The following is a 72089-nucleotide window of genomic DNA, read 5'->3' on the forward strand; positions in this document are numbered from 1 at the left end:
TTTATCTCCGGGTTCAGAGGCCTTCCAAATACAGCATGGTGGTCTCCTAAGGTCACTCTTATATCACAGTCTAAAGCAGACAGAACGAGCTCTTTAAGAATAAGGTCTTTGTTCATAGATGTGCTTAGAATAGGGCCTGGAACATTGTCAAAGCCCCAAAAAAACATTACTAGTTAAATGAACAAACAAATACAGGACTGCTGATACCTACCCACCCACTTAATAGAGAGAAGTAATGAAATATTTTGATTTAAACACTTTCTTTCTAAATTCTTATTTTTTACAACATTCTTGGCAACAGTCAACAAAAACCCTGGCTTTGTGGAATGAATTCCTCTCCTGCCTCAGGATCCATCTTTTGAGTTAATATTTGTAAAGGACATTTTCTCCCAACCTTCCCGTCAATATCCATTTGATGCTGCTTTTGCCAGTCGTTTACTGACTTAACAGTATCAGGCATTAACACGTCTGTCTGGTGGGGAAAACTCTGTAAATCTAAAAAAAAAAAATCATAGCTTCTTCTCTGCTATACCATAGGTCCAATTTTATCACAGCCATAAGCTGCTTTTCTGCTTCTTTAATTTCTTTCATAGATTCATATGTTTGGAGGAATTAATCTAGACCATTTTTCCCCTAATTGGTACATGTACTAAACATGGGATTTGAGATGACTTTTAGGTGGTGTACAAGTAAAGAGTATTTTTTTCCTAATTATATTTTTCTTTCAACGAGTATTCTATATATATATATATAGTTTTATAAACTAGCACAAACCTGAAATGTTATGGATATTGTTGTTTAGGACCAGGCTATAGTGAGTAGTACCTATCTACATTTAAAAGGTTCATTAATTTAACAAATAAAAATAAATGTTAATAATATAAATGGTTTGGGGACATGGTGAAAACCATGAAGAGAGTGACTGAAGTTTGGAAAACACTCTTCTGATCCAACTATATGATGACTCTAAGTCACAGCAAGGTGAAATCACTTGCCTAAGGCCCCAGGGTTAATTACTGGAAAAATGAGGACTAGACTCTAAGTCTCCAGGTTCCAGGTCATCTGTTTATCTTGGTAAGGCCCCACGTTTAGGTTTTGAGCATCATTAACCTGCTCTTATATGATTCATATTATGAATAAATTTTTATCCACCTCTGACAAATGCATAAGATTCTAACTTTCATAATTGAAGTTTGAAAGACAGAAAAGCCCTCTGGCTCCTTCAGAGTAAAAAGCGCTCTCAGGTATAATTACAATCTGTGTTTATAATGTGCTTTTCATTAGGGGACCTGAAAGAACTCTAGAAAATTGATCTGATGAGTGGTATTATCCTTGTTTTATACAAGGGAAACCATGACCCAGGCAGGTTAAGTGAGCTGTCCAGAGGCAGCCAGAATGTCAATCACTGAGAAAGAGACAGGAGAACATGGGTGAGATCACACCTAACGGGTACAAAGTACGCTATCTGGGTGATCGACATACTTATAACTTTGACTCAAGTCATACAAAAGCAATCCATGTAACCAAAACATTTGTACTCCCGTAATATTCTGGAAAAAAATAAGACAGAATTAAATCTCTAATCCCAACCTCACCTCTGTGGATTTTGCCTTTCCTGTTCAGCCCCTAATCCCTTGCCAGATTTGGAATTATAGGGATCTCCATTAAATGGGATTCTCATCTAAAAGCTTCACTTTGAACCTTTCCAAAGTGCATATAATAGGTATCCCATCTGCAGACTTCCTATTTTAATAGCCTTGCTTGGTTTTGTTAATGGAGCCTATAACTGGGTTTAAATCTATCACTTATTGTTCTTTGGTTGTTTTAAAATTATTTCTGTACTTCCAGAGTTCTTTTTCCTGCCTGTTCTTACACAGATGGAGAAATAGCTATTACTATGGCCAAGTAAGACAGGCCACACACTGAAATGTTTACACTCTACCTGCCCAGAATCCCTGACTCAACCATCTGACTTAGCTACTAGACAAAAGAAACCAATAACTAATTTCATTGCTTGAATCATTTATTTCCTACTTTTGCAAAGTGGGTCATACAGAATATGTGGCCTTTGGTTGACCACGGGAGGGCAGCTTCTGTTGATCTGATGTCTTTCAAATGCCCTCTAGTGGTTGAAGACCCACATGGGCTCCACTCTCCCTCATGTGAGACACCAGGGGCTCAGTGGAAGAGCTAGGAGAGCCACCCACTGAAAACTTGCAGCTAAAGGATCCACGTGCATACTAAGGAATTCAGCCCTCTCCTTTGCTCCCTTGACCCAGTAAGCTATCTCCCCAGTAGCAGATACAGGGCATAGTATTCACTGTTCTGTAGCCTTCAGAGTAACTACCTTTGAACGCCCCCTGTATGGCACACACTTAGGATTGCATCGTCTACATGATCTTTGTGTTAGTTTCCTAGGATGGCCATAACAAAGTACCATAACCCGAGTAGCTTAACAACAACAGAAATTTATTCTCTTACAGCTGTGGAGACCAAAACTTCAAAATCAAGGTGTTTGAAGGTCCATGCTCTCTCTCTGATGTCTCTAGAGGAGGATCCTTCTTGCCTTTTCCAGCTTCTGGTAGCCCAGGCAGTCCTTGCCTTGTGGCAGCATCACTCCAATGTCTGCCTTCATTTTCATGCAGTTGTCTGCCCTCTGTGTGTCTTCACATGGCACCCTCCTCTGTGTATATGTCTGTGTCCAGATTTCCCTCTTCTCATAAGGATGTCAGCTGTATGGGATGAGGGCCCACCCTAATGACCTCATCTTAAGTTGATTGCATCTGTGAAGACCCTATTTCCAAATAAGGCCACATCCATAGAGACTGGGGGTTGGGACTGCAACGTATCTTTTTGGGAAATACAATTTAACCCATAATCACCTTATAACAGTCCTTTGAAGTATAGGTACTGTTGTCTTCATCTGAGATGAAGACAGGATAACCTTGTGCCCCAGAGTGAAACAGCTGAGAAATGGCAGCGCAGTGCTGTTGGTACCAAAGGCCAACTCACCTCCATTGTCCTTCGTAGCTAGATCTGCGAGCAGGGGCCTGGTGACTAAGGGTGCTACTGTCAATCTCATGAGGAACCTATGAAGGAAATCACAAGGACCAGAAAGAACATTCATGTGCTACAGAATTACAGACAAAATACCGAGGGCTACCGTTCACCAAGTTCTGAGTCCTGTTTTATGTCCTTTAACTTCCACAGCGACACTGACAGATATATTCTTATTTATACCCATTTCACAAATGAGAAAACTGAGGCAGACTGGTTGTGTAAATTTCCCCATATTGCACTGCTGATAAGTGGGTTAGCCAGGATTCAAATCCAGCCAGCCTGAGACTAGAAACTGACCATCTGTCGTAATGCCTGGGTTTGAATTTCCTGACATTCTTCTTGCCTGGTCCTCTAAAGTAATTGTTCTGTATGTATTAGCTGTGTGTCTTGTCTAAAATGTAAGCTTGAAATACAACCTTGTAGAGAGCAGAACTGATGCCTTATTCTACTATGTGCCCTTCACGACTCTGGGTGCTGATCATATCTGTAGCTTTTGGAAGAAACAGCTCTGGGGCACAACTGGGGCCACCTTAGCAGTGCTGCTAAAATGGATTAGCCTAAGTGCTGGGTCCTCACCTAAGTGTCCTGGCAAAAGGCCCTTCCCACTTCATCATCTAACAATGAACATTTCTATCCACCTTAGAAATAAGTACAAACCCGAGAGTGGAAGAAAGTCAGAATAATGCCCCTTTAAGGTGCGGTTAAACTTGACACATCTGAACGAATCTGCCTCTGGGAAGTGCTTTCTCCCCAGTGAAATCCTCTGAAGACATGTTTAGCTGTTCTGCTCCAAGGTCTGTGTCCTGGGGGCAGGGGTCAACTCCCTTATTTAATAGCATCTCTTACACAAAGATGCAAATCCCTAGGTCTGGCATTACCACTAGCTCCTACAAGGGGCCTGAAACTCATTTGAAAAGAGTGAATAAAGGGGTGAGATGCAGCAGATAATGGGTTTTGCATCTTCTCTGTGAAAATTCTAAATAATCTAGGAAGAAATTCTGCCAGTCTCATTTTTGGAGGTCTTAGAAATCACACTGTTCAACTCTTCCACTGGGCTGCCTTGGGCCTTGGAAAACAGCCAGCTTCTCTCGGCTAAAGTGTGTTTGCAACTTCAACCCTGGGTGCCCGTGGAAGAGGAGAATGGCCTGCTCAGTGCTATATGTGGATGTGTAAATTACAGCAGATGATGCACTTAGCAATTATGTTCTTTGCATACATAAGCAGGAACAACAGCTCCCAAACTGCCAATATCCTTCTCGATTCTCACAGAATGACTATGTGTCACACGGTCACGCAGCAGGGGGCCTGGAAATGAGATGAAGGAATGGCACAGTATGAAGTTTCAATTTTGGAGAAGCACCCCTCCTGCGGTCGCGAACAAGCAAACAAGAAAAGCCTTGGAAGGTGTGATGGCCTGGCTGCGTGCCCCGGCCCTCCAGAGCGTTGGACACTGCGTGGAGAGGAAAAGGAGGACGGGACGGGGCAGTGGCTTGGGAACTGCCACCCCTGGCGCAGTGGCAGGGCCGTGTGGACCAGCCAGGGTATGCTGCTAACTAGTGTGAACTTAGTGGAAGGTTTTAATGAAACAGCCAGAGCTACATCACAAATCCAGATACCTGCGTGGGACAGGCAGCTAGTGTAAACAAGGAAAGCGGGCCTGCTAGGGGTGCCGGAAACTCCAGAGAGTGTGTGTGCTCTGTCACCCCTTCTGAAGATCTCAGGCAAGTGTGGCTATCCTACTTCTTCAGGAAAAGCTGAAAATCCTTGTGCCTCGGGAGAGGGGTATGTGCAGAGGTGTGTAGGGGTGAGAGAGAGAAGAGACCTCTCCCAGCCTATAACTGTTGGCAACAAATTATTTCAAAACACCGTCTTTTCAGACAAGATTTATTAGTTATCTGTGTACCAAAGGACCCCAAAAGTAGTGGCTTAAAACAGCCATTTTATTCTGTTCATGACTTGCGGTTCAGAAATTTGGAAAGAGTTCTGCCGAGTGACTCGCTTCTGCCCCACCTGGCATCAGCTGGGTGGATCCACTTCCAAACTGGATTATTCATCCCCACATAGCTGACACCTTTGTACCTACACTCTTTTGCGACCTCCCCCTACCTGCCTTGTCTCTGCGTGATGTCTCATCCTCCACCCTTTCTCCTTGTTCTTGCCCACTTCACAGCATGGTGATCTCAAGAAGCTGCACATTTTACGTGGCAACTGGCTTCCAAGAGACAGAAAGTAGAAGCTTCCAGGCCAGTTAAGGACCATGCTCGGACTGGTCACAGCCTCACTTTCATCCTATGCTATTGGGCAAACCAGGGGTCCTCAAACTTTTTAAACAGGGGTCCAGTTCACTGTCCCTCAGACCGTTGGAGGACCAGACTATGGTTTTAAAAACACTGTGAACAAATTCCTATGCACACTGCACACATCTTATTTTGAAGTAAAAAAACAAACGGGCAAAAACACCCGCATGCCACCCGCAGGCAGTAGTTTAAGGATGCCTGGGTCAAACAGTCACAGTGCCCACCTCGCCTTATGGAGGCAGAGAAATCAACTCGATCCTTTGATTCAGAATGGCAGGGGCACAACACACAAGAGCACGTCGGGTAAGAGATGTGGTTGCATGCACCTCTGGAAAATGCATTCTGCCCCAAGGTCAAATAGAACACATATGCGCTGAACGTGACCTGAGTCCAGCAGTTTATAATCATTGCATTAAAGGGCATTTTCCGGGTTGGCATTGCAGTTAAGACTATGTGTTTGGAGCCAGACTGCCTACTTTCCAATCCTGACTCTGCTGCTTACTATCTGAGGCATCTCGCTCGGGCAATTTACTTAACTTCTCTGCATCTCAGTTTCTTCTTCTTTAGTAATGATATTATTGTACCTATCTCAGAGAGATTTTATTAGATTAAAGGAGTTAATACTTGTAAAGTGATTAGAACAGAGTAAGTGCTCTGTAAGTAAAAGACCCTGTATTCCTTTGCTAAGGCTGCCGTAATAAAGTACCATGAACTGGGTGGCTTAAACAACAGAAACGGATTTTCTCACAGTTCTGAAGGCCAGAAATCCAAAATTAAGGTGTTGGCAGAGTTGGTTCTTCCTAAGGCCCACAGCAAGAGGAGGGTGTGCTCTTTTTTTTTCTCTCCTGGGCTTGTAGGTGGCCCTCTTCTCCACCATCTTCCCTTCTGTGTGTGTCTTTCTCTGTCCAAATTTCCCAGGACACCAGTCGTACTGGACAAGAGCTCACCTAATAACCTCATTTTAACTTGATTACTTCTGTAAAGACCCTGTCTACAAAGGAGATTACATTCTGAAGCACTAGAGCTTAGGACTCAGTATACTTTTTTCTTGAGGGACAAAATCCAACCCATAATAGATAGGATGGCTTGGATTCATTCATGCAATAGATATTTCTGGTATGGCTATCAGATATATACAGAATAATCATATGTACTAGAGAGATGCATATATATATATATGCATTTAGGTTCTCAAGGAGCTTGGAGAGACAGTACACACAAAACATTTACTAGCAGTACAAAAGTGTAAAGGATCAAATACCATGAGAATGACAATGACCGTAAGTATGTACACTAGTGAAATCTGGAGGGGAGAGATCCTGGGTCCAATGCCCCCAAGGTGAGGCCTAAAACTGGGGTACAGCTAGACTTACCAGATTTCCCCTGATGCCCTGCTCTTGTTGACCACACTTGGCTGTTTGACCTTTTGGCTGTAACATGGGTATTGCTTGACTTCGCCAGAATTCAAGCTCAGCTCTGGCAAGGACAACTCTCAGGGCCTTCTCACCAACTGCGGTTACTGAGCCTGCAGTCTGACTCAGACACTGCCCTCTAGACCAAAGATGAGTCTTCATGCCTAATCACACATCCCCAGATGTGAACCTCAACCTGTTCTGCTGAGGGTCCATCTGTCAACAGTCTTAGAAACAGGAGTGCTAGGCAAGACAGTGCAGATGAGATGCACTTCTAAGTAGATCCTAAAGATAGTGGAAGAATTCCTCAGAGGCTGGGAATGAGATCCCCAGTTGAGGGGGCATGTAAATGCTCAGAGGCAAGGCAGTGCGTACTCAGGGGATATGGTAAAGTGTGCTTGGCTGACTGAAAGGAAGGCTTTTTCTGGAAGCAGAGGAAGGCATAAGAATAGAAAGGTCTGCCTGACTCCTCTGACTCTTCTTTAATATCTCTTACACTAAGTCTTTGCCTCACTATTCTTCCTTCTCCACCTGCTCTCTACATACACCCAACAATGGCTACTATAAAGACAAACTTTGCATATAATCAGTCCTTAAGAACCAGAGCTAAAGGCTGAGAAGCTCAAGCAAAGTTCTATGGTCTGAATGTTTGTGTCACCCCCAAATTCATATGTTGAAGCTCTGATCCACGATATTTGGAGGCAAGGCTTTTGGGAGGTAGTTAGATCATGGGGGTGGAGCTGTTTGTAGTGCCCTTACAAACAGCCATGAGAGAGCCTGCTTCCTTTCTCTCTTCTCTCTGCCACATGAGAATATACATTAATAGCAAGATGACAGCCAACTGTAAACCAAGCAGTGGGTTCACCAGAACCTGACCATACTTACCTTGGACTTCCCAGCCCCCAGAACTGTAAGGAATAAATTTCTGTTGTTTAAGCCAGTCTATCTATGGTAATTTGTGATAGCAGCCTGAACCATTTGAGAATAACCACTCTATGCATGACTCACCATGTACCTCTGGCAACAGTGAAGGGGCTTCCAGAATTATAGGAAAAGTGCCTACTGTTTTTCTGTTAGATGTTTTGATGTCTCTGTAGCATAATGCTAAGGGCATTCTACCCTTGTCTTAATGGCAACTGAGCCACTAGTATGATACTGAGCAGATACACAGTGAGAGTGAGCTAAACACTGCATGCTGCCTTCTCTCCAATTCCATGGCTTCTCATTTATTAAGCATCCAGACAATGTCCATCTCTCCTGTTTCCCCCATTACCTCTGAAGGCAAAGTGAGAATAGAATGGCAAAGTGGCTATGAATTCAAACCCCAAACCAGACTGCCTGAGTCCAAATTCTGAGTACATGTCTTATCAGCTCTGAGACTTTCAGTAAGTTATTTAACCTTCTAGGTCTCTGTTCCCACATCTGTAAAGCAGAGACAATGATTGTATATGTACCTTGTGAATTAAATCTGGGAAATCTGGAAATCCCAGAGAACAGTATAAAAGCACATAAGAAGCACCATGTAAATATTATAATAGTTCTTGTTAATATTGGCTGCATGAATGTGTAAACTACACACAGTTTAAAGCAAGCTTGAAAACCTCAAGAGTCTGAGAATTCTTTAGGGAGAGTAGCCTCCAACCATGCAGAAAACCAGGACTAACAACACATAGTAATCAGCTTCTCATGTAATTTCCCCAAAGGAATACACTTTGGGATGTACAAAGATGAAATGATACCTGCCTTGCTCCCTAACAAAGAAAAGAATGAGGATTTAGTAGGGGAATAGGCAAGATAAGGACCCCAACTTTAAGAGCTCTATGATCCCAGGTTAAATCAGTGAGCAGCAGGCTCCTCTAGTCATCAAATTTCATTTTCCCCTCCTTCCACCTCTGAGTCCACCCCCACCCTTTCCAAAAAAAGTAAAATCAGGGATTATACAAATAGGCTCAAGAAATGCAGCTGTGAAGACTTCTAGCACCTGAGCATTACCTTCCTACTGTTGTCTCTCCACCTTGAATTAGATGTAGCATATATCTATAGACATAAAATGTTTATCTCTGTATCATATTTAAATATATAAAAGTATACTGGCACACATACACACATGTACACGGGTATACTATTTTGGGTGTGCTTCTTAACACCTTCCTTATTTGTCCAGACTGCCTGCCTTACCCTGTCAAATGATGCTTTAAAAAAACAAACAAACAAACAAAAAAAAAAAACACCATAATTCAGCAGCAAACTTGACGTAGTCTAGAATTACTGATAATGTAGATCTTAAATTAAGCCATGGAAAGAAGATACTGAGATAATGTACAACACATTCAAGATAAAGCAAATAGAAATCCACCAATAAAACTTTATTTTCTAAATCCCTAGAATGGAGGTGGGAGTATCTTAGAGACTGTTACCTAGCGAACAAAGGAAATCAGAGCTAGACAGGGCAGCACAATGGCTTGGCCCTGTGGGGTTTGTGGAAAAGGGCATAGTTTTAACCTCCTATACCACTTCTTTGGCCCTTGGCATCCCATTTCTTTTCATCACCACTGCAGACCTGAGAAAAAGATCTTGGCTTAAGTTGCATGTGTAAATGAATTTGTAGGTCTCAACCCGGCTCTTGTGGCTGAGTGTAGCACTGCATAATTTGACACGATTCAGCCTGATTGACAGTGGGAAGCAGACTGCAAGATCTCACGGGTCAGGACAGAAAAGGGGCTTGGCAGAAGGGCCCAAGAGCATGCTGGGGAGCAGCCTGCACTCGACTGAGCACCTGCCTCCCCACCCCCAGATGAAAGGGAGCAAGAGTCTACTAAGCTCATTCAAGAGGCCTTGGGCTATCCACAGAGCAACCAAGGGAAAAGCTCGCTGCAGCAGGTCAAACGAGGTCTTCGATGGCTGATCAAACTCGAGCAGGGGGAGCATCCCCCAGAGAGGAAAAGCCCACAGAGAGATGGGCCTTCATTGAAGTCTGCTCACAGACAGGAAACCATGAGAGTTCTGACAGCCCCAAAGATCCTATTTCATGAGCACCTTTCACCGCCAGCCCATTTTTGTTCTGATTGGAGCCATCTGTGCAGCCCCATCCATACTTTCTCCAACCCTGTCATTCGCCTCCAAAAGCCTAATGATTTTTAGGGTAGATTGAATTTATTGGCAGACATCCTTGCCACTGAGCTTTCCAAAGTCATTATCATTTGACAGATACTGCATGCTCAATTAGCAGATGTCACTGGGTACCTGTTCTCTGAATTTGGTCGCACATCACCTTTCTCCACCATGATCATGTACTCTGGAAGGTAACCTTATCTCTGGCTCAATAATAAATATTTACTAGTCTAAGGCACTCCTGGAAAGCTATTTATTTAGGGGAGGACCTGGCACCCAGTCCTGACCAGTGGGATATAAGAGGAAGTATTCTGGATTGATTGGAAAGAGGTTTCCAGACGTATAGGAAGAGTGTCGCTTGCTCTTCTGTTGGAGGTGGCCATGCCTGTGTAACTGGACGTTGAGACAAGACTACCTGAGATGCCAGGGTGCTACAGAGCAGACATGCAGCAAAGGCGAGCTGACCTCCCCTTATGCCATACTTCCAAAGGGTCTTGCAAAAACCAGCTCCACAACTCTTGGGGTAAGATGTGAAGGGAACGGAGTATTTTTGAGATAACATTAATATTTCTTTAGAAAGGGTTGTTACCATGCTGTGCTTCCTCCTCCCTCCAGAGGAAACAGGGAGGGGTAGGAACTGCCACACCTTAAGCTTGGAGAGGCTGGACTCCGTGCATAGTCCCTGCATTTGGGAGAAGCTGCAGAACTGGGGTTGCCTCTCGCCTCTAGGCAGCAGTCTCAAACCTTTTTGGCACCAGGGACCAGTTTCATGGAAGACAATTTTTCCATGGATTAGAGGTGGGAGAGGCATGGAGGGGATGGTCTCAGGATGCTTCAAGCGCGTTACATTTATTGTGCACTTTATTTCTATTACATTATAATATATGATGAAATAATTATAACACTCACCATAATGCAGAATCTAATGCCATTGCTGATCTCACAGGAGGTAGAGCTCAGGAGGTGAGGTGAGAGATGGGAGCGGCTGTAGATACAGATGAAGCTTTGCTCACTTGCCTACCTCTCACCTCCTGCTGTGCAGCCTGGTTCCTAACAGGCCACTGGTACTGGTCTGTAGCCTGGGGGTTACAGACCACAGCTCTAGAGGATATGAGAAGGGCTAACAGGCCCAGTGGAGCCAAGCCAGAGCTGGCACTTTGAGGTTGATCTGTACTCCCAGAGTCTATCAGGGTGAATGAGACGTGGTTCCCAAGTACTAGCCATGGGCCACTCAGAGGAGAGACAACCCGGGGTCATCACAGGCCACCTTGAGGGGCAGAGGGAGCCCAACAGCAATGCCCCAGAGGTGAACTTTAGTCTCCTGGGGCTGAGGAAGGAGTCCTGACTGACCATCCAAACAAGGGATGTATCTACCACATTAGGAAAACTGTAGGTGAGTGACCCCATTGATGGAAATGTCTTATCAGCCCACAAAAGTGCCCCAGATGAGTCGGTTTCAGACAACACTAAGAAATAAATAAAAGCAATAGACACATAAGCAAACATATAAATAGATATAAGACCTTTCCTGTCCCCCTACTACTCCTCTAGGACCTACTCCTCTTCCACTCCTCTAGCAAGTAGGGAGGTTGGCCACCACAGCCTCCCGGTGTGCCAAGAGAGGGCCGAGAGAGCAGCCCACCACAAGGGCAAGCAAGGGAGGGCAACACCACCTGTCTTTGGAGAATTTTAGAAAAATAGCAATGCTGACTAAAAGTCAGTCTGTTTTTACCATGCATCGGCAATTCTAAACAATGCCAGTGATAAAATACCCTCCCCAGGGGGCAGGCTACACTCCATAGCCACCCACCCCTGCCCCACAACTTTCCTCCTCACTGCAGGATCCCAGTCCAAAGCTGGCATGGGCAGGGCAGTGGGGGGAGAAAATCTTATACCACATCAAATTAAGAGGTTGGGATGATATCCTCTACTTGGCCATTCTTATTATCAAATTAAGATTGTGTTTGCAGGCTGGGCATGGTGGCTCACTCCTGTAATCCTAGCATTTTGGGAGGCCAAGGTGGGAGGATCACTTGAGGTCAGGAGTTTCAAGACTAGCCTGAGCGAGAGTGAGACCCCATCTTTTCTAAAAAAAAAAAAAAAAAAAAAAATTAGACAGGCGTGGTGGCATGCGCCTATAGTCCCAGCTCCTTGGAAGGCTGATGCAGGAGGATCGCTTGATCCTAGGAGTTTGAGGCTGCTGGGAGCTAGGTTGACGCCACTGCACTATAGCCTGGGCAACAGAGTGAGACTGTCTCAAAAAAAATTAAAAAAAGATTGTGTTTGTAGCTTAGCATGATTGTAGGCTTATCTATTAACTAAGAGCAAGTAGAAGTTTATGAACCTGCTGGGGGTTTCATCTAGGGATTGGCAAAAATTACTCTGAATAAGGTTTGAAGGGGCAGGGAGAGGTAAAGAGAAAACAGTTGCATTTTGATTGCTCCTGAGTTGTGCTTGTTCAACATAGTACCTGTTCAACAAAGCACACACAAGCTTTCTGCAACTAACAGGGTGATCAGACTTAGGACAAGCCAACGAGCTGAGGATGGCCAAGGAGAGATAAAGAAGGACTTGAGTCCTTGGTAATGTCGTATCAACCCCAAAACTTCTGTATCATAGGAATCTTAAGTGGGACAATAAATTGTTTAAGCCATTTGGGGTTGTTTTTATTTCTGTTACTTGACATAAAAGACACTAAGGTAGACAGGAGGCAACGTAAGTTGTTTGCCATCAAGAAGTTTAAAATTTAATTAAGTCAGGTATGGGCAGACTGAAATTTTCTGAGGTGAATTTCACATTTAATTCAAGTACTGATACCAGCCAATCATTTATTATACAGACAGGAAAAAAAAGAAAACAGAACTGAACAGAAGCTCCTTGGAGAAGGGCAAGAAAGTTTGCTTCCCATGTACAAGCCTAACTGGTTGTCTCAGTATAGGAAATAAAAATCAAAATTTCCAACTCAGTATGCACTTCAAGGCCACCTTAAATAAGTCATAAAACAGGGCAAATGCAGGAGTCACCAGGTCCTTGGACACATAACTGCCTTTCACCTTCTCCTCGTCCCTCTCCCAACACCTCAGACCAAGCCTGTTTATGCTCAAGTGAGTTGTCAATCATCTCACAAACTCCTGTGGAGAATCTTGGACTTTTGACACTGTGCTAACCACTGGGTCAGATATCTGGATACAACAGTTTCTCAGGAGTGCCTGCAGAGGAGGAAATTGAGCTTCAAAATGACTAAGAGAAATTCAAAGCAAGCTCAGTTCAACTTGAAAGTTTATAATCTTTCTACTTTGCTACTCAGCTTCTTAGAAGTATAGAAACATAAGAAACATGGTTCCTCCTTAAATGAGCTCATAGTCAACTTATATTTAATACTATGTATGGAACAAATAAGGGAAGATAGAGAAATTTATAAGTGATGAGCATTGCTACACGTGCTGGGAGATAAAGAAACCAGATGCCCACGCGGGGAAGGTAAGCATCCGTGATACTAGAAAAACTTGTTTAGTTCCCCGGACAAACACTTCTGGGTTTCAGCTTCTATAAACTAATTCATTATCAGAGCAAAATTTTAGCAATATAGTAATATAAATGTCATTGACTCCCCAACAGGTCTGTTTTCAAGGGCCATTTTACAGTAAGCCCTGCAAATAGAGCTCCCTTGATGGTTCTCATTTTTTTCCTTCCAGTGACATTTCTGTTTTGATAGAAGTAAGTTCTCATGGAAGAATTTATAGGCAGTAGATAAGATGAGCCACTTTCAAACAGGGGCCTTTCCTGGTATCTCCCGATATGGATATAGACTTAGCTTATTTATTCCCAAGCTTCTTTATTGGGGAAAGAAAATGTGTTAAAGAATATAGTGAACCATTTTGGTGTTTTTCTGGAGAGAGTAAAGTGAAATGGAAATGGTGTAACTGTTTACATTTACTTTCAACTCATTTTTGGGCTAATTATCAGAATGTGGATTACCCAGGATTTTATTTTATTTTATTTTACCTTTCAGAGTATATTTTCTACCAGTGATCTTTTTGTGCATATGTATTTGTGATAAGAACACTTAAGATCTCCTGCTGTAGTTTAGATATTTGACCGTGGAAACCTCATGTTGAAATTTGATCCCCGGTATTAGAAGTGGGGCCTAGTGGCAGGTGTTTTGGTCATTGGAGTGGAACCCTGGTGAATGGCTTGGTGCCCTCCTCCAGGTAATGAGTTCTCACTCTCTTAGTTGATCAGAGAGCTGGTTGTTTTAAAAACACGTGGCTTCTCTCTCTTGCTTACTTCTCTCTCTCTCTCTCTCTCTCTCTCTCTCTCACCATGTGATCTGCCATGCCTGCTCCCCTTCCCCTTCTGCCAGTGGAAGTGACATGAGGCCCTCCCCAAAGCAGCAGATGCTGGCATCTTGCTTCTCTATCTTGTGAGCCAAACAAACCTCATTTCTTTATAAATTACCTAGCCTCAGGTATTCCTTTATAGGAATGCAAATGGAGGAAGACATCTACCTTCTTCACAAATCTTAAATTATCCAAACAGCATTGTTAATTATAGGCACTATGCTATAGAGTAGATCTGTAAGGCTTTTTATTCTTGTACAATACCTAGGATTCTTAGCTGTTCTTTCTCTTGCCTGAGAGTATTTGCACTAAGAGAAAAACATGGCAGAGATTTGACATTCTTATTATTTCATTGCCTAGCATATAAATATAGAATAATATGAATAAAGATTTGGTAGAAAGGCAGAAGAAGCCATTTTGTATTATCTATACTACCTTCTAGTTATTCTTTTCCCGTGTTTTCATCATATATATGTTCAAGAGTTGTGTGTGTTCAGAACAATCTCAATCCATTCTACTCAAAAGACAAACATGTATTGACCTGTGTTGCCCTTCAGAGAATCAAAGTATCTCAGAGTTTAGAAGGACCATAGGAAATTTTCCCAAACTCCAAATAAGTACCTAGGTATTTTCCACTCCTAATCTTTGCTTGAAAACTTCCAGTTACTAAAGAAGCCATATTTTTGTTGGTGGTGGAAAGGAGAATTGCTCTAATAATGAGAAATAACAAAATGTTTCCTTTTGTACTTTAGCGATTGGACCCGTGCTTCTGCCTTCTTTTCCATGACAAACTTTCAGATACTTAAAAGATAAATATCATGTCTTCTTCTAAATCTTTTATTTCCCAAGATAAACATATTCTATCAGGAAAACCATTTTATTCTTCTGCCATGTTTCTGTCCTGGTCCATAAAATAGGAATTTTCCCCTTCCAGCAGTATTGGGAAGGAATGTTTCACTTGTTCCTGGTCTGTTCTCCTCATTCTTCCCAAGAGCCGAGGACCACCTTTTCTAACTGGGAGATGGATAAATTCCTGAACATGTGAGGCTGAGCCCCTGACCAGCGATTTTTCATCTGCAGAGAGAGAAATGTGTTCTCCCCTGCTCCCCCTTTCAGGTGGTGAGAAGACCTGGCCAGGGCCTGGTACTGCCCTCTAGAGGCATGGCTGTGCACGTTCTCTGTCCTTGCTCTTGGTGTTCCACAGATCCAAGGCAGACCACAGAAGCTCCTGGAAATGGGCTGGGTTAATGTCTTTTCTGTAGGTTCCATCCTGGCAAGCATAGCTCCTAGAATCTAGATACTTCAGGTCTGAGCCATATCCATAACTCCAGTTTTTCCAACAATAAAGGTGATAGTTTTAGTTGTTTATATTTCTCAATTACTTCCAAACTTAAATGGGGAAAGACTGCAATCATTACCCATAGAGGAATACTCACCCAAACATATTGTTATACCACATATGTCATGGTTCCTAGCCTTTTGAACATTTTCCAGTGGTCAAAGTCCCATCCAAATGTGTTTTCCAGTTCTGTTTCCAACCAAACAGAACTAATAAAGTGTAGACTGATAATATAGAAAGTTCCCTGTGCCCTTAACAGTAAAGCTTGGTAATGGAACACCTGAGTCATAGATACCTTAACTATACAGAGCCCAGGTACTTTATAAAAGTATAATATTTCACTTTACTAGAGTCTCCCACAGAAAACTGGGAAAATAGCTTCTTTGGAAACCCAGTGGGCTAGGTTTACTCCCTGCCCAGCCCCTCTTTCATTTCAAAAAGCCAGGCACTAACAGGGCTTTTGGTCTCCACTGTAGAGACCTATACCCAGGAGAGCCATAGTACGATCATCCATGAATGAGACCCACACAAGGGAAGGAGCAGACTATGGCATTCTGTCATCTTCATTTCTTGGGAGCTGGCTCTATGGTTCTTCCTGATTCCAGAGAATTGGAGGAAGGTATTTCATTTAGTTTCCAAACTACAGGGAATTGAAATTTGGATGTGATCTTGTGGGCTATCAATCTCATTCTGTTTCCTGGGCTCACTGCGCCATGATGCAAGGTCAGCCATCTATGCCCAGGAAATTGGTCTTTTCCGTCACTTGATTAAAATACATTTTGTAGAAAATTCATGCTGGGTGTCCTCTACTCCCTGGCACAATTTTGAGAGAGGAGCCAGCACCAGAGTATATCCTGCCCAAAGGCCCAAATGCCCCTGCATCTTTACATTCCAGGGGAGCCACCAATATCCCACCATATCAATGCAGAGGGCTGAAGTATCATAACACCAGCTAGACCCAATGGTGCAGCTGTGACCCCAGCACCTGAGCCCATGAAGTGCTGTACACACAGCAGAACAGCCATTCCAGCACAGTAGAGAGGCTGCACCCAAGACAGAGGGAACTGACATATGTGTTCTCCCCAGAGCATAAGAACTGCCCACCTGGGGCCCACTACTGCCACCAGCAGCCCCATTTCCTCCAGCAGCAGAGCTACCACATACCCATGTATGCCACCCAGAGGTCCAAAGATAAGCCCTCTTGAGGCCTGATGCTGGACACTCTAAATGACACACCCTTCCAGCAGCAGAGCCACTGCATGCATGTGCACTTCACCCTGAGGCCTGGGGACTGGCCTGCCAGAAACCCACAACCCCAGCAAAGCTGCACCACAGCCTCCACAAACAACTGCAACCTAAGCCATTGAAGTACTTGCAGAGACCACTAGCATTAATTATAGCCAAATAAAATATACAGAGTCTATACTACTGCAGCCACTCAGAAACAAAGCCAAAAGCCCCCTACCCAACTGACACTATAGGACATGTCTATAGGAAAAAGTCTTTGTCTACAAAAGCTACTCCAGAAAAAATTGGAAGAAGTGACTGTTCCACCAGATGTGTATATGGCATGTAGAAACACAAGAAACATGAAAAGCAAGGAAACATGGCACCTTCAAAGGAATATAACACTTCTCCTTCAACAGACCCCCAAAGAAAAGGAAATCTATGAAATGCCTGAGAGAGATTCAAAATAATGATCTTAAGGAAACTCACTGAGATACAAGAGAATACAGATAATTCAACAAAATCAAGAAAACAATTCATGATCTAAATAAATTCAACAGATATATACCATAAAGAACCAACGGAAAATCTTGGAACTGAAGAATTTAATGAATGAAATAAAAACTATAATTAAGAGGTTAAATGGTAGACTAGATAAAGCATAAGAAAGAATTTCTAAACTTAAAGACCAGTTTTTTGGAATAAACCAGTGAGGGGGGGTGGTGGAGAGAGAGACAGAAAGGGAGAGAAAGGGACTTTCTTCATTCTTTGAAAAAACAACGAAGCCTTCAGAACACATGGGACAATATTAAGAGGAAAAACTATTCACATTATGGAAGTTTTAGAAAAAGAATAAATGCAAAAGGGCATAGAAAGTCTATTTAATGAATTATAGCTGAAAACATCTCAAATTTTGGGGAGAGACATGAACATCCAGATATAGGAAGCTCAAAAATCCCCAAATAGATTCAACCAAAAAAGGACCTCTCCAAAGCATATTATAATCAAACTGTCAAAAGTTAAAGATAAAGAGAGAACTCTAAAAACAACAAAATAAAAGCATCAAGTCACATATAAAGGAATCCACATCAGAATAACATTAGATTTCTCAGCAGAAACATTACAGACCAGGAAGAATATAAGATATGTTTAAAAAGCTGAAAGAAAAAAAAAATGTCAGACAGGAATACTATAGCCAGCACAACTATCCTTTAGAAATAAAGGAGAAATTCCCAGATAAGAAAAGACTGAGGAATTCACCACCACTAGACTGGCCATATAAAAAATACTTAAGAGTTGTACATCTGGAAGTAAAAGGATAATATCTACCATCATGAAAACACACAAAAGTATAAAACAAACCAGTAGAGTAGATACACCAGTGAAAAAAAGAAATCAAATGTTATTGCTACAAAAAACCCCACCAAACCCCAAAGTAAACAATAAAAGAGGAAGAAAGGAACAAAGGATGTATAAGACAAACAGAAAACAATTAACAAAATGATAGGAGCAAGTCCTTATCTATTAATAACAACCTTAAATGTAAACAGTTTGAATTTACAATGAAAAGATATAGACTGGCTGAATGGATTTTTTTAAAAAAGACTCAAGTATATGCTGACAACAAGAAACTCACTTCACCTGTAAAAACACACATAGACTAAAAGTTAAGGGATGGAAAAAGATATTCCATGCAAATGGAAACCAAAAACAAACAGAAGTAACTATACTTTATCAAATAAAATAGACTTTTAGTCAAAAAACATTAAAAGAAACAAAGAAGGTCATTACATAATGATAAAGGGATTAATTCAGCAATAGATATAATGATTATAAATATTTATGCATCCAACACCAGCACCCAGTATAAAGCAAATATTCTTAGAGCTGGAGATAGACCACAATACAATAGTACTTGGGAACATCAACACCCCACTCTCAGCATTAGACAGAAAACCAACCAACAAAGAAACATCAGACTTAAACTGCACTATAAACCAAGTGAACCCAAAAAATATTTACAGAACATTTCATCTAACAGCTGCAGAGTACACATTTTTTTCTCAACAGCACATGAGCTTTCTCCAGGATAAATTATGTTAGGCCACAAAATAAGTCTCAACAAATCTTAAATAATTAAAATCAAGTATCTTTTTAGACCACAGTGTGATAAAACTAGAAATCAATAACAAGAAGAACTTTGGTAACTGTACAAATATATGAAAATTAAGCAAAAAGCTTCCAGATATTCAATAAAATTCAACATTTCTACATGATAAAAACTCACAAGAAATTAGGTAGAGAAGGAATATACCTCAACACTATAAAGGCCATGTATGACAAATTTACAGCTAACATCATACTGAATGGAGAAAAGCTGAAAGCTCTTCCTCTAAGAATTGGAACAAGACAAGGATGCCCACTTTTACCACTCTTATTCAACACAGTACTGGAAGTCTTAGCCAGAGCAATTAGGCAAGAGAAAGAAATAAAGGGCATCCAAATTGTCCCTCTTTGCAGATGACATGATCTTATACACAGAAAAACTAAAAAATTCTGGCAAAAAAAAAATCTTAGAACTGATAAAGGAATTCAGTAAAATTGCAGGATATAAAATAAACATAGAAAAATCAGTAGCATTTCTATCTACCAATAACAAACTAGCTGAAAAAGAAATCTAGACAGCAACCCCATTGGCAATAGCTACAAAATAAATAAGTAAATAAAATACCTACAAATAAATTTAACCAAGGAGGTGAAAGACCTCTGTGATAAAAAACAACAACTCTGAAACAGTGCTGAAAGAAATAAAAAATGACACCCAAAAATGGAACAATTCCCATGTTCATGAATTAGAAGAATTAGTACAATTACTGCCCAAAGCAATCTACAGATTTAATGCAATCCCTACCAAAATACCAATAACATTCTCCACAGAAATAGAAAAAACAATTCTGAAATTCATATGGAACCACAAAATACCCTGAATAGCCAAAGAAACCCTGAGCAAAAAGAAAAAGCCAGAAGTATCACACCACCAGATTTCAAAATACACTACAAAGCTGTAGTAACCAAAACGGCATGATTATGTCATGAAAGCAGACACATAGACCAATGGAACAGTGCAGAGTAGCCAGAAATAAGTCCCCGTATTTATAGCCAACTGATTTTTTACAAAGTCACCAAGAACACAGATTGGGGAAAGGATAGCCTCTTCAATAAATGATACTGGGGAAACTGGATATACACATGCAGAAGAATAACACTATATCTCTTATCATATATAAACATCAATTCAAAATGGATTAAAGATTTAAATGCAATACCCAAAACTATGAAACTACTACAAGAGAACAAAAGGCAAATGCTTCAGGACACTGGTCTAGGAAATATTTTATGGATAAGATTTTAAAGGTGCAGGCAACAAAAGCAGAAATAGACAAATAAGATTATATCAAACTAAAAAGCCTCTCTCTGCACAGAAAACAATTAACAGTGTGAAGAGACAACCTGTAGAATGGGAGAAAATATTTGCAAACTATTCATCCCACAGGGATTTATATCTAGAATGTACAAAGAACTCAAGTCAACAGCAAAAACAAACAAATAATCTAATTTTAAAATGGGCAAAGGAATCTGAATAAACATTACCCAAATGAAGATACTACTCAAATGGCCAACAAGTATATATAAAATGCTCAACATCATTAATCAGGGAAATTCATATTAAAACCATGATGAGATATCATCTCACCCCAATTAGCATGGGGTTATTATCAAAAATGCAAAAAGTATTAATAACAAATGCTGATGAGGATGCAGAGAAAAGAGAACTCTTATACACTGTTGATAGGAATGCAAATTAGTATAGCCACTATGAAGAACATATGGGGGTTCCTCAAAAAACTAAAACAAGAATTGCCACATGATCCAGCAATCCACTACTGGATATTTATGCAAAGGAAAGGAAATCAGTATATTGAAAAGATATTTGCATCTTCATATTTATTGCAGCACTAGTCTCAATAGACAAGATATGGAATCAACATAAGTGTCCAACAACATGTGAATAGGTAAAGAAAATTTGGTATCTATACACGATGGATATTATTTGGTCATAATAAATCCTGTCATTTATGGCAATATGGATGAGCCTGGGGAATATTATTAATATGTTAGGTGAAATAAGTCAGCCACAGAAGGATAAATGCTACATGTTCCCACTCATATGTGGGAGCTAAAAAAGTTGAGCTCATAGAAGAGGAGAGTAGAATTGTGGCTATTAGAGACTTGGAAGGGTAGGGGAGATGGGAGAATAGAAAGAGGTTGGTTAATGGATACAAATTTCCCAGCTAGCTAGGAGGAATAAATTCCAGTGTTCTATAGCACTGTAGGGTGACTATAGATAACAATGATTTGTTGTATATTTTCAAATATCTAGAAGAGAAAACTTTGAATGTTCTCAACACAAGTAAATGCTAAATGTTTAAGGTGATGCATGTGCTTATTGTCCTGCTTTCAGCATTATACACTGTATACATGTATTGAAATATCACTCAATATCCCATAAATATGTATAATTATTGTCAATTTTTAAAGAGACTGCTATGAGATCATCATACACTTTTCTGATTAGACTACATGTTTTTTTTTCATTTTATCCACTTTATGAAAATTTATGAACAACTGCATTAGAAAAAGGATAATTGCAACCAACTTCATCAGATGAGCTACTTGCTGTAACAAAAGTCTGGATGGTACGGTTTCTGGCTGGTCAAAGAGCTTCATCTGTTTCTGTGTCCCTTGCTATCGATAAATGGATATTTAAATTATCTATAACCAAGTAGCCATATTGTATCATCCTTCCTCTCTAGACTTCTATTTCTGGCATCTTACCACAATGGCATAAGGTTCCAAGGAGTTGCTCCAGGTTCACAGTGAGAACTCAAAGCTTGAAGTCGTTCTGTGTAGATGCCACTGATATGGAAGATACTGTAAGAACAGGACACCTCAAATTTGCATTGGCCTAAGTCTTGCCTCCTCTCTCCTACATCCCCTTAATTACAAACACAAATCACTCCACCTCCTCTGGTGCAAAGCAAATTGACCTCTACTCCCCCCTGGTGGTTCATTACAGAATGCTGGGCAAGTCACTCCTGAAATCGCCACGTGGGCCCTTAAGACTTATTAAATCAAGGGCCACCTCTCACGAGCCTTGCATGTTCTAATCCAACGTACCTAATTGAGAGCTGAAAAATAATTTACCCCCATATGATGTTAGTAGTTTTTGCTTGTGTCTTCCAAGTTGTTTCCCTATTCTTCAAAGGTAGCGTTCTTTATTTTAATTGCCTGGTTATTTGTCTATCTATCTCCCAGATACACTGTAAACAGCAGAAACCCTATAGTGTTAAGTGATTTTCTTGAGGCCTCATAATCAGGAGAGAATCTCAATATAGAAATCGGGTTTCTCCGTTCATTAGCAGCAATATCCTGTGCTCTGAAATCTCTCTCAGAAAAAGCATTGAGATAGCAACACACCAGGGCTCAGAGGACCAAGATTCTGTTCTCTGTTCAGTCACTCATCTCACCAAGACCCTAGTGTTTCTTTCTCATGTGAACACTGGTGGCATTTTTTTTTTCAGATGAATGCCAAGGTCCAGTCCAACTCTAAATGTCTAGGATTCAACTTGAAAGGATTGTCATTCATTTTACAGCTCCAAGAGAGAAAGAGAGAGTACATTCATCTGTTAATTTGACAAATATGTACTCACTTAACAATTATTTATTCAGCATCTACATGTGCCAGACTGCCTGCCAGGTACACTGGTGAACAAAAAGTACGATGACCTTGCCCACCAAGAACTTATGTCTTGATCCTTGTGGGATCATGGGAGTATCTGTCATCTTAGATAACCAGAGTGACAGGCTTTTCATAAGCATACTATTTTGAAGAATTCTCTCATGGATGTGTGTGTGTGTTTGTGCAGGTATGTATTGGAGCTTGGGAGAATGCTAGTGAAAACTGCCACACTCAAAATTAGCATGTCTCAAATTCTTGAAACCAACAAAGGCAAATAAACAATAACAACAGAACAGACCGAGTACGTCCAGCACAGGTGCCCCCTTCCTGTTAATGTGCAGTTTCCCCAGATCAAGCCATTGTTGCTCTCTCCTGCCAAGATGCCAACAGGAGTGCCCAATTAGTGCCAATTTGTTTCTTATAATACGGACACCTGTCACCAAAGAGCTTGATAAAAATAATGATCTCAGTCACCGCTGATCCAAACTGGGCTCAAACTAATCACCTAGAGGTAAATAGGAAGCTTTCAAATCCCATTGCAAATTCTCCAAGGGTCCCAGTCCCTCTGCCTGTGGACAAATTGATGGTGGATTTCTGACTGATGGCAAGACACCAACTGGCAGCTGATATTTTTTTCTCTTTAAATGCAAGTTATCAGCCTTTCCTTCCAGTCAGCTGCAGGCTTCCCCCTGGCAGTCCGAGACTCATAGTGATAATGGATTATCTTTTCTTTTAATAGCAAACCCCCTTCCACTGAGATGGAATGAAAGTTGCCGGAGAAGGAGAACAGATTTCACCAAGAAGTCCTTTAACTCTCTTCAGGAAACACCTCTAGTTCAAGCATTTAAAAAAATAACCTTTAAAAACTAACCAGGTTTCTGCTGCGTGGTTGAGCCAGCCACGACGATTGTGCTGGTTACATCTGAATTAGCTCTGCTTGACAATCACTTTCAAACTCTATTCTACTTCGTGCCAGCAGTTTCACTCCCTGGGTGTGCAACGGTATGGGGGCAGACGCCTTCGAAGGAGCTATCGGACCCAGATTAAGAACACATAATATACAATAAGCAAATGAGCAGGCAAGACATTTTTACAAAATCACCCAGGCAGGAAAATCAGCACGTCCTGCTCTTCAATAGTGGGCCCATCTAGCCTACTGCTTTATGAGGAGCAGAAATGCCTGGAATCTAAATCTGCCACAGGAGGGGTTTCTTTGCCTCCTCGCGATGCTGTGAGCTGAATGGTAGATTGCATCACCTCCATTGTAAGGCAGCTCTCATTATGAGAAACCAAACATAGAGCCTGGCTCCTAACTAGAGTATTAATAATGAAAATGGATTATGTGCATCCTGTTTGCTAAGCAATTATCCCAAGGCAGGGATTGAGTCCAGATTTTTTGCCTCGCTGCCTGAGTGGCAGAATGTGAATAGACAGACAGGTATTTGCATGCAGTGTCTCTGACCTGGAGAAAATGTCAAGAGCTTTAGAGACTACAGGGAGAGCTGCAGATGTGTATTCTTTTCAAACATGGCTGGGTTTTGCAGTCTATTCTTGGAAAAGGCAAAGAAAAGGGGGAAAGAGTTTGGATTTGCTGTCACTGTTTAAAGATATCCCCCTGCATCGAGGGGAGACCATTTTACTTTGCCTACCTTAAGTTTTTCATTAAATGAAAGTGACTCCAGCTCCCACCTTCTTAGGGAGATGAAATGAGTTTATTTAGTTGATAGTGAGTGGTGCTTTCCCGAAATGTTTTATAGACCTAGAACTGATCTGTTTAATGTAGGCACTTTTTACTGAGAGGAGGCATTTCCCTGAAGCCTCGGATGTAAGTTTTCTTTTTCCTCCTCTCCCACTTGCTGCACTCCCGCAAGGTCCTGGCTGACTTCCTCTCTCTGATGCCCATGCGCTGTTTTAGGGCTGCACTTCCAGGCTGAAATGAATCCTGCACCAAGCATATGCAGTACTTTGGAATCCTCCAGAGCAAATCACTGCCACCAGCACCTCCCGTCTCCCCTCACTTGTGCCTTCCTCCATCCTGCACTTACATATTAAGATGCCAGATGGAGAGATGGTAGTGGAAGTTCATATGGACAAGCCTCACGATTTTCACAGGACTGGACAGAGTAGTCCTAGGAGACGGAGGGGGAGAGCAGCGCCAGCACATACCTATTCCTGTGGCGGGGTCACTCAAACTCTAACAACAGTTTTCACACTAAGTTAAAAGTGCCTGGGGAGAGGATAAAGAGCTGTGATGCAGCCGTGTGGTAGAATACTACTCAGCAATAAAAAAAGAACAAATGACTTACATACACAACACCATGAAAAAAATCTCTAATTCATTATTCTATGTGAAAGAAGTCAGACTCAAAAGATTCCATACTGGGCAGGTAAAACTACAGGGAACAAAACCAGATTAACAGCATCCAGGGCTTAGGGCAGATGGAAAGGTTGACTTAACAGGGTCACCAAACCATCTTGGTTTGCTTGTAACTGTCCCAGTTTTAGCCCAGAAATTCTCCATCCTTGGAAACCACTCTGTCTCAGGCAAATTGTGACAGTTGGTCACCCTGGAACTTGACCACAAAGGGTCACGGAAAACTTTTTGGCGGAGGGGGATGGAACTGTTTTTCAAAAGGGTAAATCTTACTTCATATAAATTGTAACTTAATAAATGACTAGAAAAAGTTGCCTAGTTTCTTTTTGTCTCTCCACTGGACAGTGAGGTCTCTGTGTGCAGGGATTTTATGTGCCCCATGGCACTGCCCCCCAGCACCTAGCACTGTGCCTGGTGTGGCATGATTTGCTAAAAGGATACATCATGCTTTTTTCCTTTCCATCATATCATCACCACGATGATCTTCAAACAACCTGATAGTCTCTAAATATGGCATTTTCTCCCTGGAAATGCTCAAATTAAGGTTTTCTCTATTTCTTTTAGGTCGTGAGTCAATAGATGTGTTCTTGGGATGACACAACTCTATTAATCATTGTTTCTAAACAAACTGTACATAACAAATTCCTGGAGTACTTGTTAAAAAAAATATAAATCCCTGGAACCCTACCCAGATCTATCAAATCTGAACTTGCACGGGTTTAACCTGGGACTGTGTATATCTACAAAATATCTCAGATGGTTCTTAAGATCAAGTAAGGAAAGGGGAAAGAAAGAAAACCTGGTGTCAAGAGAGACCTCGGTACCAGCCTTCAGGCCTAGTCAGAACGTCTAAAATGTGATCCTTCTATCAGAGTCTGTCTCTTGATGAATTGAGTCCACATGAGAAATAATTACTGAACACCCACTTCACACAAGGGCTGCAGCCATGGAAGCAAGACAAACGAGCAGGGTAAGTGCAACCATGGACAGGTGAGGTGAAGGGACTAGGACGATTATTACTTAAATAGATTACTTGAACAGTCAGGAAGGATGCAGTCCCCATTGACTTCTGACCCTATGCTCGTGCAGATTTCCCGCAGGGAGCACAGTTGAGAAGCCACAGACACATGTCTCCATCCCAGCATTGCCATGAACAGCTGCCACGGACTAGCCTTGGTGTCTGCATCTGGAGCATGAGGGGCTAAGACCTAGACATTAATCCCCAAGGTCCCCTTCTAGGCCTGACATTGTATGTTTCTGGAGTTTATTATTGTAATCAAATAAAACTAATCTGATACATATTTAATGATATACATAATTGTTATTGTGCTGCATGATAATTAGCTATCAATGGTAAGCAGTTCACATAAATGACTGTAATTAGTATTTCTTATACACAGTCAACCCAAGCTTTGGGTTTTTGCTCTCTTTTCACTTTGTTATTCTGTAATTAGCATCAGGGTCCTCTGTTCTTCTGTGCTATGTATCCATTACATGGATTCATGATAATCCATGTCATTCTCTCCCAAACACTCATGTAATGATATTGACACTTTAAAATATCAGGGTCCAGTAGCTTATTTTTGGAGGCTAATCAGTCCTAAGAGTGCTGTATTCCTTCATTCCCTGCTACCACCAAGAGGCTTTCCAGATACTGCCTTCTCTCGGCTTCTTCACCTGCTGTCAGAACCCAAAGGAACTGCAAAAAGTGTAGACCATTAGAATCTTCTGGAAGGCATGGGAGAACCAACAAGGGAGACAATGCATGAAGATGGACCCAATATGTTTGGTTTCTGAGACTCTGGTAGCAGAAGGGAAGGTGTGTTAGTTAGCTAGGGCTGCCATAACAAAATTCCACAAGTTGGGTGGCTTAAACAACAGAAGTCCAAGATCAAGATGTCAACAGGTTTGGTTTCTTCTGAGGCTTCTCTCCTTGGCATCCAAACAGCTTCCTTCTTGCTGTATCCTCACATGGTCTTTCCTTTATGCATGTACGTATCTGGTGTGTGTGTCTCTCTGTATGTCCCAGTGTCCTCATGTCCTCTTCTTGTAAGGATGCCGGTCCTATAGGATCAGGACCCACCCTAAAGACCTCATTTTAATTCAATCATCTCTTTAAAGACCTTATCTCCAAATATGGTTACCTTCTGAGGTACTGAAAGTTAGGACTTCAACGTACGAATTGGGCGGGGGATGGTGGAGAGCACAATTCAGCCCTAACAAAAGGGAAAGTGTGAGGAAGAGCGAACTCTTCAAATATACAAAAACCAGTCTCTCCTCCAGGTCTAGCAATTTCCAGAACTCCCTTTCTGAGACTCCTCAGCCACCAAGGAGGGGCTAATGACTAGCACCTAGTACACCTTGAACAAAATGCCTCTTTCCACAAACCAGCATGAAAGTCCTGGGAGAGGGGGCAAGGGCATTATATGCAACCTTAAAATTTGTATGCCCATAATATGCTGAAATAAGAAAAAATGGTTTTTAAAAAAAGGCGTAAATACCTGGGAAAGTGAGCCTTTGGGTGAGAGAATTTCTGGCAACTTGTCAAAGCATTTCCCAGTCATGATAGTGAGAGGGCAGGGGCTGAGGGCGAATTTTGTGAACTTGGCAGTGGCAGGGCAGTCCCACCGGGTTTCTGCGCCGGCCCGTTTGTGGATAGCCAGACAGGATGTGGGGTCGCAGCTGGCCGAGGGGCAGGCACTCAGCAGCCCCCGTGGGCACACAGCTCCTGCGCCCTCTGTGCTCTCCAGACTTGCATCAGCCACTCCCCCAAGCTCCCCAGCCCCTGAGAGCCGAACTATGATTCTAATTGTGAGATCTGAAAACAGAAACTTCCAGAATGAAAAAGACTTGCTAGCAAAGCATTAGTAATAACAGAAGCACTGTGAGAAAGCTGCCAAACCTCCCAAGATAGTTTTCAAAGGGCCAAGAGCAGCAACCTGCACTCTTAACAGGCCAAATGGATTTCCCTCATTCTGCCTAGCCCTTCACACGGCGTGACAGGCATAATAGCACTTGGTCATGGGTAAAAATAGGAATAGAAGCAAAGAAAAGCAGACCCAGGGACAGAATTGAAAAAGTACGAATACGTAATTCTGAAAAAGGATTTTACTTTAATTTGGTGTTTTAATATTATAGGCTGTTCCCAGTCGTCTTCTTTTTTTTCTTTTTTCATAAATCCCTGATCTAAGAACAGGGGACTTGGGTTTCAATATTCCTGATCTGTTACTACACCAATGAACTGGTCACATAGCCTCCCTGGGTGTGGTTTCTTAACTTGAAGGGATCAGAAAACACTGTCTCTGAGATTCTGCTCAGATATCTTCTTCTGCAAATATATTTTGACAAAATAAGAACCGATCCAAGTAATTAGAAGGGCAAGACTTAGTTGACTGTTGTACTTCTTTGGTTAATGTCTCAGCTAACTTAACATGTACTAAAATCTCATATTCTGTTTCTATGAAACTCATAATGACTCATCTATAAAATGGGAATAATATCTGTCTCACTGGGTTTTCTGAGGATTAAATTACATACCGGATGTAAGTGAGACGGTGGCTGCTAGGTAACAGATGCTGAGCAAGTGTTAGTACTTATCTCATGAACCCTGGTAATTTCCTTTGTGCCTGGCTTGGTTGATTAGCGATAAATATTTGGCAGTTTGTGAAAGTAGGATAGAGATTTGGGGAAGGACCTACCACAAAAATGAACCAAAAAGACTAAAGAGGGTTTAAAAAGGTGAAGATGGAGTTGTCTACCTTCTGTCTCTCAATGGCACAATGCCCAGTCCCTACGCACACATACCCGGGATTTCCATAAACTTACATTTCTATTTGTCATGTTTTAGCATACTTTTGGCATAACCTGGTATACTACAATGAGACAGGAAGGGCTGGGAAGGGCCAACACTCAGGACAGGCAGCCCAAGTGGTTATCCGTAATATTGGGAATACAACTGTGTTCAAAGAGGCAAGCAGAGCAATGGGAGCAGCAGAAGCATAATTATTATTGAGCCTGTAAGTGCTTTACTAGTTATTTCATTTTATCATCACAATTCTTAGAAGTTGTATTGACATTCCCATTTTTTCTGATAAAGAAATTGTAGCCATAAGAGGGTACACATCTTACCTAAGGCCACAGAGGTAGTGAATGGCAGGTCCTGGATTTGAAAGCAAGACTCCTTTCTTCCAAAGCCCTTGTATGCTACACATCAGTGCTTCCAGGGGAAGGCCTTCTTCAGAATTAGAGACGAGCAGAGGGACATGGATCAGATAGTAACCCAGAGATTAAGGCACTAATCTATGGTCAAGGCAAAACTTCAGAATTGGGAGAGGATGAGGCAAACACAGGGAAGGTCCCTTGACAGATTACCGAGTTGGGTCGCAGGCACAGAGAGCAAGGTGAGATTCCTGAGTGCAGAATGGGGCATAGGGAGAAGAACTCAAGGACAAGGCAGAAACTTCATCTTAATCTATTTGTCTGAGACAAGTAAGCAGCCAAAATGACTAGCTGGTCCAGCATATTGGGCAGATACTCTTCGTATTCTGGCAGCCTAAAGCTGTGATTTCTCCTAGAACTTAGTGTGAGGTGAATCTACAAAAGGATGGGAAAAGAAGGAACATTCTGGAAGAATCCTGTTCTGGTTGACTGGAAGTGTTGGTGATCAGACTAGACACGTCCCCCAGAAGATTCGAGAGACCAGCTTTGGTGCCCTCTGTTGTCATCGACTTTACCCACAAGACTCAGAAAGCTTGGGCACATGGCAGACAACCCCGAAAACAAAGGCTGCGTCTTGTTCCTTGTGTTAAAAAAGAAAAAACCTTTCCATACAGCTTCATAGAGACCTCTGTTTTCTGGTATTACATATAACTAAAGCTCAGCCTTCTGAATGCCCATCTCAGCATAGTATCCTACAAAAAATAAAAACTGACAGTCAAATAAGCATTGAAAAGTAATTTAAATATTTACCAAAAAGCTCTCAAAGGCAACAAATAAGCATATTGCATTTTAAGACACACAAAAATCCTAATGATCCTCTTCACCTTTCTCCCCAAAGTTCCACTCAGTACTGTTGTTGCTTGCCCCTTCTCCAATATTTCTCCTTGCTTCCTCCTTAACTATCTAAAAAATCCCCACCCATGACAGAAGGCAGAAGGAGGAAAAGCTATAAATAATACACACCTTTAATATTTTGTCCCTATAACAGACTTTCCGGGTGAATTGTAAACAGGGAGCAAACCAGCCTTAGGAGCACTGTTGGCTACTGTTTATTGTCTGGCTTTGCTCCAGGAACCATTCCCACTCTCTAAGCGCCGCTCGTCCATTGCCACCAGTGAGATGCACTCATTCGTTCCATCAACCAGGCTTCAAGTAAAGTCTTGATTTTGCATGGGACATAGGGAAGTAAGAGATGTACAGGACATAAGCCCTGTCCTCAAAGAACCTAGAAATTGAATAAGGACAATAGAACACATACCCAAATTACTGTAATTTTAAAGTAATAGTATTAAGTGACTAATCCATAAAATGTGGATTAAGATCCAAGGTATTCTGGGGGATCCACCAACACAAATCACACCATGTACTCACTGCTCACTTCTTCCCCCATCCCCAAGACGCACACAAACGCCCTTGACCCCTCTCTACTCACAAGCTCCAGATGTATTTCTCCAGTCACATAAGCTTAAAAGAAAATGAAATCAGATCAACATGGGCATAGTCCAGACTGGAAGGAAAGAATGCACCAAAAGGGAAAGTCGAGTATCAAAAGAAAGAACAGGATAGCTTTGTGAGGAATAACCAAGAACCCCGAAAAATTTTGCTATCAGTAGATCTTGCTGATCTAGTCTCTATAGTGACTATCACCAAAATAATCTCTAAAAATGATCTGATCATGTCTCATTTAAAATGTCTCATCACTTTCAAGATTTCCCCTTGTCTTCTGATTATGACTCACAAGTTCACTTTTGAGTAGACGTCTACCCATCTCTGTAGCCACATATTGTACTACTCCTTATTGCCTGCACATTCTCTGCTTCAATCCTACTTAACCATTTGCAGTTATGGGTGACCTCTGCATCCCAAGCCTACCCCATTCATGACCTTGTCACATTGCTCTGTAATTGCATCTTCCCAAGTTATTCACCTACCAGACAATAAACCCCACACAAATGCAGGCCAGGTCTACCATATCAACCACTGATCCTCTACAGCCTATTTCAATGCCAGGCAAATAGTAAATACTTAATGAGTATTGTTTAAATGACTAACTACAATCATAAGGAAATTATCACCTGGTCTGGGTTGGGTTCCCTGGAAACATACTCTGAGATGGAGCTTTGCACACAGGAGGTTTACTGGGGAGTCATCAAAGTAGGAAAGTGCAACGGGATGAAGTTGGACCGTACTGTGGATTTCTTAAGGAGTTTAGAAGCCAAGGTGACCCTTTAGAGTTGTCCCTAATTGAGGCACAAGGGTCAGGCCTTTATATCCTGGGATCAACTAATTATCAAATGCTAGTTGCTCCGAGAAAAGAGGTGTCACCTTGGCTGATTCAGCTCCCTTTGAACAAGGGCAAGTCCTGGAAAAGGACTCAGCTGTGAGTCCTTAGCATCCAATCCTGCTGGCGGCTTGAAGAATTTGTGTCTTGACCCTGAAGATGAATCTGAGCAATGCACTCTAGTGTCTATGGCATTTCTCTTTAAAGCAAAAGCACACAGCATGCATGCTTCAATTCGCTAAAGTCTAGAAATATATCCCTGCCCTGAAATCCATCCAAAAACAACCTCCAGTGCTCAATTACTGATGGAGTGAGCACCAATACTGCCACCATTACATTCAAGCATCCATTCAGTGAGTATTTGTGAAGCACCTACTATGCACCAGGCATTATTCTAAATATGGGGGCTTCAGTAGTACATAAAACAGAGGGAAAGTCCTGCCTTCATTGAGCTTTCATTCTAGAAGGGAGAGAATTAGAAAAGCAAAAACTGAAATGCAGGGTGATATGTGCTATGAAAACAGTAAAGAATAGATAGGAAATGGGGAGTGCCAGGATTTGGGGGAAGATGGGTATACTCATCAGGGAAGACCTTGCTGAGAAGTGATTTGAGCGAGGCCATTTAGCTATATATCTGGGGGAAGAGCTTTCCAGGCAAAGAGAAGAACATTCACAAAGGCCTGGGTGGGAGCAAGCCTGGATCTTAGAAGATAGCATGGAGGCAAAAGTGCCTGGAAAGGGTGTGAGAAAAGAAGACTAGTGGGAGATTGGAGTGGGGGGCAGATTGTAGACCATGATAATGTGATAATGACTTGGTTCTATGCTGTTGGCAAGCGGTGAGGCCATGGAAAATGTAACGAGAAGAACAGTAAGATCTGACTTACATTCTAAAGACCACTCTGAATGCTACTGCAAATAGGTACTGGGGAAAGAATAGATGAAGGAAGTCTACTTAAGAGGATATTGATATACTCCAGGCACCAAATGATGAGGACTCGGGTCAAGGTCATAGTGGTGGAGACGTTGGGAAGTGGTTAGATTCTGAAAATATGTTTAGGATAGAGCTGCCAGCATTTGCTGGTGGGCCAGATATAGATTATGAGAAGAAGAGTGAAGTCAAGGGTTTCAGTCTGAGCAACTGAAAGGGTAAAGTTGCCATTTACTGAAATGAGGAAAAGCATCTCAGGGAGGGAAGCAGCTTTTGGGGAAGAAGATGAGGAGTTCAGATTGGGCTGTGTTAAGCTATAGATGCCTACTGGACATGCAGGTGGAAATGTTGAGTATATGTGAAGTGCAGGGGAGCAGTTCAGGCTTGAGATATATGACAACAGCCATCCACATGCAGATGATATTTCAAGTCATGGCACTAGATGAGAGCACCAAGACAATGAGCAGAGAAGAGGGAAGAGTTTTAAAGATTGAGCCCTAGGACATTTGCATGCATGGCCTTTCAATGCCTCACACAGCCTCCTACCTCATTCCCCTTCTGTACCAGGAGGACTTGCATTGGACAGCAATGCCTCCGTCACCATACTTGGCTTGACCTAAAGAACTTGGGCTTGAGAATTTGAGACACACCTATGTTAGAATGCAATCTCTGGTTCTAAGTCTTCACCTTCCCTGTATTAGCACTATATATCCAGTTCCTTGTCATGGCTGTGTAATGGAAAACAGGTACTTCCCCACTCCCCTGCGCTTGGCCAAGTGACTTGCTTTGTCCAGTGAGATTTTAGCAGTCGTGATACAAGCAGAGGCTTGAAATGTGCTTGCGTGGCTGGGTTTGCCTATTTGCCATTGCCGGGAGAAGAAATAGTTTTGGCAGCCAGGGATTCAGATTGCAATACATGGAACAAAGCCACCCCAGCCCCCTCACAGACAAGTAAGAGAAAAATAAATGTTTATTGTTGTATGCTACTGTGATTTTGTAGCTGCTGGTTATGCAGAAGTAGCTGACTGATACAATACTGACTTATCAATTGTGTAACTTTGTTGCCTTATTTTCTTCATCTACACAAAGACATTTAAACGTGCCCTCTCTCTCTCTGAATTGTAATGAAGATGAAGTAACATAGTACACACAAAATTCTTGTTATAATGCCTAGCACAATGTAGGTACGTGTTAAAAGTTAACATCCTCAGATTCCTCCCCTGGAGTTGATGGTCAACAATGACTTCCCATACATGCTAGCATAGGCTCCAAGAGTAATAAGATTTTTGTCAATAAAGGGTCACCCCTGCCAAAGAGAAGGAGTAGGTGTCCAGGTTGCTTTGCCAATTGCCTTCATCATTCAGAATTTTAACACAAGCTACAGCAATGTAATTTCTTTGGTTTCTTGATAAACAACTAGAGCCAGAAAAGCCAGCAAATCCAGTTTCATCATTTCTTCCTGGGACCCACTACCTTTAGAAATATAAGCCTGTTTCAACAGTGCACTTAGGATATCTTATGTCCCTTGAGAAATAACTGGCTTTTGTTTATGACGAGCCTGAATGCATGCACATGTGCACACGCTACACCATACATACTGCCCTTCATCATCCCAGGCTTTTGTTCATCAAAATAATAGCAAGTGGTGGCATAAAGCCATTCTCTGAGAAATAATTCATTACAAACAAAATCATCCAAATGCCAGTTCTTCTGCCCAGAATGACCTTCAATGGGATAGCTTTTGAAGACTCACCTGCAGCAGTCGGTGGCGGTAACACAACATTAACTCCAACAATGCTTATTGCCTCAATGGGATGTCACTGGCTTTGGCTAATTCTTTTTATACCTTCACTTTTTGAAACTGACCTTTAATCCTTACAATCAGAATGCAAGCAGTTCAACAGCTCAGGTGGCTTTTTTTTTTTTTTTTTTTTTGAGGCTGTAGTGATGAGCTGAATAACATCTTCCTAAATGCCCCCAGCTTTTTGGGTAAAGTAAGAAGGAAAAGTGTAAGCAAGGCTATGGGGGTGCCTTTGTATAGGTCCAGGGCAGCTAGTCTATAGAAAAATGTAATCAACTACAGAGGGGGGGAAAAAAGGCATTTTACAGGTATGAATCCCAGTCTGCAAAAACAGGATGAGTGATGAATATTCAGTTCTTTATCTTCTTAAATACATACAGTGTGGCAAGAAATTTAGTCCAGTCCATATTGAGATTTAACCCAGGCTATGTTCTAAGGGTCTTATATAAGATCAATACATCAGGAAGCCTCTTCCTGGTATGGGTCCATGCTAGGTACCACCAGGATGCCTGTTGTACCAGTGTTCATTGCCTTGAAGCAGTGGGTCTCAGTTGCCATGCATACATGATGTCTCAGCATCTTTGCCAAGGCTTGCACCCCAGTGCCTGGGGACTAGCCTTCCAAAGCATATTGTAGGGATACTCCTCAGAGGCCATAGCCTGCTCTGTGGTTGGCCAAAAAGAGGTCATGAGGATCCTCTCATGTCACTCCTACAATTGTTTGTTAACTGACCTCTGATCTCTCTTTTAGTGTCTCAGCAAAATTTGCCCTCTCTTCTGCCAATTGTTCCCAGAGACCGCCTCTCTCTTCTAGCTACCTTAAGCTTTCTTAGTACCTCTTTCAAAACGTTTGACTTTTGAAAAGAAATGATAGAAAAGAAAAGCTCACACATTAGGAATTGCCTTCATCTGGATTTCCCAAAAAGTAGAGCCTGAGGCAAAGGCTTGTGCAGATAATTTGCTAAGAAGTCAACACCCAGGGAGGCAGAGTAAGGGGTAGGGAGAGTGGATCAGAGAAGGAGGGAGAAACTGGTGTGAACCCAATTTGAGCTGGTCATCTCTGAGTAGTGACTGATCCCTCAGTCTCACCGGACCATCCTCTAAGAGGCTGAAAAAATTTCATCTCAGTACCATCTATCTTACTGGGGTGGGGAGGGAAGAAGGGAAAATATCCACCACTTCCCATAGTTCACTGATCAAAACTCATCCCATAAAGGTTGCTGTGGTCCAAATGTGTGTTTTCTCAAAATTTGTATGTTAAAACCTAACCCCTGATGTAATGGTATTAGGAGGTAGGACCTTTGGAAAGTCATTAGGTCATGAGGGCTCATAAGGGATTTGGCCTTATAAAGGAGGTCCCAGGGAGTTGCCTTATCCCTTCCACTATGTGAAGACATAGATAGAAGGCACGATCTATGAACCAGAAAGTGGGCCCTCATCAGACACCAGACCTGCCAGCACCTTGATCTTGAACTTCCCAGCCTCCAGAACTGTGAGAAATTAACTTCTATTGTTTATAAGCAACCCAGTCTATGGTATTTTGTTATAGCAGCTTGAGTGGATTAATTTTTCCACAATTCCAGTTGTACATATCTAGGTGCCAAGCACAATACTGCACAGATCCACACCTTGATGTCAACCAAGAAACACTCAGGTGGAACCAAAAGGCTCTCAGGTAGCACCTGTGTAAAGTTGGTTGAAGCCACACGGTTGGTCATCTCAGAGACATCTGAAACCTGAAACAGATGAGACCAGGGTCATATGAAGGGTTGCTGAAGAAGTGTGTGAGATAGCAATGCATGAGTGTGCACTAAAAGGAACTATGAATGATGTTTTACCAAACATACTAGCATTGTTAAATATGTACACATATTGTATAAATTACATACACAATATATAACATATATAATAATATATATAAATGTAAAAATTAGTATATGCATACAATATGTTTATTTATATTAAATATATATTACATTCCAAATTCAAATTAGCATTGTCTCTATCAAGGTTGCCATTCATTCATTCACTCAAGTGTTTGTTGGATTCTCAGGCTAGCAATGACCAAAACAGGTAAAGTCCCTGTCCAAGGATGATACTATTTGAAAAAATATTTGTGAAACTTCTTTTGCCTTAAAAGTCAGCATTGAATTCTTTTAATATCTTTAACCATCTCAAATCTTTCTTTTTATGGATCCATTTGATTTTGGGGGATTACCAACAGCCAAAACATTCAGATTAAGAAATGGTCAACCTAGGTAATAAAGCTATTAATCAAAACAGAGATGTTAACATACAAAAACAGACTCAATTTCTTATAGAGTATTCTAGAAAATGCAAAAATTAGTAGGAGATTGTACATTTTAAAAAGTAGAGTTAACTTACATTTTCTGAGACTTACCTCTTTTTAATGTGAGAGCATTACTTTGGAAGAGACAGCAAGATAAGTGCTAAGTTGCTTCTTCATAATCTTCCCTCTTATTCTATGACATTTCAGGAAGATATGACAATCCTTAAAATGCTGACACTTTTCTCACTTAAGAATGATGATAGAAATAAAAGAGATTTCTTCTCTTTGTGCAGAAAGTATACAAGCAACTCTATAGTCTCCTTCTAAAATGGAGATCACTTGGAGACTCCAGATGAATGTTTATTATCTTTTTTAAAAAAAATTAACAGAGATAATCTACAACTTATTCTACAATAAAAACTTATAAAATTTGAAATGGAAAATCATACCAGTCTTAAAAATCATGTCCTGTTCATATTTTTTGTTCATCAATTGTTCTGTTGGTCTTTTCCACAAATATCAATATGCCCTTCAAACAATATATCTGAGGATCTCTATAATTGCATGCCCCTATTCTACAAATGAGGAAACTGAGGCCCAGAGAGAAGATGAATCTTAGCCAAAGTCACTCCATTAATTGTTGACTTATGTAAGAGTTGAACTCCTGGTGCAGAAATTTTTCCTATATACTAACCCTCACAGAGGGGATATTAAAAATAACTTAAAATTTTTTAACCTATTTCCTCCTTTGTCATACAAGGCCAGCTCATTATGCACAGCAATTCAACTCAGCCTCAAAGTTTGCTTATGCTAATTATTTCATTGCTCAGCCAACCAAAAATCTATCCAGGTAACCAGGCTCCTTCAAAAACAACCACTGATCATCCATTTTCACTTAGACATACTATTCGGGGCCTCAGCTCCAACCCTCATTCCACTGCCACCCCAACAGCTTCCAAATGTGGTTTTCTCCATCTCATTACACATATGAATATATAGATAATATTTTTATATTAAAGATAGATTTTACTCTTCCAGACCTTCATTCATCATTCATCCACTTATTCAACAAATATTAAGTAAGACCCTACTTAACATGTCAGGCTCTGTTCTAATAAAAATATCAGAAACATCTCCCCAAGTCCCAAAATACAGTTCTGCGATATTGTCTCAAATGGCTGCTTGATATTTCATTGTGTAATTGTACCAAAGTGTATCTGGTGAGTAATGATCCTGATGGTCTACTCTTCCATGGATCTATCCTTTGTCCTCTGTGAAGATGATGCCATCTCCAAGCATTCTTGTCTGCTAGAATAAAACACTGCAGTCCCTCTTATCATATATACTTTAACTTCATTTGATTAAATCTTGAAGAAGAATGTGCAACAATAAGGAGCTCTCACCTTTTTCTAACTGAGGAAACAGAAGTGTTCATTATTTCTTCAGTCATTCAACCAGAATTCATCAAGTCCCTCTTTTAGGTCAAGTGAGGTGATGGAGCTAGCAATATGGAGATAACTAAGGCACAAACACTTCACTAAAAAAGTGTCACAATCAGATGACGGACTTTTCCTGAAGTTAGGCGATTATTCTCCAGCTGAACCAGAGAAAGGATGGAGCCAGCTTTACCAATTTTTGATCCAGAATGTGACTCCAATTTGTATCTCTTACTCCTGCGCAGGTCTTTTCGTTCAGTTGTAGGACCCATATGTATTATCCATTGTTACATAACAAAGTACCCCAAAGTTTAGCAGCTTAAAATGCCAAACACTTACTATCTCACAATTCCTGTGGGTCAGACACTTGGAGTGGCTCATCGGGCAGTTCAGGCTCAGAGTCTCAGGACTGGCTGGGGCTGAACCACCCACTTCCAAGAGGGCTCGGTCACGTGACTGTTTGCAAGAAGTCTCATTTCTTTCTGGTTGTTAGTAGGACACCTCCCTTCCTGGCCATGTGGACTTCTCCATAGGGCTGCTTGAGTGTCCTCGTGTCGTGGCAGCTGCCTTCCCCTAGGGTAAGTGATCTAAGAGAGAGAGAGGTGGGATCCATGAACAGCCCTTTATGACCTGGCCGTGGAACTACCATCACTTCTGCTCTGTGCTGCTAGTCACCCAGACCAACAATCCCAGTATGATAGGGGAGGGAACTGCACGAGGGTGTGTAAACTAGGAGGCAGGGGTCACTGGGACCCATCTTGGAGGTTGACTTAGAAGCTTTAGCAATTTAAAAATCCCTTGTATCAGTTAATACCAATTTGCTGGTGAGTATATGTGGTGCTTGTTTTTCCATTCTTTGGATACTTCACTTAGTAGAATGGGTTCCAGCTCTATCCAGGAAAATACAAGAGATGAGATATATATCACCGTTGTTTCTCAGAGCTGAATAGTACTCCATGGTATACATATACCACAGCACGATAGAATCACTATATGAGACTCTGTAATTGTTACTTTTGCTAAAGGTTTTAGTCCATATTTTATCCAGATGAATTAAATAAACAAACATGGATTCAGAGAAAGAAAGAAAAATAAATAAATAAAAATCCCTTGTAGCCGAAAAATGTTAATATTTACTTTAATAGATGATTTCATATGAGGATCACAGAATAATTAAAAACTGCCCCTAGCTTCATGAGAGGTAATAGAATAAAAACTAGAAAGAAGGAAAGGAGCTTTAAGATTATTTTTCTAGTCTCCTAATTTGGTCTGTATTTCAGGGTACCCAATGAGGTGAATGAAACTTTAAAACAAGAAATTATACCAACCACTTCTCTGAACAGGGATAGAGACAGACAATCACTTTTAAAAAGATTTTCTTTATTACAATAAAAGGTTTCTGAGAGGTGTGCCTCGTTTCATAAAGGTAAGGCAAGCAGGCACCCAAGTCCCTGGAGAAAACGTGTAATAGGACCACTTAATTTTTGTGTGTTCTCCAAGATTACCTGTCCCAATATCCCTTGCTGTGCAGAGCTCTAGGGAGGGTGACACTCATATTGCCTAGAGACTCCAGGAACCTTCTGGGAAAATGCTTTCAAAATCCTAATCCCTGTCTCCAAAAGCGAAGGAAACCTGTCTAGATAGACGAGGTGATTCTGACAAAGGCCCAAAAGTAGGAAAAGCAATGAGGCTCTAGAAATGCACGGACCATGAGCACAGGCCCTGGTCCCAGGTTGGTGAGAAGCAGTGTGGACATCGAGTCTCTGTAGGCTGGCAGCACTGGACATCACCTGCACAGGGTAATGGACAGTGAATATGCAGTGCTCCAGGGGGACTGGCTCTTACCTCTTAAATGAGGAGTGAATCTGCAGAGCGTTGAGAATCCTGAGCAGTCCTTTGGGTGAGCCTAAGCCTGGGGACTAAAGTTGTCTCCTGTGGAGACAATGCACAGGTGTGTAGAGACAAGCACTGCTGGGGGCCAACCACAGGGAACCTGAGGATTAAGGCAGAAAGTGGAGATAAGAGATGGCAAAAAACTGACTCTTATCAGAGCTTAAAGCTGTGGACCCAGTCACACCTGAAGCCTAGCACTTACGCTGGCGAATGAGTACCTGGGGTGGTTTTCTTTCTTGGTTTTTTTGTTTGTTTGTTTTCCTGGCTTTATGGAACTCAGGTCTACAGAATTGGATTAATCATAGTCCTTGATTCATGACAGCTGTTAGTCTAAACACAAACCTTTTTACATCATTTTAACAATATAATGAATGCCCATAATTCTTTACCCCAACCAGGAATAATAACCTAATAGCAGTATTGAATGTGTCCTCCTCAATTTCCTGTGCTGAAGTCCTAGCCCCAAGTGCCTCAGAGTGTGACCTTATTTAGAAATGGAATCATTACAGATGTAATTAGTTAAGATGAGGTTATTAGGGTGGGCTTAGGGTGGGCTAATCCAATATGAGGAGTATCCTAATAAAAAGAGGAAATCTGAACACAGAGACAAACGCACATAAAGAGACCCAGGAGAGGCCTGGAAGAGATCCTGTCCTCACCACCCTCGTAGGAACCACCCTTGATTTTGGACTTCTAGCTTCCAGAATTGTGAGACCATAAATTTCTGTTGCTTAAGCCACCCAGTTTGTGGTACTTTTTATGGCATCTTCAGAAAGCCAGTATGAGCAGCAACCTACATGTCCCAACATGCTCTTCCCATCCCGCCTTCCTGCCTTCTCTGAAGAAGAATTAACATGTGCTGAATTTTGCATTTATCATTATTTATCACTGTCTTCCTTTACTATTGTGTGTATAGATATATATGCACACGTACACTGTGAAATTTAAGTGTATTTGATTTTTGAATTCTATAAAAAGGGCATCATAATATATGTTGTCTTCTGGGACTTGTTTGTTTATTTATTTATTTTTGAGACAGAGTCTCACTTTGTTGCTTGGACTAGAGTGCCATGGTGTCAGCCTAGCTCACAGCAACCTCAAACTCCTGGGCTCAAGCGAACCTCCTGCCTCAGCCTGCTGAGTAGCTGGGACTACAGGCACTCACCATCACATCTGGCTAACTTTTGGTTCTATTTTTAGTTATCTGGCTAATATTTTCTATTTTTAGTATAGACAGGGTCTCACTCTTGCTCAGGCTGGTCTCGAACTCCTGACCTCAAGCAATCCTCTCCCTCAGCCTCCCAAAGTGCCAGGATTACAGGTGTGAGCTGCCACACCTGGCCAAAGGGACTTGCTTTTGTGACTCAAAATTATTTACAAAGATTTATCCATCTGTTGTGTGTGGCTGTAGTTTATTTAATGTCACTACTGATTAATATTCCATAATATTAGAATATTGGTGATGATATGATGATACCTCAATTTATTCATTATGTGGCTTTGGAGAGTAGAAGAGAATGCAAAACCCTCCCAAACACACCTCCGAAAAGCTGCCCCATGGCCTTAACACCGTGGAGTCCTATCCTAAAGCAATCCATTTCTGATGGCAGTTGTGGCAACTTCATGCTTAAGAAGTTGGGTTCTGTAGTTCTGTGGTTGGGTTTCTAATTTAAACCCCACAAGACAAAAGAAGCAATAGGGATTCCTGGGGATAAAGGGGGGAATTTAACAAAGAATTGCAGCAGACACTGTGACTAAGATAACTTAGTATCCCCTTCCTTTCTCCCTTAGTTTGCCTCCAAGGTAAAGCTCAACTCTGTAGAATAAAATCCTGTAGTACCACAGTGCGCTCAGCAATAACATAATCACAACCTGGGTCAAATCTATGGGTTGAATTTCTCTTCTTCAGAAGGGGTGTGTGGCTAGGAAGTGACTTTGAAAGTTTCTCAGTTCAGTGTATGGTCAGCTGAATACAGTAAATTTTTCACCATTATTACATAATGGTACATATGGACTAAAAAATATTATTTTTCTTTTAAACTTTGAAGCAATGCAACCCTGCAGTGTATGCAATTACATTTTTGGACCCCACTAAAGATATCATGGCAGAATTTCACTGTATTTACTTGCCCACAAATTTAGGATTGACCATGTGACACAATTTGGACCAATCAGACTTGAGCATGAGTCTGTTAGAGGGATTGGGAGAAAGTTTTGTGTTCTTCTTGGGGAAAAAAAAGGCATTAAAAAAGCATTCACAGCTGCTGCCACATTCTTCCTCCCTCGCCCCTTTTATAGCAGCCTTGAAAGAGGATTTGCTGCCTCTAGCTATGGTGGCCAACTCACCACCAAAGGCAAGCAGATAAGAAAACTGCAGAGGCAGCAGTCCTGACATAATCGAGCCACTGAACTAAAGCCAGCAGCTGCCTACCCCCAGAATTCACATTATGCAAGAAAAATAAACATTTATATATTTAAGTCACTGTTAGTCAGAGTTTTTGTTACTTGCGGCCAAAAACATTACTGATTAACACAGAGATGGACTAGATTTCCTGCTGCCGTGGGTGTAAAAGGGTCTGAGAACTGCATTTTGGAACTCTACTTGTGAAGGAGAAAATATTTGAATATTCAAGTCACTAAATATAAAGTCAAACTACCCCTCAGCTACTTATAGATGGGTAAACTGAGGCTCAAGGAAGGAAAGTGATTTTGGTGTGTGGTTTCATAAGCATGGCAGGGACAAGCCTCTGGAAAGAACAAATACGTGCACACATTTTTTAAAATGCAACTGATGCTGAGAATGGTAGATACAGACTTCTCCCAATTCCCAGCCCTATAACTTTAGTTGTTTTATTTTCTTCAACTTGACTTTCAATTCACTGGTCTTAGTTTTATCTCAATTTGCCTCCCACTTAGCAGAAAGCATCTCCCACAACCAAAAGTTATGTATCAGTTGCATGACTCTTTCTCTTCGTGAAACAATACTGAGATTCTTGGACCCAGAATCCCTATGAAACACCTGTTTCAATTAAGTTAAATCTCAGGTATTTGCAGAAAATTCTAAGTGTTGGTGATGGTTTGATGCTATATGAGGTCTGACTCCCCGTGATTTCTTTTTCTTTTCTTTTCCAAACATCCTCCACCCAACAAGCAAGCTCACACTATTCTGCAGAGTGTATTCTTGGAAGGTAATCTGCTGAGGAAGACAACCAAGAAATGACACTTGGTAAGAAGTGATCTAATCGCTAAAGGAACAAATCTGGAACGCTTGGCTTTGTCAGTGGGAGGAAAAAGTGTCATCCCTCTCCTGTCTGCATAGAATATAGCTGTATGTTTTTCTAATTAAGTTCCCATTGAATGGCCTGCACAAAGCTACATACTTTGTCTCTCAACTCAGTCCCCAAAGTGCTGGAGAAAACTTCATGCTACTCAATTACAGCAGAAATGATAGAAATCATTAATAGCACTGATAACGCAGACATGAAGGTTTAGATGACTGCTTTGGGACATTGTTTCTAATGAAACAATGGCGTGCTAAACTGCAACCATTCACCATCTCACAAAGAACAAATTCCTACGTGTGGACACTGCCATCCGTATCTGCATTGGAGGCAAAGTTGGCAATAATGAGTTATGCCTCAAGAATTTGGGAGTAATGAAATTGTATCAGATAGAGTACAAAGTCCACACTAATGGATGAGCGCCAAAGGCACTTTAAAGGGAGAATGATTCCAAGCCAATGAGACTAAACTGTTAGGAGACTAGGAATATTAAGAAATCCTCAGAAATGATGTCAATCTGGAGAGAAGATGGTCTGGAATGGAAGCATAGACAAAAAGAGTTACAATAACACGCGTTGAATTGCCCAACCATATTTGACAGGGAGAGAAGTCATGTCAAGTGGATCTTCAATATTAATATTTTATTGGCATATTCCTGTATGGAAATAAAGACAACTAACTAATCCATCCTGATGCTATTTAATGTTAAAATCATCTACCTTCCCTTTTTCTGATTTGATGCCCAAACACCAAATTCTTGCTAACGTGGCTGACCATGGAGAGCTTCAGATAGAGGGAAGATGCACCAACATAAATATTTCAGTCCACAAGACAGGGATATTTCCAAATATAAGTTGATAAAAAAGGATTCCGATTTTCTGGTTTTACAAATCAATATTCACTACATCGGTTAAGGTGAGTCTGCCCCTGAAAATGCATCCACTTTTACTGGATGAAAACCCAGTTTTATAAGCCTGTGGGACTGAGGATTGGTCCTGCAGTGTGGCAAACTCGACATGGTCCCATCACTGTGTGAGGCGTCCTTGGGTGGCTACGTCCAATCCTTGTCAGCTATCGTTTAATTCAATCTTCAGTAGATAATGGAGTAGGAGAACCAAGTTCATGGAGAAGGATTCTAGAGCTCTTATATTTCCAGCTTACGTCTTCCAAGATGCCATCATTCCTATCTTCACTAAAGGCAAGCTCTCATGTCAGAAGAGCACGTTTACAAATGTTATGCTTAGGCTAGAGCATGAATGAGCATCTATTTCATCTTCTCGCTTGCAGTTAAATAATCAGCCTGTTTTCTCCTAATCCCTACAGAAAGGAAAGATGTCTGTCAAGAACCCCATGAATGCAGATGCCGTTTTTCCATTTCAATTTTAAGTGGCAAAATCAGAAGACATCTATGAAAGTACAGATGTAGCAGCTTGAGATTCTCTGGCTGAAGCCACCTATCCCACCTTAAACTGCCAAAAATAGAGAAGGATAGGTAAACATTTGAAAACGAGTTGTTTATTGCTCAGGCACTGAGGGATGGGAAACGACAATGAAATAGGCAAGGTGGTATAGAGCTAGGCCTGCACTCAAGGTCAAGGAGGTATATGCCTGAGATGAGTTCCGGTGCAGTGACTACAGGGGCGTATAATTTCCGGCACATCACTTCACCTTATTCCCTTCCTCTGTCAAATGAGAGCACTCAATTCTGTGTGATCTAAAGTCCCTTCCTGTGCAGACATTCTGTGATATCAGGAGAAAAGGGAGGAAAATGCTGCACTTGGCTTTGGCCCTTTCTGCAACATAATTCCTCAAGCCCCCAGGAAGTTTGCAAATGAGTACTGAGGTGGTTGAACATCTGATTGGACCTGACCTCCCTAATTAATATCCCAGCCATTCCTTCCTGCCAAAGTAATGTTTTCACTCTCATTGCAAAATTTGTGGGTAGGGAAGGTGATGACTAATTTGTATCATTTGGGAGCTGCAAATCTTTTCACCTGACTCTTGCTGAGGGAGTCTCACCTCTAGCTGAAGATGTCTGCAGGGTTGTCATTCTCAGATGTTGCTATTTATGCAGGTCACCCACTGAGGACCCAGAGACTTCAACTGACTGCATGATCACTAAACAGCAAGACTCTATTGATGCTGATGACAGCAAGGCAAGGACCTGAAACCACAGCAGAGGTGCTGTGAAAGGGAAACAAAATTGAGATGTGTGGTGAATGTGGGGGGTTAGGGTGGACCAAGAAGGCTCAACAGGGATCTGGAGCAGAGATGCTTCACTGACAGGACCTATGGAGCTAATACCTATTCCCCGAGTTGCCCCTGAAGGGTTCACCTGCAAAGCTGATAGCAACATTTTCTATAGCAATCTTGTTATAAGAAACACGCCAACCCAAAACAGCAGATGTGACACATAAGCAAGCTTTGTCAGCAAAGAAATACCCACCATTTGCTAACTTAGCTTGCCCTATGTAGACAAATGAAAAATTAAACCAAGTCCAAGAATTGGGTAATCTTGGAGCAGAAACACACATAGGAATTCATTTTCTTCCCAGCCCTTAGAAAATAAAAGAATGTATTGAAGAGGTAGCCTTGCATGAGACAGGCATGACCCAGAAATACAATGAACTTGATGGAGACAAACACTGCTCTGAATTTACAGAGTGACACCACATGATAATGTGCTTAGAGATACACAAACACGTGTGCATATATATGTGTATATGAAGAGGATGATGTGCTTAAAGAACAAGGAATTTTTCTAGCATGGAAAGAAAGAAATTCTGAGCATGAAAAGCAAATGAGACTACAGCGAGAGTCCCTTGCAAAAACAAAGCTATTATTCTTACAGGGATCAGATAATAGGTACAACCACCTACTATTAATATATTTTAAGTCAAAAACGACTAAGATTATTGGAGTTTTGGGGGGATAATGCAAGCAAGCATTCAATGGGCCATCTGCTCAGTGGATGCCTTCTGGCCCAAGCTGACTGCACCTAAGTTGATGGGAAATCCTTTATAGACTTTGCTGCTGCCCCATGTCATATCGTTCAAGGACCTGCAATGGCAAAAGCATAATATTATGGAACGAGACATAATGATGACCTACAGATTGAAGGGGGGTGGCTTTCATTTTGGAAGGGATGTTTACTACCCACAATATTTAAAGTGAATGTGGCAGATGGAAGAAAAGGGAATAGGTTCCTTGCCTGCAGGATTCAGTGAATGGACAAAGCTGCTCTGCCAACAAGCTGACTGACTCCAGATCACTTGGCAAGCCTCTACCAGAATAATCTATAAAAGGACATAAAAAATAATAGAGTGCGGATTTTAATTTTGGGGAAAATTTTATGTCTAACGAACCTGAAAAAATGATAAGTGATTGGGTTGTGGACAACAGCCCTTTTTAGTATTTGATACAAACATCACTTTTTAAAAAAAAATACAAAATTAAAAACCTTATTAATGCTTTCTACCCAGGCATTTTAGGGGGGGAAATGTTTCCTTTTGCCCTGAATGTCAAGAAAGAAAACTCCACTCAAGATACTTTGTTTGTTTTAATTACAGCCATGTCAATATATGAACCTGCTCGTTTTAAAGTACATACTAGGCTTTGCCTATCTCCAATTACATGGTATGAATCACTAAAATGCTTACTTGGGTTTTTTTCTAATTTAATAAATTGACAACTCTGGAGCCTAGTACTCTCAGATGTCTATCATAAATATCTGCTACTTTAACTATATAATCTTCTTGCATGCCCATGATTAAAACACTGTATTTTGAATGTCTATCTCTAAATGTGATCCTCAGGGAAGAAAAAAGACTAGGAATGTAAAGGCACATTCAGAACTCTGTTTCTAGGAGGAATGCATTCCATTCTTCAAAGATACTCAGTATTTTACAGCCGGAAGCATCTCAAAGTATCTAATCCAGCTCTTCCATTTTACAGATGAAAATTAAGCTGAGTTATGAGATTTACAAATAGGAACATCATCAGGCCACTCTCCTTCCCTGATGCAGTGTATTCGTTTAAAAAGTTCTTTTATCAAAGTAATATTTAAACATTAAAGTAGTATAGAAGTGTTAATAATAAAAAACAATAGTTCTACCACTCCACCCCTACACAACCCTAATTCTGCTACTTAGGAGGTCATTTCCCTAAATACTTTAAATAATATGACAGTAACTGTATGCCTTGATTTCTTGATTTCAGAAATTACTTATTGACTCCTCACTAAGAAAGATAAGGATTTAGTTCCCTTTACCCTTTTGTTCTTAAAAATTTTATAGTATTATACTATTATTACTTCTAATATTAGTTTTTAATATTAAATAATATTTCTAGAATATCTTGTGTTTTATTTCATTGATATTCTAGTTATTCTTGACTCTTTACTCATAAGATGACAAAGTCTTTGCCTAATTCTTCTCTGTCCTTCCAAACTTCAATTCCTGTCCTCGGGTCCTTAGGTCTTCATTATGTTCTAAAGTCATAATTATATATAAGCCTTTCACGTTCTTAATGGATTGATTTTTAGAGATGAAATGAACAAGTAATAGTGTTTATTTGTTTGCATAGAGTCAAGCATGTTTTAGTATTACATTTGCTTTCTATGCACATCTAAAGAGATGACCATGGTACCATACAAAAAAGAATGATCCTAGAATCTAGGTGAAATTGAATCTCTTATACTGCATCAGGGTCTCAAAATCATGCCACATTTTAGTTTGCTTCCTACTTTGAACATTACTTTCCTATATAGATTTTTTGTTTTTCCTAGAGTTAGTAATCATATTTTCTTTTCCAGGAAAAGAATTGCATGATTTCTTTATTATAGTCCTTAGACTTGACTTTCTAGTGCTTAGAGATTATTTAATTTTTCTTCTTGAAGATATTCTTGGAGTTCATTGACTTCCTATATAAAAAGAGGTCAATTGCTTTCAAGGTCTATTGACATGTGTCTCAATCTGTGATTTCACTTTGCTGGATTCCATATCATTCTATGCTGGGTCAAGAAAACAGAAACCACTCTAGGTAATTAAAGCAGGGAAGGATTTAATCCAGATAATTTATTACAAAAGCACTGGAAGGATTTGAGGAGCAAAAAAGTGGTAGGGGGTATTACCCAGGGACAATAACTGCAGTGAGCCACCACCACCCTTGTGGGAACGTGTGAGCCCACCCACCCCTTCCCAACCCAGAAGCCCAAAAACTCAAGCTGCTTGATGCTACAGGGACACATGCTCCTAGGGATGCTTCTAGAAGTCCTGACAATGTGGCTGGTACAGTTGTGCTAAAGCTACTGAAGCCACTGCCAAAACCAGAAGATCTTCTACTTCCTTCTATCTTCTAATTTCATTCAAAATCCTCCCTCTGAATGAAACAAACCAGAATCCAGCTGGCAATGGGGTCTCAGAAAGGTGGTTTTCAGGCTCCCAGCCCCAGCAGTCAGAGAATAGTACAGATGATCAGGGTAGGGGCTGAGCACCAACGGGAAATATCTGGAACAGAGTCTTAAATTAGTTCCACTGTTTTTTTATGGCTTATATCTTCCTCTTTTGTGTGTGTGTGATAGGATTTAAGAACTCTTAATTCCTCAACTAATTCCTCAAAAAGTATGCCTGGAAGGTAAACATTCTGAGTCTTTGCATGTTGGAAAATGTTTGTATTTTGTCCTCACATTTGATTGATGTTTTGGCTTAAGTACAGAATTGTAGGTTGAAAATTATTTCCACTTAAAATTGGAAGGCATGACTCTGTTGTCTTCTAGAAACTTCTTGACATGTCTGTTACCAGTCTGGTTCTCATTCCAGGATTAACTGTTTTCCTCTCTGAAAAAAAAAATCTCAAAACCAATTCTTCCTCAAACCATATCTTGAGTGTACTCAATTCTTCCTCAAATCGTGTCTTAAGTGTACTCAGTTATCTGACCCTAGAGTGATCTGCCATATCCCTGGGACAGACCCACTAAATCCCTCAGCTGGTTTATTGCAATAGCTTCCTAAATGCCCTCTTTTTCCACTCCTGGTCTTACCTCTCAAGAGTATATTTCCACAGAGCAACTGAAGTTATTTTTTTTTTTAAATGTTAGTCAGTGAATGTCATCCTCCTAAATTAAACTGATTCAAGGGCTGGATCAAATAGCTTTTGCGGCACAACAAACAAATCACCCCAAAACTCAGTGGCCTGAAAGAACAATTATTTCTCACAATTTTGTGGGCCAGTGGGAAGTTCTTCTGGACTGGTTGAGCTTTTTTGGACCTGGATGGTCTGAGATGGTCTTACTCACATGCCTGGCAGTTGGTAGACCAGTTGGTCTGAAAGATCAGTGGCAGCATCTAAGTTGAAATGGCTCATCACTGCTCCTGGAGGCACTGAGTCCTCTAGTAAGGAGCCTACCTTCATGTGGCAGTCTCAGGGTTCCCAGGGCATATAAAGAGAACAAACCCCAGTATATAAGTGCTCTTCAAGTTTCTGCTGGCATCACATTTACTAATGCCCCATCAGCTAAAGCAAGTCACGTGGACAAAGTTTCGTTGGTTAAAGAAATACACAATTATGCTTCATGCAGATCTAAGAAATGATGTGGAAGTCAAATGCAGTAAAACATCATTCTATCGATGATGGATACCTCATTTACTAGAGATTTTTTTCCAGACAATTCTAGTCTTCATTTACTTCAATAACCCATCATTCTATGTCTACTTTGTGCCCAATGCTAAAGATACAAACATGACTAAGACATAGTCCCTGAATTTATGAGGCCCCTGGGTGAGGCAGTCATACACAAGTAATCTGTGATTAAGATCATGGAAGGAACCTACCTGAACTGAGAAAGACACAAATGTGCAAATTGAAAGAGCTCGCCACATCACATCATCAGTGAACCCACACTTAGACAAACTCGGACAAAATTTTTGAATTTCAAATTTAATGGGAAAAAAAAAACAACCTTTAAGTATAAGAAAAAATTAAAGGCAGGAATCATCAAAGGACAAAGATACCAGGCTTACCTCACATTTCTTTGAAACATTATATGCAAGAAAATTTCTAAAAGTAGTATCAATAGTTTTGAAAAGGTGGTGTCCTAAGAATTTTTTCCCAAATTATCTCTGTCTTTAAAGAGAATATGTCCTCAGATTTACAAGGGCCTTCCTTTGAAAAAAAAAAAAATTATTTGAGTACACACTCTAGTCGATAGAAAAATGAATTCATATTAGGAATTCTAGAATGAAGAATTGGAGTTATAAAAAGGTCATACTTTCCTGTTTAGCCTATAAACTTAAGAATCCAGTTTATGATAATGATATATAAATATATGATATTTACATATCGTCAGGTGGATACTATAGCCTGGGGCAAGGGTTTAGCCCTAGAGTCACCTATTCTCCTTTTTCAGCTATTCTTTATTTATTTTTTCTGCTTTTAAAAGGAAAGAAAAAGACATATTTTCATAAGCCATATTCTTCCCTCCATCCTTTAGAGGAAAAGGTTGCATTCAATCATACATTTATTAATCCATATAATGTATCAATTATTCAACAGACTAAGTTCTTCTATTTGTCAGGCACTATTACACACTAAGGGTGAAATTGTAAAAGTAACAGAGATTCATTTGATTCATAAGATTTGTGTATATGAATAGGATAAGAAAACATCTTAAAGTCCATTTTTATTGCTAATTATTTTAAACAACTATAGAGTTTATAGTTTTAAAACACCTGTTGAATAACTTGCACAATTAGAGATTTTGGTTGGTTAATATTTTCTGTCACCAAAACTCTCTTTATAATATCTTCTACCTAAGACCTGTGAATGTTCTTTTGCAAAAACAAATGCATATAAAAAATGGCAGTGAGAAAACACACTAAAATATTAAAAGTGGTTACCTCTGGGAAGTAGAAAAACAGGTTGTTTTGTCCTCCTTTTACTTTCTGAATTTACTGAATTATCTATAATTAGCACATATTTTTATTATAGTGTATCAGTGGAGGTAACTATAGTTCCTGGTATAGGGGGAAAAAGTCAGTGGCTTATACAACAAAAGTTGTTTATTGCTCATATCACAGTCCACTGAGATTGTTCTTGACTGGGTACCTTTCCTTCCAGTGTGATTCAGGAACTGAGAGCTCTGCAATCTTCAACAAGTCACTCCCAAGTTTTCCTTGGTAGTTGTGCCCATTCCTGCAATCCAGAAGGAGAAAAGATGTCCCCTGGAACATGGGTCATCCCTGCGAGTCACGCACACCATTTCTGCCCACATCCCCATTAGCCAAATCTTTATCACTTGGCTGCGAGAAAAGCTGGAAAACGTAGCCTAGTTGTGTGTCCAATGTGAAGAAAACAAGTGCTAGTGAACACATCAAAGGTCTTTACCATAATCTCCCCTTCTGCTCACTAAATAGTCTTTTACTGTCATTCCCACACATAGGACACACTTGCTCTTCCCCAGAGACAACTGGCAAAGAGCACTCAAAGCTGCACCCATCTTAAAGATCTGAATCTCCAAAAATATGCACAGCCCATATCATCTATCCAGAAGTGGTCCAGCAGCTTTTGAATTAAAAAAGACAAATTATATTCCCCTGCCTCATCCCAACACGTCCACTCAGTGGGCCAGGGAGAGGATAACAGCAACAAATACTCCCAGGCAGGCCGCGGATGAGTGGAGACACACACCAGACACTGATGTCTGGCAGCAACATAATCCTGCCTGTGCCTGGCAGGGGAGGGTCAGTCCTTGGTTCTTCTCCCTAGAGAAAACCCTCCTTGGGGGCTATGCCGTTTTCACAACACACTTCCAGCTGGTACACATTTGAGGGCCTGAAGGTTGTTTTAAGCCTCAAATAATTAGAGGATTTTTTTTTCCATTCCTATGTATGGTTTTGTTGGCAATCACCATGCCCTGAAAGACAGTGTCAACTTGTGATACATTTGCTTCCATTTGGTTTGATGTACCAGTATCCACACCCAACGTTATTTCATAAACATGATTTTCAGACTTAAAAGTATTTATTTGTTTTATCACCACCCCCATGCCTCTCTTACATCAATAGTGACTTTCTTGAAGCTATTCAAGGATTATGGTAGGAGTGGGAAGGCCATGCCTTCCATCTGGTGCGTGCCACAAGACTGAATCCTATTGGGCCTTTGTTGCACACATTCATTCCTTGCTTATCTCTTACCATTTGGGGCCTAAAGCAGACAGCTTTTCCAATCTCTTGGTGCCCCAAGTTTCTGGACTCTCTAATCCCTTTAATCCCCCTTGCAAACTGGTCAGTTCCATTCTGAGGTTATCTCTTTTTAAAAAATTGTTATTACTGTAGTTAAATATTCATAACATAAAATTTACCACTTACTCATTTTTAAACATGTAGTTCAGTGGCATTAAATACATTCACACTGTTGTGCAGCCATCACCCACTATCCATCCACAGAACTCTTTCCATCAACCCAAACTCAAATTCTGTACTCATTAAACAATAGCTTTCCATTTCCCCGGCCCTTTACCCCTGGAAGCCACTATGCTACCTTCTCTCTCTAATAATTTGACATTTTAGGTACCTCATATAAGTGGAATAATACAGTGTTTGTCCTTTTATTTCTGGCTTATTTCACTTAGCATAATGTCTTTAAGGTTCATCCATGTTGTAGTATATACCAATTTTTTTTTCCTTTTAAAGGCTGAATAATATTTCACTGTATGTATATACCACCTTTTGTTTATCCATTCATCCATGGTTATCTCTTTTTAGCAATAATTTGCAAAAGTCATCACACTCCATTACTCTGATCTCTACAGTCACTTCCCCTAGAGCTACAGTGTCAATAACACATTTTCTGTCTTCCTGGCCACCATACATAATCATTTTACCAACAGTTTTGTCACTGTATAAAATGTGGGATTTTTTTTTCAGATTTTTTTTTTTTTTTTGAGACAGGGTCTCGCTCTGTCACCTGGGCTAGAATGCAGTGGTGTCATCCTAGCTTGCTGCAACCTCAAACTCCTGGGCTCAAGCAATCCTTCTGCCTCAGCTTCCCCAGTATCTGGGACTACAGGCACGTACCACCACACCCGGTTAAACGTTTTCGATTTTTAGTAGAGACAGGGGTCTCACTCTTGCTTAGACTGGTCTCCAACTCCTGGCTTCAAGTGATCCTCCCACCTCAGCCACCCAGAGTGCTAGGATTACAGTTGTGAGCCACTGTACCCAGCCCTTTTCAGGTTTCAATATCAGTTTTCTCACTGCTACCCCTTGACTTTTACATCAATGCCCCGCATTTTAAATTTTATTATGAATCAGCATCCCACTTGATCCCACTTATAGCTTTTTGCAGTGACAGTATCATAGCCAATTAGGCTTATCTGAGGTCTGATTATTGCTAATCACAATGACAGCAATGATTAATGAGACCCCTTACTTTATTTCTTAAGGTAATTCCAGGAGTTGTAATAGACAAATCCTGAAATCTCAATGGCTGTTTAGATTGGGTTCCCCAATGAGCAAAAGCTGTCAGGGACCAGAGAGAAAGCTGGTAGTTCATTTGGGAAGTGATCCCAGGAGGCAAGAATGAAAGAACAAGGAGACAGAGACAAGGAAGAGGAAGATGCAACATAAAATTGTGTGAGGTCACTGCTGTAGGTCCAACTCTGCAGGGATTCCTGAGAATATACAAAATGCCTTCCAGAATTGCATACCTGAAGAGGGAAGATTGGAGCATTTATCCACTGTCTCATGTCCCCACTGGTTGAAGGTTACCCCTGGAAATATTGATTCTCTTGCTCATCTGTGATGCATTTGCTCGTGAGCAGGCCATGCAGATTCCTGCAGGGGTAGAGAAGACTCCAGTGCAAAATGGAGGGGTATTCTCTGTGCATATTTGAGGTGGGATATTGTCACCACAATATCTGTCCAAGGTATTACAGAACTCTTCACCTCCACTGCAGCTGAAATCAGAGGTGGGCTGAAGGGATGCAAGAATGTGACATATGGTACCAGAAGTGTCTGCCACAATAAATATAGTGCTCACCAATGTCACAGTCAAATATGTGTGTCCCTCTACACAGCAGGACCCAAGTTATCTGCCATCTTGAGGCTCTGCCATCTTCAACACATGATTGTCAAAGTCATAGTGGTTTTTTGTTGTTGTTGTTGTTGTTTTTGGTTGTTTTGTTTAATTCAACCAAGACAGGAAGGAAAAGGACCCATGAGGGATTGCCTATGGGAAGTGTTTATGGTCTAGACCTAGCATGGGCCTGTATCATTCCCACCCACAACCCACTGGCCAGAACTCGATCCCACGACTAGATGTCACTACAAGGGAGGCTGAGAAATATCGTATATTCTGTGTGTGGGGTTGGGGGTGAGGGGTAGAGGAAATAGCTTTTGGAGAACACAAAGCAGTTTCTACCACAGATGTTAAAGACTCCATTTTTAAAATAAAGAATAAGATGGAAGGCTATATATATATATATATATATGTGTGTGTGTGTGTGTGTGTGTATATATATATATATATTAAATGTTCTAAATCTAACCATATTGTTTGACCTAGAAATTCCACTTCTAGAAGACTTCTCTGGTGGGTATTCTCCCTGAGGCCTTCCGGATCCATCCTCTACCCTTCCTCCTCCCTGCATTTTGAGCTCCCTGGTCTTCTGACTTCTGGCTGAGTTGGGCCAGTGGAAGGCACGAGCAGGAGCAGGGGACTGGAGAAGCAGGGAGTATGCAGTTCCCTGGCTCCCCCAGCGAGGCCTGGAGATGGCAATGGCTCGAGTCCTTTAGCACAGGCTGCGGCTGGATTGGGAGGCCATCGCCTGCAAGGGACAGTGACAGCCACAGCTTGGTCTCCACTTCCCTCTCAGTTCCCAGCACTGCTCCCTCTCTCTGCTCCTTTGGCCTGCTGGTCTCCCATAATGCAGGCTACACGTTTCTAAATAATCCTCCGTTTCCCCATTTGAGCATGCTTTCCATTCCCTGCGTGAACCCTAACTAATATACCATCCTGGAAAAATGATCAGAATCGGGTGAAACTGACAAATATGTCTAGGATGGCCGTATTTAGAATAGCAAAAGCTCTGAAACTAATAGTCTAATAATTAGGAACAGTTAAACACATTACACTGAATCCATGATAGAAAAAAGTACACTGATACATGAGTGTTCTCTGCCTCTTCCTGTCTCTTATCCCAATAACCCTGTCTGCAACCCAGGAAAAATCTGGTCAAGTCTCTCCCTTGACCTTCCTGCCTTTAAACATGCTTCTCAGGATGAATCATTGAGTTAGGGGCAGGGGGCGAGGTTACATCGAAAATATTGAAAGAAATAGCTTGATTTACATTAAAAACAGACAGACAAGTATCTTGGAAAAAGAGAAAATATTATATTATTGAGGGGAATATGAAGACCAAAAAAGGGGGAAAGAAGATGTGAGAAGATAAGTGGGTATAGCAGAATTTTGCCCAGGTGGTTTTTTTTTTTGCAAACTCACCCCTCCAAGGAAACTTAGCATAAGCATTTGCATGATTTACAATACACTCCCTGAAACTTCTGAGATATGGGATTCCCGTTGCTTTGACTTTGATTTCTCGCTGTGTACTACTGAGTGAGCTGTGTACTAGCTGAGTGAGCTGCCTGAGTTGTTTCATTCAATGCTCTTCCAGGCCTCTCCGTAGTCAAGATGAAGAAATTGAAACACAGAAAGGTTAGCTGGTCTTTTATGTCCCTCTGCTCAGGTGACACATTCATGTGATAAAATATTATACCAAAATCGTGTTTTAAGAATTTAAAAATGATGGAGTTTTGTCTTTTTAAATTATGTTTTATTTCCTGCTTGTAAAACTAAAATGCCTAAAAATCTGTGTAGAGGAAAGAAAAAGAAAGAGAAAAAAATAAAGAATGGAAGGGAATAAGATAAATAGATGTAGCATTTATTCAACAAATATGCTGGGGATAGAGCAGCGAACAAAACAAAATCCCTGCATGTACAGCACCAGCTTTCTAGTAGGACAAAGATAGACAATCGGACAAAGTAAAAGGTAGAAAGATGATACACCTGAAGCACAGGGGTTGTAGGTGAAGGGAGCTATTTTAGACAGGGATTCGGGGGGGCATCTCTGCAGAGTGACATTTGAACAGAGACCTGGGGCGGCCGTTGGGGAAATGAACATGGCAGTTCAGCAAAGAGACCAGCAAGTCCAGGACCCAGGTGGGAGCACGTGCAACAGACTTCAATGAACCCAAGAAGCCACACTTACTGCAGCTCGATGAGCGAGCAGAAGTGCAGACCCTCTGTGGTCACAAGGACAGCAGGGGGTCACCTCGGCCTTGTATTATATTCCAAACATAATGGGGTAGCACTGGGTGGCTTTGAATGGGCGAGTGGCATGATCCGATTCACACTGTAAATAGCGCCCTCTATCAACCATTAGGAGAATATTGGTAACCTCTTGGTTACAGACTTTGGGGTGTTTTTGTTTTCTTTCTCTGTTTCCATAATAAGCATACTTTAGTTTTACCACCATAAAATAAAACATAAAAAGACCAAAGGGCAACTATATCAATTATTTATTGCCACATAACAAATTACCCCCAAACTCAGCAGCTGAATAACACAAACATTTATTAATTCACAGTTTCTGTGGCTCAGAAATCCAGAAGTGGCTTAGCTGAGTGGCCGTGCCTCAGGGTCTCAGAGAGGCTGCAGTCGGGGTGGCAGGTGGGGCTACAGGCATCTCAGGGCTCCACTGGGGGAACACCCACTTCTGACCTCTCTCAGGTGGCTGTTGGCTGGAGACAACAGTTCTTTGCCAAACGGGCAACTTCCCTCCCCCAGAGTGAGAGTATCTAAGAGGGAGAAGGAATGAGAGTCCCTGAAACAAAAGCCACAGTCTTTTTATAACCTAAACTTGCAGGTGACATCCCATCATCACTTCTGCCGTATTTCATTCTTTAGGAGTCACGAGACCCAGTCCGGACTCAAGGGGAGGAATTACTCAAGGGTGTGCTCACAAGGTGGCAGGGAACATCGGGGCACTTCTTGAAGATGCTACCACAGCAGTCATTTCCACCACGCCCTTTAATTTGCAGAAGCAGAAACAATTTGAATATAAACCCAGTCTCCACCACCTGCCTTCAGACCCACCTCACAGGGTGGTTGTGATGATGCTTCTGGAAGGGCTTTGCACACCGCCCAGCACAGACAACTGTACGGGCTTATTTTGCTTCTGTCATTGACCCATTCCCTTGGCCCTATTCCAGATCTGGCCTGTGTTCTTCTCCATCCCCTATATTTATGATTTGTTTTTCATACTTAGGTTATAGTTTTTTTGTGTTTTTACTAGAATGAAAACCTTCCGGTTTGAACAAAAACAGAGAGGGAGAACACAGAGTGCGAACTCGTCCAGGTTCAGGGAGAACTTTCTATTTAACTGTTTACCTCCTAGTCCCAGACATTCTGACAAACCCACTCCCAAAAGATCCACACACCCAGCAGAGGCGAGGCCAACAGGATGTGTGTGTTAGGGGAGGGCAATGAGGAGCAGGATGTTATCAATATTTATGTTTCGTAGTCGTCTTATCTTGTTCCATAGTTATTCAAATTTGACCATAAACTCTTTGAAGGCAGAGACTGTATTAGTCTCTAAGCTCTGTACTCAGCCCCCACCATTGAATAATTTCCCAGGGAAAATGCTCCTCTCTTGAAGGCGACTCAGTTTAAAAAAACAGCAGCAACAAAAACAACCTTAAATTCAAACTCGCTTAAATTGTGTCATGCCATTCCGCAAAGAATATTCCTCAGAACCCAGCTTTCGTTTCAAGATATGATGATCTGACTCTGGGAACTTTTGTTAAATATTCTTACTTTCCTTTTCAACCCCTGGCTTTCCTTTCTGGACCCTTGTCACACCCCCAAGTGACTTCTCCTTCATTTTCAGCCTTCTCTTCAAGTACTCCCAAGTACTCATAAATTCACTCATTCTTTTCATACTACTTTAGCCAAGTATCTGCACAGACACCATTTCTCCTTTTGTCTAATTACAGTCTGGAAGGCTTTTTCCACCAGTTAGAGGAATTCTTAGATAGCCAGCAGGTGGCCATAGGGCATAGGGAGTGTGAAAGGAAGGGAGCTTCTGAAATCACAGATCAACTTGTTTGAGCCTAAAATTAAGAAAGATTCAGTCTCTTTAGGGTAATGAATTAGGAGAGAGGTGTCAGAAAATACTGCCCATTATCCGAGCTGCTTATGAATACATTAGCATTAATTAATACATACATGAATATGTTTTACATTAATTTGTGTTGTTGAAATATATGGGTACTGCCCATCTGCCTAAGGGCATGCAGGAAACATTCCCAGAATTCTCTCGGTAGCCATGAACTACACGGTTCACCCCTATGTTCTCTGTCCATGTTTGGACAAGGGACGTTCCAGCTATTCAAACAATTAGGTAAAAACTTGTTTATAAGGAAAAAGGTGAAGAGAGGAAAACGATGGTGAGGGCAGCTGTTCTATTTAAATCAGAAGTGAATGATCTATGCTAAATGTTCAGTGCCTACTGTATGCCAGGCGTTTTACAATAATAACCCTCTTTAATGAAGCTAGACGGGAGAAGAAGCTACAGTTTGTTGATTGTCTATGCAGCCTCAGGCACTTGACACACATGATTTCACTTAGTCCTCCGCAATGGCTCCAAAGGTGAGTACATGAGACCCATTCCATAGAGGGGAAACGTGAGGTCCAGAGAACTTAGTATGTCGAAAGTCACAGAACCAGGATGCGTGTTCAGATATGTGTTTCACTCCAGGAACTCTGCTTTCAGAGAATGCATATCAGCTTTTTTGTGAAGATACCCTGAGGTTGAAAAGGCCAAGTGCTCAGAAGTCCTTTCCAAAAGTGAGAGGAGGAGGAAAAATAAGCAGAGGCTGGGGAGAAGGAAGGAAAGGAGACAGAGGGAAGAGACTATTGTAAAAGGATGAGAAGGTAGAAAATGGAAAATGGAGAGAGAGAGGGAAATAAGCTTCAGGAAAGGAACAGGAAAAATAAATGACCACACAATAAAGGGGAAATTGACTACTTTTCAAGAGAGAAACAAGACAAATGAACAATGTTCCTTAGGAGTTCTATTGCCAAACAACATAAAATTCATTTGCTTTTATCTTCTAACCATCCAAAGAACTAATGACTATACTACTGGGCAGAAACCAGTATTTGTTAAATGTCCTCTATCAGGGCCTTGGCTAGCCCTTGGGTTTGGGGAAATTAGAAACAAATATCCTCTCTTGTTGGAGACAGCTCCACAAACACAGAGCTTAGTGGATGGACTGTGCCTTCAGTCTTCCTCATTCCCTCATCTGGGGCTCAACCTGCAGAAATGTGCAAGACAGCTGTGCCTGCTGTGTGCTAGAGCCTTGACATGTGTCATCTAATTATTGTGATACAACCATTATTGCCATATTGTGGATTAGGAGTCTCAGGAACCTGAGGTACAAAGAAATTAAATCTCTTGCCATACTACACACACACACACACACACACACACACACACACACACACATCCCAATATCCTCAAGTCTCACAGAGAGGGAATCCACTAAAATAGTATTAATTGCAAGTAACATAAACCCAATAAACAATAAAGGTAATTTATTAACTGACTTGACTAAAAACCCCAGAAATAGAGTGGGCTTCAGGTTAGGATTGATCAGGGAATGCGGTGACATTCCTACAATTCTCACACACATGTCCTCCTCCGTGTGCCAGCTTCACCCTCACACATCAGCAGTTACGAAAGGCACAGCTCTGCACTACTGGAGCATCTCTTCCAGTGGTTCTAACAGCACAGGAAGAACATTTGTTTTCCCAGAGTTCCTAGCAAATGTCTCCTCCATTCTCACTGGTTCAGACTGGACTTCGTGTTTATCCTGTGGCTGGAGGCTAGGATTTTGCTGGTAACATAAGTCTGATCTAAATTTCCAATCTCTAGAACCAGGGAGAGCTATTTCCCCAAAAGGTATAACTACTAAGGAATTGTGGGTACCAGAATGAAAATCTAGGTGATTACCAAAAGAAGGAATGGGCACTTGGGTGGGCACCCATAGCAAGCGTGGTGGTTTTTGTGTTATCATTTAATTATTTTTACCCTCTCCCTACTTCCATGGAGGAAGTATACTTTCTGACCCCCACTGAACATGGGTAGAAGCATGTGGCTTACCCTTCCCTGCCTTTGGCTTCACCCTTAGGTGTGGGACTTGCTTTGGCCAGTGGAATGTTAGTAGATACAACACAAGCACTATTGGATTTACTCTCTCCCACTTCCGCCATCTCCATAGAACGTAGCTACGCAGCCCACTCCCACTCGTCCCACAGGATGAGAGACACGTGGGGCACAGTGGACCTAATCCGCAGCTTGGAGACAAGCCCAGCTGTGCCCAGCCTAGGTCAGCCAACTCCCAGCCCACCCGCAGACCTATGAGCCAGAGTGAATACTGTTGTGCAGAACTGCTGAATCTCTGTGCGTTTTGCCACGTAGCACTCTTGTGGCAAATGGCAAGACTTGGCTGGTGGAGCAACCCAGTCACTTCTCAGTGTGTATTGTTCTCTTGCATGACCGTGCAGAGCATTGCCCTGTCTGTGCCTCTCTTCTCCTTGGCTGCAATCTAGCCTGGGTCTCAGCTGACAATGAAGGCTGCAGCTATATTCTCCATCTTGAGTCTCACAAAAACATCTGATATTGTCGGCAGCCGCTTCTGAAGGTCCTTTAAGAGGGCCAGCCACCGCACCACGGGGGCCGGTCAGCCCCACAAGGCAAAACCACACCGCCACCGCGTCCAGGCCCTGCCAAGCGAGAGCTTGCAACACGGAAGTGGCCGCACCTCACACTGTCATGTGATTTCTGTATCACAGGAATTTTAGAAACAGATGGTGAGCACAGACGACAGCCGTGGTTGTGCTATGCGTGCGGGGCAAAGGGGAATGAGGGAGCAAGAGGCCGAGAGCGGAGCACATTCTGGAGGAGCCCCGCGAGGAGAGAGGGTGGCCCACAGCCGCCTTCTGTCAGAAAACGCGACCGCGGGTTGCCAGAAGGTGGGGAAGAAAAACACCTGACAGGCAGTTTTGGGGTGGGGAGAGGAGAAGAGGTTTTTGCTTCTAAAGCAAGGAGGACTGTATATTGAAACAGGTTTAGGTTTTTTTTTATATTTTATTTTATTAATCACACCAGAAAAATAGGCAGCAAAATGTATCAATTCACCCGAGCTTGACCTTTAGGCAAATGTTTTTGTTGCTTGAGGAAATCCGTGGGATCAGAAGAGTTGAAGATGGGGTGCAGGCTTGGGAACCTGATTCAGACAGATGACCCCGGGCACCCTACTTTCACCGCCACCAGCGCCCTGCTCCCCAGGAGCCCCCTTGCATTTTGAGGGGGGCAGGATTTCTGTGGACGTCTCAGATGGCTGCTCTCCTAATTCTATCATGAAATGTATTTCCCCTGGAGCTGGCATTTATCGCCGAATCCTGGCACAGCTCCTGAAATGTTGCATCTGCACCACTAAACTGAGGTTACTTGTAGTTCATTAATATGCAAGAGGGGCCGTGAAATCATTCCTGTTTCTGACAGGAGTTTGTACATGCCTTTCTGGAATGCTTCATTTCTGAAGTGGTCTGGCACTGAGACTTTTCCTTGTCTTCTTTTAATCAGCTCCATCTTGTCACTACACAAAGAGTTAAAAAGAAAACAAAATAAAAAAAACCCGTGCTATCTGAAATCTCAAGGAAGATGATGCAGTGCATCTTTCTCTTTTCTCTCCTTTCTCTCTCATTTTTTGTTTTCCATCCTCCACTCCTTTCCATGAACACATCAAAGTAGGGAGTGACATGCAGTGCCCTGGAGCTCTTAGCAACATGCTTTTAGGTTTGGAAAATTTCATTTTCTACCTTATGATGATTACATGAGGAAAGATGAAATGCTTGCTTTGAGGTTTATTTGAGGAAGAGATGTAATAAATGTTGCGGCTTCCCACTGAATGCAACAAATTCACTCTGGTCATGTGAGGGTATTAAAATATTACATACGTGTGTGCATGACATAGCCTGTGTGACTTAGATGGTATTTGTGGTCCCAGATGCTGAGAAAAGAGACCTTGCAAGGCGGCTTCTTTCAGAAAATGCTGAATAAAGTTTTTCATTTTATCCGGCTCTAAATGCATTTGATTCCAAACGAAAATGAGTTCCCGCCCTGTCTGAGCTACAGCAATCCCCTCTAAGCCAGTCCCCACCCCCACGAACATATATTCATTCATGCACGTGAGCACACACAGACACACAAAGGACCACATGATTCACACAGACTGACACAGAGTCCCCTTAGCTGAGCCCCACAAGTGTGCCAGCCTGTTGGAAGAATGAATCCAACGTCCCTTTTCTAGAAAGTTCATTTTTGCAAACACCGGAGCAAGGAAGAGGACATTTGTGTTTTGTTCTGGATATCATGGCATTTTGTTGTTGTTGTTGCTGTTGTTCACACGTTTTTGTTTTTGCCTGAGGAACTTCTCCATTAGCTGGGAGCTGAATGGAAAATGATAAGCTCACCTTGCTCAGGAAACAGAGCCAGCGAGGTGGAGAAATAGCCTCGTGGTTTCAGTCCTATGCTCCCTGGCAGGAAAGGATGCTAGAAATGAGATCTAGGATTCAAGCAAGTAAACCATTTTCCCGCACACAGAAACATGCAATCTCGGGCTCTATTCAAAGCTCTCACATCACATATGCCGCTCTTTGTTCAGCCCACAGCTGGACCACACAGGTTGTGAGATGCAGGATTTGCACAAGCTTTGCCCATCAGCTCTGGCAGGCCGCCCTCCATAGCGAGTCGATCATCAACCCCCCTCAGGTTCTGTTCCTCAGCCTCTTGTGATCACACTGATCATTCGAGTTTGGAACAGAACTATGAAATTTTTGCTTTGGCTGCAGGAAGAGGAGAGATCCTGATCCTCTTTCATAAATAACCTAAACCCCAGCTAGCTATTCAATGATGAGTAATCTCTGTTTACTCTCCTTCTAAGGCAATAAGAAATCGCTTTGATTGAATGCTTTCTATGTGCTCTCAGATACAATTCCTGCCCTTATCCCACTCAGCTCTATATTTAAAGGAAGGTGATGACTTGTCAATATTTTTAAATATTTAAAGTTTTAAAAGTTTTCTCATTTAAGCCCCACACTCCCTCTGAGGCGGGTGCTATTATGATTCCTACTGTATAGCAGAGGAAACCAATGCCCTTGGGGTCCGTACAATTACCCCAGAGGCACACATGGACAGAGAAGCTGAGTTACCAAATTGGGGGGATCTGACCCCAGAGCCCAAGCTGTCAACCACCACGCTATACTGCCTCCTGCTGGTGGGAGGTGCCCGGGGCCCCTGGTCCTCTGTTCCCCCTTGAACACAAAGTACTGTGATTTATGTTTGCTAGTCGATTTCCTCCATAGATTGTGAGCTCCTGGAGTTATCTTAAGCATTCCTTCCTCGGTATGTGACACCTTAGAAGGGCTCAATGAATGTTTGTTGAGTGAATTAAAAAACTAACTAATGAGGCACAGGATGTCAGAGAGATTAAAGGAGGGTGAGTAAAGAAGATGATTCTGGGAGGAAAAAAAATTAAGCCTACGGTAGGAAAAAGAGATAAAAATAGGCAGGGAGATAGACTCAAGTGAGGGAAGAGGAGAGATTTGATGCTGGTGTGACCATTTCTTTACGCACTAGGCCACCATTGTTGGGGAAGTTGCTGTAAAGGAGGTGGCAGGGAGAGTCTGCACACCCAGCTGGAATGTCTGCTGCTACTCCAGATTGAATAGAAAGGTCCATGGAATGAGAATCGAGAAACTAGGTTATTGTCCCATGCTCACTACTCACTAGTTGGCTAATTCAGGGCAAGTTATTTACCTTCTTTGGGCTTCGGGTTTTTAGTCTGTATTCCGAGAAAGCTGGATTAAAGTTTCCCTGTAGCATTGTAGAAAAGCAGAGGGATGTAATTATATTATAAATTGGTTGCAAGCATTTTACAAACATAGCATATGAATAATTGTTACTATCAATAATAAAAAAATAATGTATCATTGAGTGCATTTTACAAAGCAGGCACACACACACACTCATGAAGGCTGTCCAGAAAGTATCCAGCCATGTAACTATTCTCGTTATGTTAACAATGGCTGAATACTTTCCAACAGCCATATATATATATATATATATGCCCAAGATGTTAGAGTCCTGACTTTTATGATGGCAGAGACTGTGGTCTGAAGAAATTGCATATCATGCTCAACCGCTTGTAGCTGCAAGTGGCTGAGCTGGGATTTGAATTCAGGTCATTCTGTCTCTAAAGTCCACATTCAGACACATCAGAGGCCCAATGCCACTACATTCCTTAGCAAATGTCCCTCAGCGGAACCTGTCATCATTTTGACTCAAAAAACCCTGTGACTGCCCAATGCTCATGTGCAATCCCAGCCTGCCTGGTGGTGACAGTCCCTGGAGAGAGGCTTCTTAGGGTCCCTTTGGACCACTAGAAAACACTTAGCAATGCTACTACTACTGCCGCCTCCCCAACAGCAGCCCCGCCCGCTGGTGTTAGTAGACCAGCAGCAAACTGACTCAGGATCAAACTGTTCCCTAGAAACCAACCCTTCCTGCTCCCTCCCGCGTAGACCTTGAAGCCAAATCCCCTTGTTAATTCAGGGGGAAGCATCATGTGACTTCAGTGTCTCCAAAGCTGTCACTTGCCCATTCACTCAGTACTTATTTTCAAAAATTCTTCTGTCTGGATACCATCACATCTTTTTTCTTCAATGTCCCTGTCTACTCCCTTCCAAATTTAAAATTTGCTTCCATTATTGTATCAAAGACATCAATAGAAAGTCAATACAGAACATAGGAGCTTTTAAATGAGTCATGCTTTGGCTTGGATCATTACATTCTAAATGTCTTTAAATGCACACTTTTAAAGACTACTAATATAACCACAGTCTTTTAAGTATAATTAAATCTCCTACATATGTGAATTTATAAATGTCCTATGTAAGCATGTATACATACCCATATGCAAGATAAGTGTCAATACCTACATGTAGATTGTCTTAATCAAATACATATGAAAAGTTTATCTTGTGTTTTGGGGAGCAGAACCCAGGCCAATAACTTACTTGTTTGCTCTCAGATAATTCCCCTATCCTCATCCTGCTCCGATATGTTTTTAAAGGAGATGAGAACTTGTAAATATTTATTTTGGAAATATTTATTTGTGCCACCCTATCGTATCCATTGGGTCTAGAGCAAAAGCTAGGGGTGTGATCTCCAGATATGAGGTTTAAAGAACTCAACCACACTTTCTAAAGTATTCACAGCCAACCCTGGTGAATGGACTGTTGGAGTAAAGATTGCTTAAGGGACTGGGCAAGTTTGAGAAGGGTAACTAATTTGTAGAACAGAATAGAGTCTGTATTACACAGTCCAGTCAGGGAATAGAACCCACGAGGGTCATTCAAGAGAAGGGATTAAATGTGGAGAACTACTTACAATGGTGATAAAAAGAGCTGAAAGACCAAACAGTGTGGCAGCTGGAGACTAGCCACTGTCGTCCAGAGGGTGGGACAGACCAAGAGAGGAGACCATGAGTGGGAGCTTCTCTTAGGCAACTGGGACCAAGAAGGATGGTTGCCTGGTGGCTTCTGGGGCTGTAGAGAGGACACAGCCACAGCCATAGCTGCTACCAGAAGCAGAGAAAGAAGTGAGAAATGCCCTGGCTTCTCCTTTCCTCACATCCTCCAGTCTCCTACCAGAGCCTACCACTGAAGAAACCCAAACACAATCAAAGAAGCTCGGGACACGTATTTTGCAAGGGTCAGCACTCACTCTGAAACCCTGAGAAGGGCTGGCACAATAAGGGAATGTAGCCAAGAGCAAATGGAAAAGTATTGGCCTTGATTTCATCACATAAAAACTAGTTAAGACCTTTTATAATAACTGAGATACATGTGCAGTTGTAGATACTAGCATGTGTATTGCATAAGCCTACAGACGATCTAAGTATAGGCTGCTTCTCCATGTGAACTTCATGGCCCCTCTCAGGACAGGACATATTAAACTCAAGATGGTGTGTGGCTTGCTTTGCCCAATGAAATATGAGCAGAATTGATGCATTCTTTGTCTGAACAGGAGCAGCGAGCCACACCCTAGCCCCACCATGGTCTCTTTCCCTCTGTCACAAGATCTGCAATGTCTCAGATTAAATAACCCAACCATGTAATTTATTATCCAACCTAAGACACTGTATTCATCACATTTTATACAAATTCACAATTGAACCCAGTGTTTTCAATGTAGAGGTGCTTCACCTGAAAAGTTGTCTGGAGTTTGAAGGAAAATGTTGTGCATGTTATTTGAAAATATCAATAATACACTGTTTAAAAATAAATTTAACCTATTTCCCAACTTTTCAGACTCCTGATAATCAGGCAAAGAGGAGAAGAGCACTCAATGTATTGAAGCAGAAATGATTGAGGCTTCAAAACAGAGAATCTTCAAGTTCACACAATTAACCCCAGCTTTGAGATGAGTAAATTCTAATGGTATTTATAGATTCCCAGAAGGGATCTTAAAAAAAAAAGAGAGATAGAGAGAAAACCTCTGTCTATATCATTCTCTTGCTTAAAAACCTCCCCTGGCTCCTTGCTCTATCCAAGCTTCTAAGCTTCCCAGAAGATAAAAAACAGACTCCTTTGTTTGGCATAAAATCTAACCCCCATTTATCTGTCCAGCTCTATTTCTGCCCAGTGTACCACATATCCCAGAAACTTAATGTCTCACTATTTTTAGTAAGTTGTCTTGCATAGTTTCATGCCATTCCCCATACGCCAAGACTTTTCCTCTCCACCTCTCCTCCTCAAGCCTCCTCTTGGCAAAATCCTACTCATCTTTCAAGTCTGGGTTCGAATGTCCCTTCCTCTGTGAGCCTCCCTAAGTGGGAACACTCCGTCTTGCTGACTGAGACGTAACAGCGCCCACTGTAATTACTGTGTTCATATATCCCCTCCACTTGACAATGGGTTCCCGAGGGCTACATCTTCGTCATCTTACATGCCATGCATCTATCATGGAGTCCAGTATATTCTAGGTCCTCTCTAAATATCTATTGAATACATGAGTAAATAAATGAATGAAGAATTTCTCTATTTCCCTTCACATGTCGCTCAGAAATCATGAGATTCCCCAAAACCCACTAAGAATCCCAAATCCTTAAGTGTTAAATTACAGATATTTACCTATGCTCTTTACTGATACAATACTTTATAATACTGTGTATAGTTAGGTTTGGTCTGTTTCATGTAGAGTATTTTAATTTTAGAGCTAGAAAGAATCAGCAATTGGCCAGCTCCCTCCAGATACAGGTAAGGTGTTTTGGGCAGAAAGAGGTTAAGTTAAGAGATCATGGTTTTAGAGGTCCCACAAGTAACCCAGTATTCTTTTTATTCTATGATATTCAACTGTGTTTAGGGAGAAGTTTGATTATATAAACATTCACAATAGAGGAAATATAAAGAGAAAATAAAACATATGGAAAATAATCACGCTTGATAATAATCAAATACAAATTAAATTTCACTTGTATCATTTTACACCTGCTAATTTTTTAAAGATAATATGATCTAAGGATGCAGGAAAATTAAATTCTTATATATTATAAATCTAAAGGCATTGCAACTTGGTACAACCTTTTTGGAAATATATAAAAATACAGAACAATCATCATAATATTCATACTGTTTTGACTCTGTAAATAAAGTACTAGGAATTTGTTCCATGAAATACTTTTACAATACTAAAAATTGTTAAAAAAAATTTATTGTCGCATTGCCTAGTGAGAACAACCTCAATATCCAACAAGATGGGATGGCACATTAAAGCAATGTAATATTTTGCAGTCATTAAACATTATAATTATGCAGCCTACATAGAAACATGGAAAATATATGATATAAAATTGGATATAGTGGAAATCAAAATAGTATGTGTATTATGATAGCAACTCTATAAAAACACATTCTTACAAAAAAAGCATTGGAAGGCAATTTTTAAAATAGTTGTGATAGGGTAGGATTATGTATTTCTATTTTTATCAACATTTTTTAATGACATCTTTAAAAAAATGACATGTTTTCTCTAATAAGAAGCAGGTGGAAAGGAAATTCATTCACAGTGGGAATTGAAAAGGTACAAAGGGACACAATAGAACAGGTGAGTCATGTTTTTGCCCCAAGCACGCCCAGCCCTGCAATGGTGGGAAGAGAGCTGTACTCTGGGGGATGTCTAATTTGCAGGACATAGAGGATGAGGAAATTTACTGAAGAAATCTCACTCAATTCTACTAAGGAGAGAGAATATGATTTGACTTCTATTACCTTAATATCTAAGTGAGAGCACTGTTTCCCTTAGATTCTTCTGCCAGTCAACTATCAAGAGATTGCTAAGTGCCAGGCACTGATCTTTTCAAATTTAATGTATGTATTTCACTGAATCCTTATAACAATTGGGCAATGTTCTTACCATGGTACTTTTTATATTTCACAAGGACAGAGGCTAGAACATCAGGCCTGCTTTCAAAATCTTTTTCAGTCGAGTTAAACCATGGTCCAAACTGGTATGTTGACAAGCGAGTGTCTCATTACCCCAAGACAAATGGAAAGGAACTCAAATCATTTGGCTGCCTGCCACATGCAACCACTTTATTAGGCACCTTACATGTGTTATCTCATGAAGCCATAGCATGAGGTAGGTATACAGCATAACCCCCATTTTTACCCTAAAATTCAGATAGCAAGGTCACAGGTAGCTAAGGTGCTCCTAGCTAAATGCAAAGGCTTAGGAGGGCTCAGGACTTTCCTGGCATCTGGCTTTCCTTGCAGTTATTCTCAAAGGGAGGATCAGTTGGCATTTTGGGCAGGGCACTTCTTTGTGCAGGACTGTCTGAGGGATTGCAAGACATTCTGTATCCCTGGCCCTGGTCACGAGAGGTTCAGACTATATCACTCCCCAGTATTGCAACAACCAAAAATGCTCCTATACTTCCAAATGCCCCCTGGGGTGGGAGGGTGCCACCTCCATTAGAGGAACATTAAGCAATTCATATTTATTTCAACAATAAATTTTTATCAAGTACCTTCACCATGCCAGGCATTTTGCTGGCACAAGAGATGTTTAGTGGGGAAGACTGACATTTAGAGTGGTGGCATAAAATGCAGCAAATGCTGCAACAAACCAAAGTGCTGTGAGCACAGAGAGGAAAACACCTCAAACTCTCTGGAGCATCCAGGCCAGCCTTAGTGACCAGTCACCATGAATTGGCTCCAAGGAGAGTGTCAGATTTGCTGTTCAAAGACCTCCATTCCTGTATTCAATCTCAATCAATTATTATTTCACTTCAGTCCCTTCTCTTATTCTCACTAAGAATTCATTTCTTCCTATGAAAGATGGAAATAGTAATGCTCTCTGTCCTCCCCACCTCACCAAGTTGATTCAAGGGAAAGGGCTATGGCGTGCCATGCGTGTTTAGTAACGTAGCAGGGATTCAAGAGCCTAATCTGTGTTCTCTGCTGGGAATCAGACATGTCTGGAGATGCCCAATGACTTGGTGGGGTAGGCAGCCTACCGGGGTCTATTTTTAAGAAGTTGGTTTCCCTGGATTCTCATCTAAGCCCTGTGGAGAGAGAGGTTGTTTGCAGAGGCTGAGGCATTGTCACCAGGGGCTCTGTGAGGCCCAGGGGCTCAGACAACACTCTCTGGTACCCGGATGACAAAGTAAGGCCCAGAGCGAAGGGTTTGGGGGTGGTGGAGATGGAGCAGGAAGCATCCCTGTGGCAGATGCAGAATGCCTTTAGCTCCAGAAGGACCACGGCTGCCACAGTGCACAGATGCTAGGTCCCTCACTGGCAGCAGTAACAGTGGGGAGATGCTCATCTTTGCATGGCTCTATGGTCAGGAAACATCGAGCAGGACAGCCTGGAGCAAAAGATAAAAAGGAACCGACTGGTAAACATAAATGAGTTAACCCCTGTACACTCCCGAAACACTCCCCGAGAAGGTTTTACACGGGGTGAGGGTGTTAGCGACTAAAATGTGATTTATTGCTGGTAATGTGACCTCATTCATACCCACAGGCTGGGAAAACTGAGGTTGTGTTATTTACTGCAGTAAGAATATGTGTCGCCCTGGAAGTAGGAGGGACGATGGCTGTCTAGAGCCATTGCCTCTTGCCACCCATGTCCCCACCCACTGCCATGGAAACCTGAATTTGGAACTGCCCTGCCTCTCAGGGGACAGGGGACAGGAGAGAGAAGATTTCTTCAAACCATCTAATTCTTAGTAAAAGCAAAATAACTACAGTGTGTTTATTGAAAGCAGCGGTGCCTGGAAATTAGTGCTTGATTCTTTTGATTTCTGAAAGTTTTATGAACTAGGTGACTTTTGGACAGTCCATGATAGGAGTGGAAGGGGAATCTCACCTCCTGGAGCCTTGCCAGGTGTTGTAAGAGCTCATACGTGATCCATAAGCTCTCAGGCTAATTAGGTGATTGAAAAATTTCTGCTTTTCCTTCTTAGAAACTTGCTTTTACTACTACGACACTCTGTATTTTCCCAAGACGGTGACAACAATATATCCCATCCCACATGCCTTTATTAGAATGTGACCCTGGCACTGTTGCCATGAAGGGATGGGGGTCTAGCCTGGGTGAACCTTTGTGACTGCCTTAAATATGGAGTACAATAGAAGTGGCACCATGTGGCAGGGGTCCTCAAACTACGGCCCACAGACCACAAATGGCCCGCCGAGGACATTCATCCAGCCCGAGGGGTGTTTTTGCCGCAGCTGCCTGTCCTGCTTAGCAGCCGACTCGTCCCGGGCCCACAGTGCGCATGTGTGGAATGTGCGCCGCACTCTCCAAAGGCCCTCCAACGGTCTGAGGGACAGTGAACTGGCCCCCTGTTTAAAAAGTTTGAGGACCCTGGCTAGAGCAACAGCACGCCATGCACTTCTGCTCGGCTCCCTTTTAGACACTAGCCCTTGGAACACAATCCCCGAGCTCGGAAGAAGCCCAAGCAGCCCATGGAGGGGCCCCCATGGAGGGAAACCAAGGCTCCCAGCCGCCGCCTGGGTGAGCTTCCAGAGCACGGCCAGCACCAGCTTGCCAGCCGTCTGAGTGAGGAATCCTGAAGTGGACGTCCCCAGCTTTTGTGGCCATCATTTCTTCAAGCTGCCAACACACTGCTAAATTCTCTATCCTTGCTATTCATGATAAGGTCCACCTTTGGCCTGTGCCATTTTGTTTTTATTAGAGAATAGGATTATTTGCTCTCTAAATCCTACTGGTTTACACTTTGGAATTTGTCTCATCGCAACAGACTCGCTTTTGGTTAATTAATTCTGCCCCTTCCTGTTGGAAAATTGCCGAACTTGAAAAACACAAGACGTTACTTTGTTGCCCATATTCTAATAGACTTTATAAAATTATCAAAGCCCTTAAGAGGGGCTTTTCTCTAAACCTACCACACCCTAGGAATAGAAATGATTCCTTATGTAGGCTTGATGTGCTGTAATGGGGGGCGAGGGGAGAGACACACAGAAGGGATGCGATTTTTGATTTATCATCAGAGTCTCTGTCTCTTTCCACCTCATTTAATGTGATTCTTGGAAAGATATGTCCTTGTCTTGCACTCATTTAAAACAAAGTCTCCTCTCCAAGATTTCCCCAATTTTAAGTTAGTGAAGTAAGATCTGCTGCTACACTAATTCCACTTATTCTCACCTCATTTCAGAACCGTGTTATTCTTCTGGCTGCATTTCCACTAGCCATTTTCTCCTGCAACCTGTAGGTTTCTTGCAGAGGAGGACAATGGGCAAGTTAAGTGAGAGAGATGATTTACAAGGCTTTTTTTTCCTCCTGTTTTTTG

At 41.6% G+C, this 72089-nt stretch overlaps 2 long non-coding RNA genes across 2 annotated transcripts; one reads left to right on the plus strand and one right to left on the minus strand.

Moving 5' to 3' along the window:
• Positions 1-2450: 2450 nt before the first annotated feature.
• Positions 2451-39187, minus strand: LOC105855976 (uncharacterized). Its single transcript, XR_012922182.1, has 5 exons — positions 37881-39187; positions 36589-36670; positions 35816-35923; positions 3013-3089; positions 2451-2732 (listed from the first exon to the last, which is right to left on the minus strand). It is a non-coding gene; the product is annotated as an uncharacterized LOC105855976 (long non-coding RNA).
• Positions 38402-51726, plus strand: LOC142874365 (uncharacterized). The gene is made up of 3 exons (XR_012922183.1): positions 38402-38491; positions 42962-43032; positions 51203-51726. It is a non-coding gene; the product is annotated as an uncharacterized LOC142874365 (long non-coding RNA).
• The last annotated feature ends 20363 nt before the right edge of the window (positions 51727-72089 follow it).

Source organism: Microcebus murinus, chromosome 12 (assembly GCF_040939455.1).
Source record: "Microcebus murinus isolate Inina chromosome 12, M.murinus_Inina_mat1.0, whole genome shotgun sequence".
Taxonomy (NCBI): domain Eukaryota; kingdom Metazoa; phylum Chordata; class Mammalia; order Primates; family Cheirogaleidae; genus Microcebus; species Microcebus murinus.